Here is a 72,089-nt window from a genome sequence, read left to right on the forward strand (position 1 = left end):
CTAGAGTGGCCATATGGTCTGAGATGACAGAGGCCATGGTGGTGTGCCAGAATCATCTTCATTAGCACCATTTCCACTGCCAAAGGCTCCAGAGGCTGCTGAGTCCTGCTAACTCTTCCTTCTGCTAGGTTCTGAGCTGGGCCAATTTTGGTGAATGAGTACTTGAAGCTGAGATGAAGCATATCTTGGAGGAAACAGCTCAGGCTTTGGAACCACCCAGACCAGACCTGGGTTGAAATCCCAGCCCTATCACTTAACAGCTGTGTGACCCTGGAGAAATCACTTGGCCTTTCTCAACTATAAAATGAAGATAATAATAGCGTCAACTTTGCAGTTTGGGAGTGAGAGGTAGAGAGGTATGTAAAGTGCTAGAACCATGTACTGGGCACAGTAGGCATTCAATAAATGGGAACAAGTTTAAGAATGAATGAATGAATGAATGAATGGGTCATTGGCAGAGGTAAGTACACATGCATGGATCCTATGCTGAAAGGCAATATAATATTTAAGAGCGAGGGCTCTAAAGCCAAATGGTAAAATGTTATTTACCTGCTATACAACTATGGAGACACAATGGGAAGGAGGATGATGACACCCATAGATGGGGGTGCTGTGAGGATTAAATGAGTTAATGTACATAAACCTCTTATAGCAGCACTTGGCACAAAGTAAGTGTTCCATTTCATTCTATTCCTACCCTGTGCCTAGCACCACTCTAGGTCCTGTGAAGGATATATGAGAAGTATAAAACATGACATCTGGCCTGCTCCTGAAGGAGCTGGTTAAAGAGGCCAGGTGTGCATCCCTGAAGCAACCATGCTTGGGCTGGTATATGGGCAAGAGTGACACTAATGTAACCAAGGACTCAGGGGAAGTGCAGATAGCAGATGCTACAGGGAGCAGGGCAGAGGAAGCTGGACAGACTGAGCGAGGCTTTGGGGTGCTTACCTATGTTTGAAAGATGGGGCCGGTGTGCCATCTAAGTTTCTCATGCTGTTTCTTACCCTGGAGACGCCCAACAGCTAAGCCAATGATGATGAAACAGACAAGGGCTGCCCAGGAGCTCAGACGTCTGAAACCTTTTACTCTGCTTTATCTTTTGAAGAAGAGAAGACTTTGGACAATTCACTTGCCACTCTGAAACTCAGTCTCCTTCAACATAAAATGGGAACAATAGCATCTATCCTTCCTCACAGGGTATAGCTGGGGTAAGATAAACCAAGAAGGGAGGATCAGGTAGGTTGCTATAATCTTTCATATGAATTAGCCAATGTGTGAACCACCAGTCCTTGAAACCATGGGGAGGAGAATTCAGGCATGACTCCCTAAAGGAATTTTAGGGTACTTTCACCCCTGCTTCGGGGAGGGGACATTCATATCATCACATAGGCCTAGGGATCACTTATATAATTTCCCCAGAGCCTTGACATTAACCATAGGGCAAATAGCTAGAATTTGTACCCTTCCTCAACCACAGCTACCTGTCCCTAGACGTCATGGCTGGCGAGGACAGAAGCAGCAAGCCCGAAGTTCCTTAGAGAAAGATATTGTAATCCAGGCCAGGTATCTTTGCTGGGTGGTGACCTTTTTTTCTTTGACTCCATGAGATGCTTGTCTTGAGGGTCCCATCTGCTTATTTCCTCCCCATGCCCATTTACTTTTGCCCACCACCTCCACCCCCTTTCCTCTCTGCTCTTTTCTAACCCAGAAATCAAACTGAATAGCCTTCCATTCAGCTTCTGCATCGTAATACATAGTTGTGGTATGCTTCTGAGGGGGAAAACACAGTTCATTTAAAATATTTAAATATTTAGCCACGGAGAAATAATTGTTCATGCAGTTTCTATTAGAGTTTCCCTCAAGGCTGAGGGTAGCCATCTGGGAAGAGGTTAGCCACAGCTTGCCCTTTCTTCCCCTATTTTCTCTCCCTCCCTCCCTCCCCCTCCCTCCCTCCCTCCCTTCCTTCCTTCCTTCCTTCCTTCCTTCCTTCCTTCCTTCCTTCCTCTTTTCTTCCTCTCTCTCCTCTCTCTTTCTTTCCTTCCTTCCCTCCCTGCCTACATCTATTAATCCTCAACACATTCAAGATTAGGATATTACGATTGTTTATCAGTAGAACATGGAAAAGCCTTTCTGAGCTGATCAACAGAAGAAACCTATCAAAGAAACAGCCCTGCAGGTTGTACCCATGCCTGGAGGAGCATCCAGTCTGGGGTAGGGGTGACACAGCCTTGACCTCAGGCAGCCTCAGTGTGAGGAGAGACATGGCCCTTGTCCCAACAGTGGCCCAATTTGAGTGAGGAGACTGCCTCTGCCCAGAGAACTTCTCTAATGGGACTTTTCATTCTGACCTGGGAGACAGTGTTCTCAACTTCAGAGAATTTTTACTGGAGTAATGGGTTTATGAGTTCCATTTTTCAATAGGGAATTGAATTCATTTATTCATTATTCATGCATTTATTCATTCATTCAGCCATATTTGTCAAACACACGTACTTTTACACCAAGCACCAATAAGTATAGTGCTTAGGGGATTCACCTCAAAGAAAAAGACAAAATCCTTGTCCCTGAAGAACACTAGTCTCATTTAGGAGGCAGATACATAAATGTTTTGAAAATCAGCTGTGATTAGTGGTAGAACCAAGATGAGCCCACAGTTCTGGGAAAAGTGATGGGTTGCCTTTCTGTTTCCAGGGAGCAGGAGTATTAGAGGGAAACACCCTCAGGGACACCAGGCAGAGAGGAGACTGAATTGCTTTGAGCTGCCTAGGCACACAGGTGTAGCATCCTTCAGAAGCCAGGGCTGCAGCCCTCACTCTACCAGGGCTGGTACCTGTACTTTGACTGGGGCAGTGGGCGTTTGGTGCTGTGCCACAGGATAGCACAGAGCTGGCCTTCCTGGATTCTGGCTGGATAAGGCACTGCCCTGGCACAACTGATGCTGCCAGTGCTCCACCTCTTAGCATGGCCTTTTCTCGTCTTTTCCACACCTAATGATGGCCCTTTCCTGCAAGCAGGGGCGGACACTGCCTGAAGGCTTTCTGTAGCCACTAGAAGAATCATGCATGTACTGTTTTGCAGGGCAGAAGTGCCAAGAAATTACTCTGGGTGTAGCCCTGACTGATAATGAATGGCAGTTGGTCATAAATACCCGACTTTGAGGCATGTCCTACAGTCTCCAGAAGTTGCCCAGTGGGGTCAGGTTTCAGATGCCACAGCAGTAACTGTTCCCTGTATTAGTTTCTTTCCCTTTCTTATGTCATCCTTTATTTACGGGTGCTTTTGGGGTCACTTCCTAATTAAGCTACTTGTCTCATCATTGTCTTAGAGTCTGTTTCTGAAGAATTCAGACCAAGGCACTCCCTGCTCTGGTCCAAGTAGAGAGAAGATTCTCCTGTCACTGGACCCATTCTGTGCCAGAGGCTGTCCCTGACCCAGAATGGTCCAGGACCTCTAGGCCCTTGACTCATTCAGGAAAGAATTCAAGAATGAGTCCATCTACAAAAAGGGGTTGAGAACTTTACCTACTTGGAAGGAATGAGATCACAACTGTGAATGAGCTTTGTGATTCTAATGGTCTCTGCATTGCAAGAGGTAAAATATTAGACAGTTGCCTTTTGTCCTTATGGCTGCTATTCAAAATGCCCAACTAGGAACAATCTAGTGGCTAAAAAGCAGCATCAATTTTCTCATTGAAATTCTTTTATTGAACAAGGCGAATAATCTTAGTCAAAGGAATATGCATTATATTTTTGATGGGATTCACTGATGTTACTTTCATTTTTATTAAAAACATGCAATTTCCAAATATTTATTCTGAAATGGCTCTGTGCAAAAAGAGAGGCTTCTCCTCACCCATCTTCTCATTTGGTAGTCAGAAAATGGACCAAGGTCAGTTATGGCTTTAACAGGGACACAAAGCTGATTTGAAAAACTCATTCATTCTGCAACTCTATCATGAGCATGAGCTCTGGCCAGATACCATGCTGGGTATAGTGTGACTTGGTGCATACAAGTGGACCAGGTCCTGCTGTCATGAAACTGTCAGACCTTGGGGTGAGGTCATGAACAGAGTAGTTGCATAAGGGTTTAGTAGTAAGTGCTATGACATTAAAGGGTATGTTTCTCCAAGAACTAACAGGAGACCTAAGCTGGGGGGTGGGTGTCAGGGGAATGACAGAAGGAAGGTACCCAGAGAAAGGTTGCTTGAGCTGAGGTCTGAGATATTATCTGGGAGAAAAAAAGCAGGAGAGTCTTCAGGGGAGACAGAATAGGCAGCAGTCCTGTGGTCCCAGGATGGTAGATTTGAGGAAGTAGAAGAAGGTTGTTGTGGCCACAGTGTAGAGTGAGATGTGGAGTGAGGAGAAATGAGGTTGCAAAGGTAGGCAAGGAGATACCATTGGGGTCCTTGGAGGTTTTATGCATTCGAGCCAAGAGTGAAATCCAAGTCTTATTTATTTATTTCATAATAGCCAAAATTATATTATAAAATTTTTTTAAATTTATTTTTTATTGATTATGCTGTTACAGTTGTTCTAAGAAAAAGAAGTTAAAAAAAACATGAACAGTGAAAGGACAACAAACTCACAGTTATTAACAACCACACCTAAAACGAAAGCAAACTAAAAGGACAGCTAGATCAGGAGTGGAAACATAGAAATGAAGATATCAAGGAGGTTTAGCAACAGGGGAGTGGGAGGAGGAGAAAGGGGGAGAAGGTACAGAAAATAAGTAGCATAGACAGTAGATAGAAAATAGATGGGGGGCAAGAATAGTATGGGAAATATAGAATCTAAAGGACTTGAGACACATGGTCATAAACTAAAGGGGGGGTAATGGTGGGGATGGGGGGGGTAGGGTGGAGGGGAATGAAGTGGGGAATAGAACAACTGTAACCCACAGAAAAGATGCACTCCTTTTTCACATATCTACCCATCAATCCATCCCTTACCCTTCTTGTGATCGTCTCATTTTTTCTGCTCTTCCAAGTAGTAGATATCAGTGTATTTCAGCCATGAACACTTCAGCATGTATGTCATGTCACTGACAAATGCATACAGCTGTGTAACCCAAATTCTTATCAAGATGAAAAACATCCCATCACTCCAGAAAGTTCCTTTGTTCCCCTTCTCAGTTAATCCCTGCTTCAAACTCACAGGCAAGCAATGTTTTGATATTTTGCACCATACACTAGTTTCGCCTATTCTAGGACCTCATATAAATGAAATAATTTGGTATATACCTTTTGAGCAATACTTCTTTCATTCAGCATGTTTTTAAGGTTAATCCATGTTGTTGCATCAATAGTTAACTCCTACTCCATGTTGTATCAATAGTTAACTCCTACTGTTGAATAGCACTTATAGGATGTATATATACAGTGGTATGCTGATAGTCTTTGTTAATTAGTTCTTGTAAATGGTGAGCAAGCAACAATCGATGAAACATTTTCTTTGCGGGGTGGTATTGTAACTTATACAAATTCCAGCAAGTGATGAGTATCAAGCAAGAGCCGAGTGCTGAAACATTTTTTTCAACAAAATGTGATGAGTGCCAGGTTTGATGGGTTCTGAAGCCAACAAGTACTGAGGTATGACTATATATCACAATTTCGTTATCGATTGTGTTGTTAAAAAAACATTTGGGTTGTTTCCAGTTTTGAGTAATTATGAATAACACTACTATGAATATTTTTGTATGTATTTTTGAGGATATGTGTTTTCACTTCTCCTAGGAGTAGAATTGTTGGGTCAGAGGGTTTAATGTATGATGTCTGTCTGGAAAAAGTCCAGCCATTGTTAATATAATGAGAACAGTTTGTGTGACATGGATGTAACCTGGCATCCAAGGAGAGTGAACTGGAATGCACATGTGTGAATAATGATAACTTCACCGTACTAGTCAGTGGGGGTGGTAGATGATGCTGAGTGGGCATGTGTACTGTGTGGCTGTCACATTCAAAATGACTGAGCAAACAGAGCAGCGAAACTGCATCAACTTTTGCGTTAAGCTTGACCATTCCTCCATGGAAATTATATTGATGATTCAGAAGGCTGCAGTGATGGGCAACTGGTGATTGGCAACTTCATCACATCTCATGTAGAGTTTTTTGGTGAGACATCAAATCACCCAAGTGACTCAGGCCCACTACAGCCCAGATTTGGCATCCTGTGATTTCTGGCTTTTCTCCAAACTAAAATCACCTTTGAAAGGGAAGAGATTTTAGACTATTGATAATATTCAGAAAAATACTATGGGGCAGCTGATGATGATTGGGAGAATTGTGTGAGGTCCCAAGGTGCCTACTTTGAATGAGACTGAGTCATTATTGTCCTACATACAATGTTTCTTGTCTCTTGTATCTTCTTCAATAAATATCCCCATTTTTCATATTACATGTCTGGACACTTTCTGGACAGACCTCATGTATTTCATTCTATTACAAAATTTCAGACCTTTTCCAAGGTGGCTTTACCATTTTGCCTTCTCACCACCAATATAAAAGAATTCCAGTTGCTCCATATCCCCATCAGCATTTTGTGTTGTTAGCTTTTTAAATTTTTTTATTTTTTTATTTTTATTTATTTATTTATTTATTTATTTATTTATTTTTTAAATTTAGCAATGTCTATTTCCCATCCAGCCCCCTGCCCCCCCACCCCCCCCCCCCCTTAGCCGTCCCGCCTCCTATCATTATGGGTTTAGCTCATATTTCTCTCATGGTTAATGATGCTGAGCACTTTTCCCATGTGCTTATAGGCCATTTTCATTGCCTTTTGTAAACTGTTAAAATTTCTTGCCTATTTTTTTAAAAGTGGGGTTTTTATCTTCTAATTATTGAATTAAAAAGTTCTTTACATATAGCCTGCACTTAAGTCCTTTGTTAGATATGACAATAATTACTTACTTAACAAACAGTTATTGAGCCACCACTCTCAGCCAGGCAATGTGTTGAGCAAGACAGCATGAGCTCTGCCTTGTGAAAAGTCATAGATTATGTCTCCTGGCTACCAAGTCCAGTGCTCTTCCTACTAAGCTTGCCTTTTCCTTCACAGGACAGCATTGGATTCCTTATGTCCCCAGGATCCTTGAACTAACAAGAAGGATAGTTCAAGGACTTTCCAAGAACTAACTGCAAATCAGACGACCTATTTTGAAAACTCAGCTCAGAGAGAAAAAAAAAGATGGTGGCAGAGTAGGAGATACAGTGCACCTCCTCCCAGAGCCAAATTAAAAATAAAACTAAAGAGAGGACTAGACACTTGAGATAAATTGAAGACTACTTGAAAATAAGGCTCTTCACCAAGGATAGGGGAAAATAAAAACACCACAACAGTAGGAAAAGTGAAGTCCTTAAAGGGGCAGCCCATTCACAAGGGCAGTGGGCCAAGGCAGTAGTGGGGCTGCAGGAGCTTCCCCTTGAAACAAGAGAAATGGGGAAAACAAACCAGGCTCCTAAACACAAAGCACCAGTGTTAGAATCAGCAGACAGTGTAGCACCCAGTGGTGAAAGGCTTCAGGGTTTGTCTCTTCTGGGAAGACACAAGACCTGCTGGAGACAAAGACACTATTTTTTTCTTTCTTAATCCTTAAAGGAGCCAAAGCATGGGCTATGTGTTCATAACCACTCACCTTGAGCCCCAGAAAAGGGAAGGGGAACTAACTGCAGTCTTGCAAGGATAGCGTAGCATGGGAGACACAGGGGGATGACATGAGGGAGAGGCTGTGGGGCGTTCTGTGCCTGTATACACCTGGATTCTGTGGCAGTCATCTTACCTGAGATGCTACCCCTCCCAGGGAAAAGCAATTACCCTGTGTGATATCATTTGCCCAACCCTCCCTCTGCAATCCCACTCCCTCCACCTGGCATCTTTTTCTTTTCTTTTTCCTTTTATGTGGTTTGGCTTTTTGCTTTGTTTTATGTGGGTTCTTTCCTTTTATTCTTTCTTTTCTTCTGTCCTGCATCTTAATCCCTGTTGAGAAGATAGCAGCACATGCAAACTCAGGGAGTTTAGCAGACTGGCTGTGGGGCACTGCCATATACCATACCACATATACTCTCCCAGGAAACACTGGTGCTTCCTCCTCATAGGAGAGCAATAGAAACATCCTCCCAGTTTCTGGCAGACCAAAACCTGGACTCTGAAGGCTCTACTCAGTAGCCTATTAGAAGCCCCACCCTGCTGAATACAGAGAAATAATCCTGAACACACTCAGACCAGTGGCTTGGGGGTAGGGAACACACCCATCATCTTCCCTAAAGTCTGAAAGGAAACCAAGATCCAGGAGTCCCATCCCCTGATCCTACCAGAAGTCCTATCAGAAACAGTAGGGTCTATGACTAGTCTAAGCAGGTTGGCAGTCAGGGGCAGACAGAGATGGATCCAACTTGGGTTGTTTGCTGACATCCTGGACCCACTGCTGTCAGAACCCAGCTATGCAGAGCAGCTTGGCCCATCCTGGGTGCAGCCAATCCTGAAAGAATCAGCCACAAATTATGGATTGCTGGTTGTTTTGAACAGGCTACTGAAAGCTAGACATGGGCAGCACAGGACAGAGACTATAGCAGAGCCGTATCCAAAGGGAGAGCCCAACAGGCAAGCACTAAACTCTGCTGAGATGAATTCACTTTGTTCTTTTTCATTATTTTTTCTTTTTTTCAATTTTTGTTCATCTGTTTTTCTGTCTTATCACTTATTTTACTCTTACCATTGATTATCCCAAACTTTCCTTCTTTTTTCATTTCTAACTTTTGTTATTCTTCTGTTTCTTTGTCCCTTTTTACTCTGTAATTCATTATTCATGTTAGTTCTCCCCTCTTTTCTCCTCTCATAATCACTGTTCCATCCATTGGTCTTCTCATTATTTTCTCCTTTCTCTAATATTCCATTTCTCTTTCCACTTTTTCTGTTCTCTGATCTTTTGTCATTAAAATTACCATTGTGGTTGGGGATGTTTGCTTGTTTTGGTTTCATTTTTTTTGTCTTCTGTCAGTACCTGTACAACAGCATACAAGACATGGTGGGGAGTCAACCAACCAGAGGGTATAACTTACCAATAAACAAGTTGACAACAGTCAAGACCCAAATTCAACAGGAGAGACCACATAACCCACACAAAGGGCATTCCTAGAGCATCCAGATCAGGAGATCAAGGAGTTGGCATCACTGGATACCACAGGACTCCTACCACACAAGGCTGTCCCACAAGACAGGGAGTCAAAGCAGATCTAGTTAAAATATAGAAACAAATAAAAAGAGACAGCCAAAATGGGGAGACAAAAAAAAACTTCCAAATGAAAAAGAAGGAGAAATCCCAGATAAAGAGCTAAATGATATTGAGTTCAAAGTAATCATTACAAAGATGCTCAATGAACTTAGTGAGAATTACAAGGAACTTAGTGAAAACTATATCAGCATGAAAAAGGACATAGAAACTATGAATAAGAACTAGACAGAAATGAAGAATGCAATATTTGAAATGAGGAATACACTAGAAGGAATTTAAAGCAGTCTAGTGATTTGGAAGACAAGGTTAAAAAAAAAAACACCCACCCAGAGCCAGAAAAGGAAAAAGACTTAAAAAGAATAAGGAGAGTTTAGGGAGTTTTGGAACAACATAAAATATAACAATGTTTGCATCATAGGGATACTAGAAGGAGAAGAAAGGAAGTAAGCAGTAGAAAATCTGTTTGAAGAAATAATGACAGAAAACTTCCCTAAGTTTGTGAAGGAAAAGGTCATACAAGTTCAGGAAGGAAAGAGAGTTTCATCCAATAAAGGTGAATCCAAAGATGCCTACATCAAGACACACCATAATTTAAAAAATTGTGAAGTTTAAAGACAAAGAGGGAATCTTAAAGGCAGTAAGAGAGAAACAGTTACCTACAAAGGAACTCTGATAAGCTGTCAGCTAATGTCTCAACAGAAACAATATAGGCCAGAAATGGATTGGCATGAAATATTCTAAATAATGAAAAGCAAGGATCTGCAACCAAGACTACTCTATCTAGCAAGACTCTCATTTAAAATGGAAGGTGAAATGAAGAGCTTCCCAGGCCAAAAAATAAAAGGTTGAAGGAGAACATTTTCAGCAAGCCATCATTGCAAGAGATGCTAAAGAAATTGTGAGGAGAAGAGAAGGAAGAAGAAGAAGGAGAGAGAGAGAGAGGAGCACAGGTATAAAGGGAAAAATGGCAGTGAATAAGTACCTATCAATAATAACCTTAAATGTAAGTGGATTAAATGCTTTCATCAAAAGAAAAAGGGTATCCAAATGGATAAGAAAACATGACACACATACATTCTGTCTATGAGAGACCTATCTCAGAACAAATGATTTACATAGGCTGAAAGTAAAGAAATGGAAAAATATTCCATGCAAATGGAGATGAAAAGAAAAGCTGGGCTAACAATACTCCTGTCTGACAAAGTAGACTTCAAAACAAAGACCATATTAAGAGACAAAGAAGGACACTACATAATACACAAGGGTTCAGTCCAACAAGAGGATATAACTCTTGTAAACCTATATGCACCCAACATGGAGCACATAAATATATAAAGAAAATATTGGAGACCTTTAAGAAATAAATTTATAGCAATGTAGTCACAGTATGAAGATTTTAACACCCCACTGTCAACAATGGACAGATCTTCCAGAGAAAAAAGTCAGTAAGGATATAGCAGCATTACATAACACACTAGATCAAATGGATTTAATTGATATCTACAGAATGTTTCACAGTAAAGAACCAATGAGTTAACAACGAGATCAAGGAAGAAATCAGAAAGTACCTGGAAATAAAGGAAAATGAACACACAACAATCTAAAACCTATGGGACACAGTGAAAGCTGTCCTGAGAGCGAAGTTCATAGCATTACATGCCCCAGGCATTGAAGGACAAATACCATATGATCTCACCTTTGACAGGAAGCTAAAGAATAAAACAAACAAGCAAACAGAATAAAAACAAAGACAAAAGAGGAAAAAAAGGAAAAGGGAAAGGGGGGGAAGAGAAAAAAATGTACTTAAAAAAAAATAAAATTTAATATTAAAAAAAAAGAAGATAGAAAAATCTCAAATAAACAAGTTAAAACTTCACCTAAACTAACCAGAAAAACAACAACAACAAAGCCCAGAGCACATAGAATAAAGGAAATATTCAAGATCAGAGTAGAAATAAATGACGTAGAGACTAAAATAACAATTCAAAAAATCAATGAATCCAGGAGGTGGTTCTTTGAAAAGATAAATAAAATTGACAAAACTTCCAAAACTGAATCAGGGAGAAGCAAAAAACCTGAATATACTGAAAACAACTAGTGAAATTGAAGCACTAATAACAAAACTCCCAGCACACAAAAGCCCTGGACCCTATGGTTTCACAGGCAAACTTGACCAATCATTCAAAGAAGAACTAACACAGCCATGAGGAGAGAGAAGGAGGAGGTAGCAATGAGGAAGGAGCCAAGGGCCAAGAAAGATTCTGCCATACTGCCTGTAGTGAAGGAGGAGCTATGTCTACTCCTCTGAGGATGTGGCCATGCAGCCTTAGTGATAAATAAGCAGGCATGCAGTCTGTAGTGAAGTAGCTGCCATGTGCAGGAGAAAAGGGTGTAAAGAAATTGCTGATAGAGCTGTGCAGGGATCTGGCAATACTGATGAAGCTGTGTGGAAACCTGCCTAACAAAGCATGTTTTAGTGGGAGTTCCCTGGAATGCTGAATTGTGACTGTAGACTGTAGACTTCTGCTTCTCTGAGGGACAAAGAGGTAACTCTCTTGGGATGTGTTCCTTCCCAGACTTCACCATGATCCATTGTAACATGGCACATGTTTTCCTGGACTGTAACCTGGAGTCTGAGAACAATGTACCCAGATCCTGAAGGAGAGAGCTGCTGTGAAAGGATGGCGACTTTGAAACCTACGAGCATACTTTCCAGAGGAGATGGAGAACTGTTTGTGCAACCAGCTTAAGAACAGAGAAGGATGTGGGGAACTTCTGGTTTCGGAGGTTTTGTCTTATAGCCTGGTGGAGAGCAAGGAAAATGCCAGATCTTGTGGGAAAGCAGAGCTCCAAGCAGAAGTGCTCCCAGTCCCCCAAGATTGAAATCCTATAAAAAACACCCTGTTTCCCTCAATACTAATTGTCATGCATCAAGGCACCACATGCATGAGCCCCTTGTTTGCTTGGTTACAATACTACCCAAAGCAGTCTATCAGTTTAATGCAAGTACTATTCAGATACTGATGGCCTATTTCACAGATCTAGAACAAATATTCCTAAAATTTATATGGAACAAAAAATGAACCAGAATAGACTCAGCAATCTTGAGGAAAAAAAAAACAAAATAGGAGGGATCACAATGCCTAATATAAAACTATACTACAAGGGTGCTGTAATCAAACCAGTCTGGTACTGGCATAAGAACAGACACATAGATGAATGGAGAGCCCAGAAATAAAACCACGTATTTATGGTCAATTGATATTTGACAAAGGGGGCATGAGCATACAATGGAGTAAAGATAGTCTCTTCAATAAGTGGTGTTGGGAGAACTGAACTGATACATGCAAAAAAATGAAACTGGAGTTTCATTTCACACCATAACCAGAATAAACAAAATGGATAAAAAACACTTAAATATAAGTTATGACACAGACAGTAGATTAAGTTATGTCCTAGAGGAAAACACAAACAGTAAAATTTTGGATATCTCATATGGCAGTAGTTTTGCTGATATATCTTCCTGGACAAGGGAAATAATGGGAAAAAATAAACAAATAGGACTACGTCAAATTGAAAAGCTTCTTCACAGCTAAAGAAACCATCATCAATATAAAAAGGAAACAAACTGTATGGGGGGACATATTTGCCAATGGTACATTGGGCAAGGGTTTAATCTCAAAATCTGTAAAGAATGCATATAACTCAACACCAGGAATACAAATAATCCAATTAAAAATGGGCAAGGAGCTGAATAGACACTTTTCCAAGAAGGGCATAGAGAGGGCCCAGAGACTAATGAAAAAATGCTCAACATCACTAACCATCAAAGAGACACAAATTAAAACCAGAATGAGATATCACTTCACCCTGCAGAAGTAGCTATCATTAATAAATCAACAAGTGTTTTGGATGGGATGCACAGAAAAGGGAACCCTAGAGCACTGTTGGTAGAAATGTGGACTGGGGCAGCAACTGTGGAAAAACCAGCATGAAATTTCCTCAAAAAACTAAAAATGGAACTGCCTTATGACCCAGGGATTCCACTGCTGGGAATGTACTCAAATAACTCAAGACACCGATTCAAAAGAACCTACATACCCCCATGTTCATAGCAGCACTGTTTACAATAGCCAAGATTTGGAAACAGCCTAAGTGATAATAGATGAGTGGATAAAAAACTGTGGTATATTTACACAACTGAATATGATGCAGCAGAAAGAAAGAAGGAATTCCTGCCTTTTCTGACAGCATGGATGGAACTGGAAACTGTTATGCTAAGTGAATTAAGCCAGTTGATGAAAGACAAATACCATATGATTTCACTTATAAGGAGAATCTAATGAACAAAATAAACTAGTGAGCAAAATAGAATCAGAGACATAGAATCATGAAACAGACTGACAGCTGTGTGGGGGAAGGGGGGAGGGGGACTGATGGAAAGAAGGTGAAGGAATTAGTCAAAGAACATATATGAAGGATCCATGGACATGTACAATGGTGAGGGGACTGATTGTGGATGTGAGGGGTGGTCTGGGTAAAGGGGAGCTAAGGGGGAAAAAGCAGGACATTTATAATGGCATAAAAATAAAATATTATAAAAGTAGAAAAAAGAAACTCAGTTCAGCTATGTATTTGCTGTGTGATTAGGGTCAAGTCACTTAACTTCTCTTGAGTCTCAGTTGACTCAGCAATAAAAACGGAATTAAAAATAAAAACAAAACCACCCTGGCTGGTGTGACTCAGTGGATTGAATCCCAGCCTGCAAACCAAAGGGTCCCCAGGGCACATACCTCGGATTGTGGGCCAGTCCCCCAGTAGGGAGTGTATGACTGCAACCACACATTGATGTTTCTCTCCCTCTCTTTCTCTCCCATTCCCCTCTGTCTAACCATAAATAAATAAAATCTTTAAAAAAACCCCACTCATGGATTCACTGTGAAGATTAAAGGAGGCAAAAATCCTGGGTATACAGTAGGCCATTAGTCAATATTACTTTTTCTTTCCCTTCTTTAAGGACAAGAGACTGTCTTAACCCTAAGGTGATGCCAGCAAGACTTTTCTGTCCTTGCAGGACCCTAATGGAGAAAAATGATGTAGTTTAAAGATGAAATGGTATGACAGTGATAACTATGTTGTGAGTACTTATTTTCTCCAGGGCTGTGCTCGATGGCCCCTGCTTTCCAGAGCTGATGAGGTTTTCTGGGTTTGCTGATGGAGTGTGTTTTCAATAGGCTTCCTGATTTTTCTATACCAGCAAAGGGCTGAGGGAGAAGCATTCTGGCCTCGAAGTGAAAAGACCGATTCCAGCTCGACTTGGTCTCTAACCAACTATGTGCTCCCAGGCAGGACCACTCTCCCCTTTGGTATAAAATCTGGGGGTGGGACAAAGGAATTTCTGAGGTCCTTTCTAGCCCAAATATTCTGTGTTTCCATGTTTCTTGATGGATGCTGGGCCACAGCTGGAAGAAAGATTTTCAAAAATCTTTCCCCAGGGAAAGATTTTCTCCTGGGGTCAGGGAGCATTTATCAAGCATTTTTCTATGTTCATGTTTGGAGGAGTGTTGTGGGAAGGGAGGAGGTAGAGGCACAAGGCAACTATTAGATAAGGCATCACAACTCAAAGATTCTCAGCCAGATTTAGGTTAGCAAAAGAAAAAATGTTGACCAAAAAGATAACAATGACCTTAAAACAAACAAAACAATTGCAAACCCAGTTATCCAGGTGCCTCTTCTCTCAGTTTTTCTTGAGTCAATTTTTTAACCATTAAGAATTGATGATTCTCTTGATTTACCCAACTGATAAAATTGAGACAGTCTCACTTTCCTCTTTGTTTCTGTCTGATTAGAAAACGTATCTTGAAATAAGCCAGGCAGTGAAAGACAAATACCATATGATCTCACCTTTAACAGGAACCTAAACAACGAAACAAACAAGCAAGCAAAATATAACCAAAGACACTGCAATAGAGAACAAGCAGACAGGGACCTGAGAGGAAAGGAGGGTGGGATTTCAGGGGAAAAGGGGAAGGATTCACAGGAACTAGTATAAAGGACACATGGACAACAACTAAGAGGGGTGGAAATGGGAGAGAGGTGGGGAGCACTGGGGGGGGTGGTCTGGGATGGGAGTAAAAGACAGAAAACTTTACTTGAACAATAATTAAACTTAAAAAAAAGAAAAAAAAAGAAAGTGTATCTTGGTTGACTGACATCTCTTCCTCTAAGCGTTTTGGAAGTTTTTTTTTGAAATTCTATATGGGTAACATGCAAGTTGTATTTTTTCCTTATTTATTAATTCAGCAGCTATAAAGTTTCATGGGAGGGATTTATGCAAAGTGGTTGAACAGGAAGCAACAGGAGAAGGGCTGGGCATGTGGGGAGAGGCTTCCTCAAGCCCAGGCCTGGGGGTTCAGCCTGGGGAGTCTCTTTGGTGTCCAGCTGTGTGGGGTCAGTCCCAGAAGGCAGTGTTGCATATGGCTTTGAATTGCCTTGGTTACCTTGTAGCCAGGAGAGCTTGGGCACCTTGCTTAACCTTTCTGGTTCTCAGTTTCCTTACCTGTGAAATAGAGATGGTGATACTGCCAACTCTACCAGACTGAGGACTAAGTAGGGCAGTGCTCTGCTTGTTATAGGTTCCTCGTCTATGGTCACTGCTTTGATGACCATCCATGCCCAGTGCTTAGGAAACTGTCTTGGAAGCCACAGATACAGGGAATCTCCTTTGCTTGTAGTCACTTGGAGGCAAAGGGCCCCTTGAGTAGGCAGACACATGAAAGCTCACCTCAGGGTGCTTCTCTCAGGTGCTTTCCCTCTGGATTCTTCTCTGCATCTTCCTGGAGGCTTTACGCTCAAGGGACAATTTCTCCAACATCCTTTTCTTCCCGAAGCTCCTCTCCTCCCTTTATATGTAAATTGGATGTGCTAGTTCAGGAGGCCACATAGTATGTTGAAACTGCCTTTTGTATATCTCAAGGGAGGCAGAAGAAACACCACCATGCAAAGAGATGCAGATTTCCACCCAGAACAAATATTCCTCTTCCCAGTCCCCACAACTTCCCATTACTAGGTGCCAGGTCTTGGCTTGGGGGGTTCCTAATTTCCTATTCCACAGGCTCTTCCCCAGACTGTTCCCCAGGGGCTCATTTTATAGGATCCTTGTCATCTTCCATCAACACCTCTCAAAGGCTGGCACTTTTTACCTCTTTATGCTATTTTATACCTGCAGCAAATGCTTCCAAACAATAAGGTGGTGGGGGGAGGGCCATTTGGGTGCCCATTCTCATCATACCACCCTTTTCTGGCTTGGGGCAGACTCACTGTAGGTCTCACAAGTTTTCAAAATAAGAACATCAAATTCTTCCAGATTCAGCTGACTGTGTCTTAGAGATTTAGGGAAGTGTACTGGGGGCCATCAGGAATTTGGGCCCATGGCTGCTGTGCAGCTGATTGCACAGGAGATAGGCCAGGCTAATGACAGGCTTAGGCTTCCAGGAAAAAGAACTGGGTAACAGAAACATTTCCCACACTCTTCCAGTTTATCTGCTGATGAAAATGGTGATTAGGATCGGATATGGGCAGAGCTTGTAAAGTACTTTTGGGATGTCAGAGTATTACTGGACAGGGGACCTGCCCCTGAGTGGGTCTGTCTGTGGTTAGCTGTAGTGTGTGGGTTCTTGACTTTGTGTAGGAAAAACTTCACAATGTGAGTCCAGGTGACTATTCATTAAAGCTGGGGACAGTGAAACAAGGAAGGGCTTAGCGCAGAAGAACCTAGGCTGGGCTGCCTTCGCTCACTGGGAAGTCAGAGAAAAGGGGGCCTTGGAGACAAGATTGGGGGATTAGTCTGGGACAAGCTGCTGCTGCCCATTGGGGGATTAGTCTGGGACAAGTTACTGCTGCAACCCTCCTGCTTGCAAGTCTTGGGGGTCCCTTAGAGTTTAGTAGATGAACATCTGTGGGGGAAAAAGAGAGGGAAAGAAATGGCATAGGCTGTTTTTCCTTTCTTGCAGGTGGGAATTTTAGGGAAGGTCTCAGAGGAGGGTTTCACAGAATATTCATCAGTTTTCCAGGTGTGCCCTTTAAGGGTCTTAGTCTCTACTGATTGGTCAGTGACAGGGCAGGGGAGGTCTTTAGTCACTGCAGCTGGTTTTGGTGTTGCCCACCTGGTACTTCTGCTTTTTTGGTCCTGGAGCTGAACTACAGCTGAAGCCCAGGCATTATCCCTAGGGAGGTGGCCTCTTGTATTTGGCTGTAAATTCCTTGCCATTTTGCTCAGCTATCTTTTTCAGTTTGCCTATTGTACTTGCCAAGGATTTTTTCTAGCTTCTTAACTACCCTGTCTCAAGGACACATTGGCCTCTCAGTTACCAGTTGGTGAAATCATAGTGAGTAATAAGAGCTACCACTGAATTTATGTGCTAAGCAGTTTTTAGATACACAAACATATATTAACATCTCAATTGAAGCTATAAACCCATAAGTTGGATAAATCCCCTGTTTTATAGATGAGGAAATGTCAGCCCAGCAATGTTAAGTGGCCCAACGTCACACAGTTGAGAATTAGAGAGTTTGAACCCAGGCAGTCTGATTCCAGAATATGTGTTTCAATCATGGTCCACATTGTGTAATTATTTACTGAGCCTCTGTTGGGTACCTGGCATGATGCCAGGTGCCTTAGAAGAGGGAGTTGGGGTGACACACTAGTTGTGGGGCTTGTCTGCAGTGGCCCCACTGCTAGTCAGCTCCTGCCTTCAGGACTGCAATGGCCAATGGACATAACCAAACAAGTTCACACATTGGTATTGTATCAGAGGGGAGGAAGATGAATGTCAGAAGAAAGGGAAAAGCAAAACACTAGGGTGGGTGCAGAGGAAGAAGTGACCTCTCTGGTCAGAGGTCTGGTTGGAGGTGGGGAGAACTTTGCAAAGATGTTTCAGGAGCAGGTGTTACAGAAGAGAAAATGGCTGTCTCTCTGCTCTGGCCTGTGCACATGTTCTCATTGTTAAAATTCTCCCCCTGCTTCCCCACCCAATTTTCCCTCACCAGCACCAGATTATCTCCTCTGGTCTTTACTGAAAGGTTTCCTCTTTGAGGAAGCCTGGATAGAACTTCTGAGTCAAGGTAACTACCCCTTCCACAAGCCCTGGGCCCCCACATATGCTCTTCCATACCAGACATTATATGGGGATTGTCCATGGTTTCTCACCCAAGTGCCCATGAGCTCCACAGGGCAGGAGGACACCCAGCTGGCACTCCTCCATACTCAACCCCCAGTAAAAGGTCAGGTACTTGGCACCAGCTGGGAGACTGAAATACTCAAACTCATCCAGTCCCTAACCAGCCAGATGAGCTCCAAACTCAAGGAGCTACAAGAGAGACAGAGAGCATGCGACTGGGAGACTGGAGCCTCCAGGGAAAAGACAGGCCCTCTCTGCTCAAAGTGAAGCCCATTTGTAACAGCACTGTCTAGTTGGAAAAGCAGACCCACCAGGCCCACCTAGCCTTGCAAACTCAAATTTGCCTTTTAACAACATTCCTAAGTAATTGTGGGTGTGCCCATGAAAACAGGAGAAGCACTGGTGTGAGGAACTATAAACAGATGGTTTAGGCTGCTCTCAAACTCTTTTATGGGCTTGGCTGGCTCCACGGGTCTAGCATGCAGGGTCAAGTTCCAGAAAGTTTATGGGCTAAAACCCAGGGTTAGCGTCCAAAGGTGAAAAAATTGGAGCTTACAAGCAGGGTTGACTATGACTCCATGACAAGGGTTCTTGCATCCTTTCTCCCCACCCGTGTGTGGAAGTCTGCGACCTTCCTAGTAAGGGATAGCTACTCATACAAGGCTTAATCCACAGGGTGTGAAGTCACTTTCCCAGGAGAATTGGAGCTCACCTTTACTACTGTTTGCTTTGTCTGGTGCTGCCCTGAGCACACATGTATGTGTCACATGCAACCTCAGAGTCTGACCATTCACAGTGTTCTTCGGTGATGCTCAGAACACCTTACAGAGTGCAGTTCTCTACTGCAGTACCTCTCCACTTATACTAGACTTAATTATTTAAATTTAGTCCACTAGTGGTTCTATATTTAATTTTTAAAAATCAAATGAACTATTAGTCATTAATAAATGATAAACTTTAACAACTATTAAGGAACATTCAAAATAGATAAATTATTTAATTCCATAAAACAATGCCAATATTTACCCATTGATGGAGAAATTGTCCCTATAAGAAACTCTACTCTTTTGACCTGGTTCTCTTTACTGTGGGCAAATATGAACTAATTAATTTACTTTGTGGCATAAATAAAAGAAGGAGGGGAAATAGAGTTTACTCACACATGGTGAACATATTTTGGCCAACTCTTTGCTGTTCTCCCCAGGCACCCTTCCATTCCCCACAGCTTGGTGCCATGGAGACTAGTCTAGGGTGGGCTCCATTAACTGGTCCAGAAAAAGTGGTCCATCCTTTTCTCTGCAGGTGTTTCCTCACAGCTGCTGCTAGTGGAGCCTCCTGTACAACCAGGAGAAGTGGGGGACCCACACACTGAATAGACCACCACCCATGAAAATAGTTACTTTATTGCATGAGGAGCATAAAATGCAACAAATACAAATATTTCATTCTGCAGTTTGAACGCTAAACTTTTGTGCATACTCCATGTGCATAACAAATGATGCAGACAGACATCTACTAAGAATGAGATTCTGGAATTGCTTTTCCAGCTTGTGTACTTCTGAGAGGTTCTAGAACAGTTTTTGGAGCCTCCCCTCATATAAAAAGTTAGTGTTTGTGCGTCTATATTGTGTGCATTCATGTATGACATGTACATGTGTTACATGTGCACATGTGTATGCATGTGGTGAAGATACAGTGACCCCCTCCTCACTGAGCTAGTCAGCCATTTAACCATTTAGTCAAAGGCCTACTTAGAGCTCTTGTAGGTGCTGAGGATTTGACAATACACTGAAACAGACAAAATCTCTGTCTCCATGGAGCATGTATTCTCCCAGGAAAGAAAGATCATATCCACACAAACAAAGAAACAAAGAAATATTGTAACTAAAAGAAACCAAAGCAGGGGGAGGGGGTGGTTAGTGATCGGGGCTCTGCCTGCCACAGAGTGACCAGAAACTACATACAGACCTGAGCAAGGGGAAGAGCAAGGCGTATGGACAGCTGAGGAACTGTAGTCCGGGTGGGAAGTCCAGCACAGGCTATGGTGAGGACACAGGGACTTATGTGGAGCGTTATGGGAGCACCAAAGAGGCCAGGTGGAGAAGTGTGAGGGAGAGGGAATGGTGAATACTGGAAAACAGACTCTTCAAAGCAGAGGGCATGGAACTAAAGCTATAAGGCAGCAGTCCCCAACACTTTCGGTTCCAGGGACTGGTTTCTTGAAAGAATTTTTTCAGGGATAGTGGGTGGGCGGGATGGTTTCCGGATGATTCAAGCTCATTGCATTCAAGCTCAACTTCTGCTGTGCAGCCTGGTTTCTAACAGGCCACAGCCCATTACCTGTCTGCGGCCCAGGGGTTGGGGATCCTGCTCTAAGGAATGGGAGGACTCAATAGCTTATTCAGCCTAATCCCCCCATTTTCTGGTTAAGATTGAGATAGAACTGGAGTTTCTTTCTTTCTTTTAACTTAAAAAGCAAACAAAACAAACAAGAAAGCCACTTCTTGTTTGTTTATTGACTGATCTTGGTTCTTCATCACTGGCTTAGTCCAATTCAGGACTGCAGTCCCTTCTGGCATTTCCTTAACCTTCTTCCCTCATTTCTGTTCTTTCAGAAAACAACCCACATGAAAATAACAGCCACATGATCTGCAGACTAAGGTGGAATAGTGGTATGGTCTACCATCCACCTTTGCACACTCTGCTTCTACAACTGCTTAGGAGACTTAACTAAGATTCAGGTCTTGTCAGGGAGGGAGGTGGAGGGGAGGAGGTACAGAAAAGGTGACATTATTTATGGTGGAGGGACTGAGGCCCAGGAGCAGTTGAGTGTTTTCCTAGAGACAGTGATGAGCAGACCCTGGCTCCTGGCAGAAAGGCTCACATGCCAAGGGAGCCCTGACTCCTTTTAGCTCAGCCCTTTTCCCAGGGATCTATGAGCACCAGGAGGTTCAAAGCCTTCTGTTCTTGGAGACCTGCTGTCTCTGTTAGTATTAGGTTTGGTTGCAAGACAGAAAACCAAAATACTGTGTAGGCTGCTGGCCTAAACAGATCAAGGTTTGTTTTTCTCTCACGTGAAAGAAGTCTGGGGGTCAGCAATCCAGACCTGTCAAGAGGGCTCCTTGCTGCCATCAGTGTCCCCTCACAATCTTTCATTCCTCAAGTTCATCTCATAAGTTGAGATGGCCACTGGGATTCCAGCCGCCATGTAGAGTCCAGGCAGGAGTAATTAGGATAGGAGAAGGCAAAAGAGGACCTATTATTCAAGGAACCACTGTTTTTATTTGATTTTTACTTTGTCCAGCTCTATTGACGTATAGTAGACAAAATTGTAATATGTTTAACATAAACAAAGTGATGATTTGATACATATATATGGTTGTGAAAGGATTCCCACAAAGTAATGCATCCACTATCTCACAAAGTTACTTTTTAATTTATTTTTAGTGAGAATGCTTAAGATCTACTCCCTTAGACAACTTCATGTATATAACACAGTATCATTATCTATAGTCGTCATGTTGTACATTAGACCCTTAGAGCTCTGTACCCTTCGACCAACATCTCTCCATTCCCCCTAACCTGTGCCTCTGACAACCAACATTCTACTCTGTCTGTCTGAGTTTTATTGTTTAAAAAGTATACTCCACCATGCTTATTTGTCTTTCTCTGGGCTATTTGACTTACCATAATGCCTTCCATGTTCATGTGTTATTGCAAATGGCAGACATTCCTTTTTGTTTAAAGGCTGGATAATATTCCATTGTATATATGAGGTCTGTCCAGAAAAAGTCCAGCAATTGTTACTATAACAAGAATAGTTTGCATGACATCAATGTAACCTGGCAGCCAAGGAGAGTGGACCAGAATGCACATGTGAGAACAATGACAACTTCACTTTATTAGTCAGTGGGGGCTGTAGACACTGTTGAGTGAACATGGGTGGTGTGTGGTCATTATATCAAAGTGACCAAATGAGTAGAGCAATGAATCTGCATCAAATTTTGCATTAAGCTTGAACATTCATCCATGGAAACTATTCTCAGAAGGTGCAATGAGAGCAGCACAAATAAAAGTGTGTCACAAACTCTTCAACAATGGTTGAGAATCTGTTGAGTGGTCAATATCCTGGAAGGCTTGAAACAAGCAGAGCACCTGAGGATGCTGAACGTGTATGAGCTGCAGTCAACAAAGATTGGCAACTGACAGTGGAGAACTAGAAGCTGATATGAGGATTCCAAAAACTACTATGTCCAAAATTTTGACATCAGATCTTGTTATGAAATGTGTCATGACAGAATTGGTTCTGTGGCTTCTGCTACCAGAGAGAAGGAACATCATGCTGCAGTTGCTAATGATGCTGGAAGAGCTGTGTGAGGTCCCAAGGTGTCTACTTTGAAGGACAAGGGGTGTCATTCTCCTATGTACAGTGTTTCTGTATCTTGTATCTTTTTCAATAAATGTCTATTTTTCATATCGCATGGCTGGATACTTTCTGGACAGACCTCGTATACACCACATTTTCTTTTTTTTCTTTTCTATTTCTTTTCTCTTTTTTATACAACATTTTCTTTATCCATTCGTTCATTGATGAATGCATAGATTGTTTCTATGTCTTGGTTATTGTGAACAGCAAAGCCACAGTGAATGTGGAAGTAATGACATCTCTTCAAAATAGTGATTTTGTTTCTTTTGGGTATATACTCAGAAGTGGAATTGCTGGATCATATGTAGTTACATTTTTATTTTTTTTGAGGAACTTCCATGCTGTTTTCCATAGTGGCTGCACCAATTTACAATCCCACCAAAAGTGCAGAAGGGTTTTCCTTTTCCACTTGGAGGAACCTGTCTTTACAAATCTTTTTCCAAAAGCCCCATCCAGTAGCTTTCTTTTATGTTTCATTGCCCACTCTCATCAGCAAAGAAGGCTGTTTGCTCTTTTGCTTCTTTGTTTGTGTAAGTGGCATATTTCCATTCTAAATAAATTGGGATTCTGATAGAGGGGGAACTGAGTATTTGGTATTAAATCTCTGTTACTTATGCAAAAGTACAAACCAGGCACCTGTCCCAGGTCCACTGACTCAAGTGGTAAATGGCAGACAATGGGACATCCTCTCAGGTCTTGGTTGGGTAGACAGAAGAAAGAGACCCTTGTGCTTAGGTCTCTTACTTTCCATACAGACTGATTGTCAGAGGGCTTGTAGGGGCACTAGAGATGAAGGATGTGGATGTAGGTCATTCCTGGGGTTATTTTAGTGTGGTCTCCTCTCACCCTGAGATTTCTGGAAGGAGCTATGCTCACCACTCACTCTGAGATTTCTGTAACATCTCCATATGAGTGCTGGTCCCCAGACAAGCTTTCCTATTTTCTGCTTTTATAAAATGTGGAAGATAATCCGGTTCATAAGGCCATAGAGAAGAATAACAGGAAATCAATATAAAGCTCTTAGCAAAATACTTGGCTCATGGTAGGTACTCAAACACAGTAGCGTTTTATTATTACATGTGTGTAGCAACCACAGAATTCTGCATTTTATGCTATATGAACACATGTGTGCATGATTGTTCATGGGGGAGACGGCAGGAAAGACAAAATGAGAGGCTCTGGCAGGCTGTGTGTACTTGTGGCTTTGGTTCTCTGTGTCCTGGGCTGTGTTCTGTGACCCAGCCCAGTAGAGCAAGGCTGGGTCACAGAGAAGAGCAGGGCTATGAGACAAGCTGGCCTCTCATAGGACTGAGTTTCTGTGGGAGGCACTTTAACACTAAAGACTCCACAAGCCAATTTTGAGGGCAACAGGCAGAAAGAAGCTGAGTTGCTAAGCAACCAGCCATTAACAGGAAATTAGTCACTCATCTCCAAATGTCCTGTCCCATTTCCATTCCACCTCTCCCGTTTTTGTCAAAGATAAACACACACACACACACACACACACACACACACACACACACACAGCTTTATAACTGAGTGCCTTCAGAACCTTCTGCAGAGAGAATTCACATTATTGGGCTCACCCAACAATGGTCAGAGATGCCCCAGCCCCCTCCTGCTCTCTACACATCTTTCTGCTTCTCCAGAGGCTTCCTTTCCCTACCCATCTGTTCCAGTCATAGATCAGTCTTATTCATACATGAGGCCCTAATGTCTGTGTTTGTGTATGTCCCTTCTGTCTCCCGGTCAGACTTGGAGCAGGAACAATTCTCCTCCATGAAGCTGGGAATTCCCTGTAAGTGATAGTAGTCAGTCTCTCAAGTCTAACCCTGACCTGATGCTCAGGGTCTGAGAATCAGGCCCTGGATTTTGGCCCATTTTTCTTTTCTTTTTAATTTTTTGTATTGCTATTTTTTTCTCTTTTGTATTGTTGTTCAAGTACAGCTGTCTTCATTTCCCTCCTACCACTCTCCCGACCCCACCCATCCTTTATACATGTTAAAGGATGGCCCATTTTTCTTACTTCAGAACTGAGTTGGGATGCATTTGCTGTCAAAGGGGAGGGCTATCACAGCATCCACTCGGGGAAGGGTGCAAGCCATTGATGACCCACTCTTGAGAAGGAAAAGACAGTAGAACAGGCTTGCTCATCACCCAGAGTCAGTAAGGCCAGACCAGTGTGCATGGTTTAGGCCTAAATCAGGGCTTCTTCTGTGTCAACCCCATCCCAACAAAGAGGATGAAACAGGGGCCTTCATAGGTCATCTGGTATCTCCTGCTCTGGAACATGCCCCTTCCCTGCCATGGTTGTAGTAGGTGATTCTTGGAGGCCTCACGGATACAAAACACAGAGAAAAAGCCCAGTACACATGTTCACCATCCCCAGCCTGAACCATATTTCTACAAAGTTGACCTCAAGTCTTTTCTTCCACATGTCTACTGACAAGGACAACTGTTATTCAACTAGTGATGGCCATTGGGCTAGACACTATGCTAGACTTTATTGTAATCCCTACCCCAATCGCTACCCAGAGAAAGAAGCAGACATGTAAATAATTAACTCTAATTGTTATAAGCCCAACAGAGTCATATGAACAGTCATGGAAACCCAAGAAGGAACAATTCAATTTATAGAGGTTGGGGTGGGGATAGGGAGAGGAAACAAGGGGGAAGTGACATTTTGACTGGGCTTTGAAGTATGAGCAGAAAGTTTGCAGAGAGAAATATTTGGGAGAGTATGGGGAGGAGGTAACTCCAAGCAGAGGTGAAAGCCTGGACACAGCAGCCGAATATTTATAAATAATTACTGTTCCGAATTTGAGAGTCTTTGCACATTAACATTTAAAAAAACATTCAGGGTTTTTTTTTGTATCAGACTTCCAGGCAAGATGAAGGTGTAGGTAGACACAGTTTACCTCCTTGCACAATCAAAAGAAGGACAACAACAAATTTAAAAACAGAAAGTAACCAGAACTGCCAGAAAATCTAACTGTATGGGAGTCTGACAACCAAGGAATTAAAGAAAAAATATTCACCCAGACTGGTAGAAGGGGTGGAGATAGGCAGCCAGGGCAAAGAAGACTCACAGCAAACTGGGAGGAACAACTGGGGAGTGAGACAGACTGTGAAACCCAGGGTTCTAGCGTTGGGAAATAAAGCTTTAAAACCTCTGACTATAAAAACCTGTGTGTGGGAGGGTTACCCCCAGCCTCACAAGAGAGTTTGTTGGAGAGACACACAGGGTCCTAGAATGTACACAAACTCACCCACCCAGGAATCAGCACCAGAAGGGCCCAGTATCTTTGTGGGTAACAGGGGAAGTGACTGAAAGCCAACCAAGAGCCAAGCAAGTGGCATTGTTCCCTTTTGGACCCTTCCTTCACATACAACACCACAATGCAGCAGTGTATGTTGCCCAGCTCTGGTGAATACCTAAGTCTCCACCTCTTACTATGTAACAAATGTGCCAAGAGAAAAAAATATGGCCTAAATGAAAGAACAGATGAAAGCTCCTAAAATAGAACTAAACAATGAAGAGATAGTCAACTTCTGAGATGCAGAGTTCAAAACATTTTTAGTCAGGATGCTCACATAAATGGTTATGTATGGTTACAAAACAGAGGAAATAGTGAAGACTATGCAAAGGGAAATAGAAGAAAGTGTACAGGAACCCAGCGGTGATGGGGAAAAAAAACAGGACTCAAATCAACAATTTGGGCCAGAAGGAAGGAATAAACACTCAACCAGAACAATGAAGAAACAAGAATTAAAAAAATAAATAAATAAGGAGAGGCTTAGGAGCCTCCAGGACAACTTTAAACATTCCAACATCTGAATTATAGGGGTCCTAGAAGGAGCAAAAAGAGCAAGAAGTTGAAAACTTATTTGAAAAAATAATGAAGAACTTCACCAATCTGTCAAAGGAAATAGACTTCCAGGAAGTCCAGGAAGCTCAGAGAGTCCCAAAGAAGTTGAATCCAAGGAAGCACACACCAAAGCACATCATAATTATATTAGCCAAGATTAAAGATAATTAGGGAATCTTAAAAGTAGCAAGAGAAAAGGGGACAGTTACCTATAAAGGAGTGCCCATAAGACTATCAATTGATTTCTCAAAATAAATCTTGTAGGCAAAAAGGGGATAGAAAGAAGTATTTGAAGTCATGAAAGGCAAGGACCTACATTCAAGATGACTCTATCCAGCAAAGCTCTCATTTAGAATGGAAGGGAAGATAAAGTGCTTCCCAGGTAAGGTCAAATTAAAGGAGTTCATCATCACCAAGCTCTTATTATGTGAAAGGTAAAAGGGACTTATTTAAGAAAAAGAAGATGATCAAAACTATGAACAGTAAAATGACAACAAACTCACAGCTATCAACAATGGAACCTAAAAAAAAAAAAACAAACCAAGCAAACAACTAGAATAGGAACAGAATTCCAGAAATAGAGATTACAGGAAGGGTTATCAGTGGGGAGGGTGAGTGGGAGAGTGGGGGAATATGCACAGGGAATAAGAAGCATAAATGGTAGGTACAAAATAGACAGGGGAATGTTAAGAATAGTATAGGAAATAGAGAAGCCAAAGAATTTATATGTACGACTCATGCACATGAACTAAGGCGGGTGAACGCTGGTAGGAGGGGTGGTGCAGGGTGAACAGGTATAAAGGGGAGAAAAAATAGGACAAATGCAATAGCTTATTCAATAAAATATATTAAAAATAAAAACTTAAAATAAGATGCCATAGGAAGATTACAATGATTGATAGAATAATTTTTTTTAGAAATAAATTGAACACATTCACCCCAAAATATAAAATATAAAAAACACTGAGATGGGTATGAGTATATTCAAGTTCCAGCTTCACCCCTTACCGGCTGTGCAGACTCAGACAAGTTGTGTCAGTTTTCTGGGCTTCAGTTTTCTCATCTTTAAAACAAGGGACTTGAGTGATCTCTGAGGTTCTTCTGAAGTCTGACAACCCATGGTTCTGTGTATGCGGTGTTTATCTGATGAAGGGGAGAGAAAGAGGTTCAGGTGTGTCTGTGACGGGGCTAGTGATGAGTTGGATCCACTGGCTAGAAGACCTTTCTCCTCATCTCCTTCTGCCCCCACCCCACCCATCTGGTAGTGCCTCCAATGTCTTCCCAGGGGCACCTGGCCACACAGACCATTCTGAGAGTCGCAGTGACCTTTGCAGAAAATTGCCCATTTCAGAAGATTAACTGAATTTAAAATCAATGTGGGCGGCTTTTTAGCAGGGAGCAGCAGGTGTCCTGGAGTGGAAAGAGGCTGGGAAGTGTCCTGGAGACCAATAGGTAGATCTGAGGCCACCCCTGCCCAAGGAACTCTCTGAGACCAGACAGGTATGTTTGGTTTCTCCAAAGCACTGGCCTGTGAGGAGCGTTATTTACTCTCAGGAGAGGAAGGTGATGAGTGGGCTGAAGAAACCGCTTATCCTGAATCTCCCAGGTCTCCAGCCTCTCCCATTTAGCCTCTCCCAACTTCTGTATCAGCAAAGCAGGGCACTGGCTGGATGTCTTTCTTGTCCTAGCAATGCATCCCTTCTCTTGACCTCAGGCATGTCCCAGAAAGATGAAAAAAGTCACATCATTAACACAGGAAGAAGGTTGCCTAATGGACTCTTGAGAGGTCACTATAAAAGAAATAATAAAGAGGTACCCAAAGGAGAGACGTGTGAACCCCCTGGGACAGGCTGATGCCATGCTGTTTCTCAGGTTGAGCCCCACCCTGGGGGGCAGGAATGCTCAGAGTGCTGTGCTGAGACCACTGGGCAGCCCTTCCTACTGCCAGGCAGCAGGGCTTGTGGAACCCACTGACTGTCTCAGCCTCCCATGATCATGACTTTCAATGCCCTTCAAAGTCTTAGGAAAGAGGGTGGTCTTGCAATGACAGGAGCAGGGAGAGGAGAGCTTGACTCACTGACTCTGTCCCCCCAGGGTGGTCATTGCTTCCTGGCCTGAGGCTTTGAATCTTCAAACCTTTTCTTTAATGTGAAAGTAACGTAATTTATTTGTCAAATCAAAAGCTCCTTAGCTGTTCAGAGGCTCCTCAGCCCAACACGCTTGCCTCAGGCACAGCAGAGTCCTGATGACCTGTCATGAGTGTGCTTGTGCATATTTAATTTAATTTGTATTTATGGAGCACTGGGCTGTCTGCCTATGTGGGGCCTGTGTGCTTGAATGTTTTCTTTTGCAGACATTTCTGTCTGCAGGCAGGCAGGCATGCATGTTGTGTGTGTTTGGCACATGTCCATATGTCCATCGGTTTGAGCATGTGTTTACATTCTCACGTGTGGGCCTGGCTAGGTGGTTCTGCATCGCGTGAGCTTGTGTGAAGATGGCAAAGGGGATGCAGATATGGGGTGGGCAGAGGAAAGCCCACAGAAAGCCCATACAAGGTGTCCAGACCACACCAGAATCTCAGAGAAGCTGTTGAGGACTAGAGCCCCAGGGCATGGAGGGCCAGGAAGCCCTAGGTCTATTGAGGTCTTGGGAGACTGACTTCAAGAGACTGGTGCCTCTCTGCTCTTGGCCTGGGCAAAGGATATTCCATCACAGTCCCTTATTCTGATCATGAACCCTGTTAGTATGTTCCAGACTCCTTTCCCATGAGCAGAGGCTGACAGTTGGCTGGGGAGGGAGGAAGAAGGCGTGATCAAGGGGGGATTGATGGGCACAGGGAAGCTGAGGGAAATGGGGTCCTGTCCATTTGTTATCTTTCCCAAATGGGGAGCAGATAGCAGTGGTTGGAGACCCTGGGTTTCAGCCGTAAGGCTGGTCCTTGTACACCCAACTTGGAAGTCTAATCTGAAGACAGATTGTGGCTGGAGAGTCTGGGGATGCAGAGCACAGGGATGAGGTGGGCCGAAGGGCCGGACATGACGGGATAGTTCTTATCACCCAGAAGGTGCATACTCAGTGTTCATAGGGCCCTTAGAAAAGAGTCAGGTTCCCCTCCTTGTAGCTGACTGGGAAGCAGGACTTGCTTAAGGGTTCAGGGAGGGGACTGATGAACTGGAAGGAGGCAGAAGGGGATTATTCTCTGCAAGAGTGAAGCGGGGGTGAAGGGAGCCAAAGAGGATCTTGACAGCCCTCTCTGACCCCTCCCCTCCTGAGTTACCTCTTCCCCTAGTGATTTCTCTTGGCTTTTTTTCTCCAACCAGATTCTCCTAGCCCAGCTAACTATCCACTCTTCGGGCTTCTGAGGAACCACTGCATGCCCGGCTCTTCTCTGTGATGGAACCAAAAGGTTTTGCTGCCTCTGTTCCATGGGATGACAGGGCAGAGAGGCACTGCTGGCCTGTTCTCTCCAGCTCTCCTTTTCAGGGAGGCAGCAATCTTTCGAAATTATTCAAGAAGAGCATGCGTGTAATTAACATTCTGGTCTCTTCGTGTAGGTACTGCACGACTCTGGGAAGGGGGATCACCTTGCTCCATATTCCCCACCCCCCCTTTCATTCTCTCTCCCGCAGTTAGCATGGATTCACACATAGGCATCTTTCTCTTCTCCTCCCTGTTATCTCACTCCTCTCCCCCATCTCAGGCCACAGGCTCTGCATTTCCTTCCTGTTCTCTTTTCCAGCTGCCTCTCAGGCTTTCATTGCTAAGTGTTTTTTTCATTTCCTGTTTCTCATCCCGTTATCTGCCTGCCTCTTTCTCGCCAACTGTCTGATCTTGCTTGCAGTCCCTCTCCCTGCCTCCCTCTAGGTCTCTCCCTGTTAGCCTGCCTCTCCGCACCCCACTCACCCCTTTTTTCTAACTGCAAACGTCCAAATAAATGAAAAAGGACAAACTCCATGTGCCTGGCAGTGGAAAGTAACTTTGCAACCCCAGGAGTGAGGCAGACACAGTGTGGGACAAAAGATTTCCAATTACTGCCTCTCAGGGCTGCACTTACAGCTCCATAAAAAAAGGAATTCTGGGCAGGAGAGGGAGAGGGGCCTCACTGAAGCTGTGGGACTGAGGGAAAGGCAGGCAGTGGTGTGAAAGGGCCCCGAGCACCTATCTCTGCAGACCCAAGACACACCATGGACCCTTTTCACCTTTCTGCTCATCTGACTCCAGATCCCAAACCTCCCATCTGGTCCCCGGGGAATACTGATGCTCTTGTCTACCAGGAACCCACCCCCTACTTCTACCTAGACCATCAGAATCCCACCGCATCCCAGCACCACAGTTCTCCAGCCACTGCTCCGTCATGGACAGGTGTCAGGGAGGTCACATCACAGGCTCCAAATCCTCTTCCTGTTTCCTTCAGAACCTGTCACCCTCAGATCCAATCTAAGCTGTACTGAACCCATTTCTCTTCCTTTCCTCTTTTTCTTCTCTAATGGGGAGAGGATGGGGAAAGGATGGAGGAAGGGGCTTCCCAGAAGTAAATTTTCACATTTCATGTTTATAGGGACCATCTCTGTGAAATATAGAAAAACCATGTGTAGACTTTAGAGTGAGAGGTTCAGAGTTCAAAGCCAGCTTCCTCTTGTGACCTTGAGCAACTTAGTTGATCTCTTAGAACCTCAGTGTCTTCATGTGTGAAATCTAGGCTTATTAATACCTATCTTACATGATAATAGTAATATCTATTTTACACCATAGAAATAATAATAATGATGACGATAGTACTATCTTACAGGTAACACCTAACTCAAGGATCCAGTTATTAAGAACAAGTGTGGTTGGCGATCTGCCAGGCCACAGCCACAGTGGCTTTTTGCGGAAACAGGTCAGCTATCTTGAACCTCAGTTTCACAGTTTCACCCTGAGCATCCAGAAGGTCCAGGTGGCTTCCAGCAGGTCCTGATGATCTGCTTGTGTCCATTTCTGAATGAAATCCAGGATTTTTGCAACATGCAAGGCAGATCCCTACCATATCCACTCAGCCCTTGACTTTTCTTCACACTGGCCCAAAGGCCAAGGGTCAACACCTGTAACTCGGTCTGAGGGCCCTTTTGGGAGTCTGCTGGGGCAAAAAAGAAATAGGGGATTGATGCCCCTGAGAGCAGCCTTCTGTGACTGTTATGACTGATGGGTAAACACCCAAGGTCCTTCACCTTCCAGGAGGAAAATTTGAGACGTGGTGCCATGCTGTTACCCGAGGTCCCCTGCAGGACTGAGCTCTAGGTTCCTGTGTTAACAGGCTTCATGATGCATTCTGTGTTGGTTTCTCACTTCCTCTGTCCTTACCAGCATTTTCTTCACCTTCCAATATTGACATGCATCCACATCCCTGCCTCAGGCTATTTCTGCAGGAACCAAACAAAGATGGCATGATATTGCACTGAGACTGTGGGTCTGAAGAGTCAGGAGCCCTAGGCTCTCATTTCAACATTGCTGTAACTTAGCTGAGGGGGTTTTGCCTCTTAATTTTTATCTCAGTGTCCTCATCTATGAAGCAGGCTATTAAAATTCCTTTCCTACCCATCCTAGAGGCGGATGTGAAGATCAAACAAAATGATACAAGTGAAAAAAAGGTAAACCGTAAAGCAATGTAAATAGTTACCATTGTCATTAGTATTTCACCCTTTCCATTCAATTCAGGCATCAGATCAGGAGCAGCGGCGTCGGGGGTGGGCAAGGGCAGTCTCTGGGCCATCTGTCCTGGCCCAGGGTCAGCTGAGTCGGTCTGATGGGCCTTTTCATCCCGTGTGTGCCTTTGGCACTGTGATCCCACACATTCCTCACCTGCTCTCCTGTCTTTGAAGTTTTAAAGGAGCTCTTATTACCAGCTTTGGAATTCCTCACAAAGGGCTTCTTACATTCTTTCCCTGGACGTTTGACATCAAGTTTGCATTTGACCTTTTCCCATGATTAATGATTAATAATAAAATGTAAATCTATGAACAGATTACATACATTTAATGGCTGTCATTCCCTTTGTGACCTCTTTTTCTCTGCTAAGTTAGCCACGCAGATTTTTTTTCTCCTTTCCAGAATCTAGTCTTTTTGATCCTCAGCACACATTTTTCCTGGCTTTCAATGAGGATTTTCTTTACTTTTTTCAACAGTCTATGGGTTTCTTATGCTTTTAAAATGTTTTTTTAAATTTCCTTTTAACCATTCCTTTCGATTTTTCTCCTTTAGCACATGCTCTCATCTCCTGCCTTTCTCTCAACAAGAAATGATCAGGGCCATGATGGGTATTTTTGGCTTTCCCACTGGGGGTTGAACTTCAAGGTTCTGGGGTCTAAAGGAGGCAGAGCTTCACCCACAAATGCTTTTTGCTCAGTCCCTGCCCTTCCCTCAGAAAGAACCTCACCCTCTTCCCAGCACTGAGTGAGCAAGCCCCGTGCATGCGATGGGTGCCCCTCATCCCTACCACCACTGGGAACTTGCTTCCTGATGGCACTTTATCACCAAGCTGGCTGCCTGCACTCTCGGCACCTCACCCTTAATTAATTTCACCCTCTGCTGCAAGGAGCCATCTCCCTCCCAACGACAGCCTTCGTGCTCTGTCAGATGAAGAAGCAAAACCCTTTCATCATTCTTGATGGCTCCTCTCTTTCTGCATCATTCCTTTTCTTTCCTGCCAACCTGGCTTTGCTGAAGATCTGCTTGTGCTCGTAGTTCAAAGCTGTCCCATGAAGCCTGGACTCCGCAGTGAAATCAGGCTCCAGGAGGCTAGGTGTAGGCTCATAGGTGGGGCGGGGAGCAGAGGCAGGGAGCTTGGTCTTAGGAGGCCCCAAAAATCAGGGTTCAAAATGGTCAGAGGGTGTAGGTGAGGGGCACAGGCAATGGACGTGTCTGGGTTGGGGGAATGGTGGTGGCTAGAGATTGTAGCTGGGCTTTCAGTGTGGTTGTGGTCACCATGGTGTCAGGTTCTGTTGCTGTGTCCCAGACAGTGAGAGGCCCTGCAAATAGAGGCACATACGTCCGTGGGTTCTGTGAACCATGATGTAGACAGCGATGCCAACACCGAGCAGAGAGAGCACAGAGTGACTATCTCTGCGTATGTGGTACCTGCCGTGCAGACACCACAGTTCTAACCTTGATGGACCCTACACACATGGACGCAGGCAGTGAGGGGCCCTGTTGGCAGTGCCCTGACAGTGACAGACTCAGGACGTCTACAGTGGCAGTGGGATCAGCAAGAGGAGGAACCAGGAGGAATGGGCTCTGTTGACACCACCCCAGCAACAGAGAACTGACAAGTACTGCAAACAGCACAGAGACAGTTCCAGCCTCTCCCAACAACACTGCACTCTGCAAATAAAACCAAACTCCATGAGTCACAAACAGTGCCATGCTCCCCAAATGGTGATAGGGGCAGTGACAAGCTTTGCAAATAGCTCCAAGCTCTGCGAATAATGACACACAGTGCCAAGCGCTGCAAATGGCCAGAGTAGCTGCAACTAGGGTATTGCAAACTGGGGGTCAGCACTGGTTATTTCAGACATGGGCCCAGAGAGCACCCACCCTCTCGTCACCTTATCCAAAATCCCCTCTCTCACTCTCACTGTTTCCACTGGTTTAACTCTCCTTTAATTTGAAAATCCTTCACTTGGCCCCGCCCTCACTTCCTGTTTGTTGATTTCCTTCCTTTCAGAGGGAAGCTTGTCAGAGGAAGAACCTCGGCCACAAACCCTTTGGAACCTCTTACTCTCTGTGCTGATCTCCTCACTGAAAGTAATGTGCCCTCATGCTGCTCCCTCCTGCGACTCTGTGGCTGTGCTGCCTGCCACTCCTCATACTGTTCTTCCCATGCCTGGCTGTGGAATCTGCCTCTCTCTGCTTGGAAGAGGGGCCAAGAGAAGGACAGTGAGGCACAGAGCACGTTAAGCCCCTTAGGCACACTCTCTGCTCCATACTTGCCCACAGCAGGAAGGGGTGGTCTATGAGGACACAGAATCCCACGGAGGAAGGGGAGTTCCCTTGTAGGGGTCATGCAGCTCCTACATTGTAGCCCAGCATTGGAGTTTGTGTCTGTCTGGCTCAAACGCTGATGAGTCACTCTTATGGGTAACACAGCAAAGCGATCAAGTATGCAGACCCCTGGCAAGATCTGCTTGACGCCTATCTGTGGCCTGTGGGAAATTATTTAACCTCTCTTTTCCTCGGTTTCCTCACCTGGAAAATTAGAATAATAATCATACTTACCTCTTAGTGTTCTGGTGAGAGAGAATTACATGAGTTAATACATGTAACATGCCCAGAAGGGTTTTTTTCTGGAAGCTACAGCCCCACAGCCCTGCTCTGGTCTCAACTCCTCTTCTGCCCCCTGGCTCCCTCCACTCATCTCCACACTCTCTCTTAGTTTTTCCTCAAACGTGCCTCCACACCTCCTTCTCTTAGGGGCCCTGAAGGACCTCATTTTCCCCTCAGTCTGGGATAGGCTTTCCCAGTGTCCACCTGGTTCACACCCTCACCCTCTCAGGCCTCTGCTCAAACATCACCTCCACAGAGACACTGTCTGGGCACCTGGTTAAAATAAAACACTCCTTGACTCCCTAACCCCCTTACCCTACTTTATTGCTCTTTTGACATTTGTCATCGCTGACCCTTCACCATTATGTAAGTTTGCAGATGACATGGGGCTAGGAGAGTGGGTTGCAAATTTAAACAAGAAGGTGCAGAGAAAGCCTCCTGAGTCAGGGAAGTGAGAAGGCAGTGTAGTGACTCCTGTTGAAGAGGATGTCACTGGCTCTTCATCCTGACCTTTCCCCTTAGGACCCCTCAGCCAGGGCTTGTCCTGTGGAAGGGGGAAGTTCAGGTGTCTTTTTCCCACAGCGACCTTTGGGATCCTCACTACAAGCAGAAAGGCAGATGAGCTTTGCCCTGGTCCTGCCACTGACTATTTTTGCTCGTCCCTCCTCAGGAATCCTGGAGGGGAAGAGAAGTGGAGGCTGAAAAATGCAAAACCAAAACTGCCCAGGGGAAAGCCACATTCCCTCCATTCTCACTGCTGTGAGCACCAGTAGAGAGTGGTCACACTGTCTCCTGGTCTGGCCTGTTTCCTTTCAGCTGAGTTTCCCGCCTATGACACAGTTTCCCCTTCTTTTCTTCCCCAAGAAATATGGGCTGAGAGGAAGAAGAGAGAAGCTAACAAGAGCAGGAACAAGAGGAGGGGATATGAAACTTCAGTTCTGCCCCCTTTAGGGCAGCAGTGAGTACAGACAGTCTGGCTCTGAGGCTGGAAACTACCAGCTTCCTTTTATGAGACGCTTCCTCCAGTGTGGGGGTTACTGCTGGGTCAGCCAACAGGCCCTTCTGCCACTCTTGGAATCCCAGAGATCCAGATGTGCCATGTGGCCAGGTGCAGAAAGAAAAGTCCCAACACCTTGGGTTGCAATCTCTTGACAGCAGGGCAAGGATGCCACCAACCTTCTGGGACGCAGTGAGCAGATCCTGTGGGCACTTTCATTGTTGAAAGACTGGGTTCTCCTCAAGGCCTCCAGTTGAGATCCTGGCTGTGTAGTGGGTCACCTGATCATCAAACATGATATTATCCCTTTAGGTATCTTGACCGCTGGGGGTGAAAATACTGTACATTTGTAACAGTGGAAAATTGTAATGGTGGGAAGTTGAAACCCACCCCACCAGTCTTTTGACGCTGTTTCTGTAAGTGCTGACTCTGCCTAATATGTGGCTTAGAGATGAACAGCATGTTTATATAAGAATCCTAAAAACTAGGTTCAAAAGATGTAGAATCCACCCCTCAAGATCCCAAGTCTAAGAGGTTTGCTGACCGTCATGTATGGAGCCAGGATGATATGAAGCCTGGATGACTAAACCAGGATGATGCACACCACACCATCACTTGCCTTATCAGAATGGACTGTGCTCATCTGCACGTAGAGAACTTTGCAACCCCCTCCCTTGACCTCTTTGCTCTGTTCCCCTCCTTCTCCTTGTAAAAAGCCCTCTGCCTCTAATGAGAGGTGGAGGCGGGCTTTGAGATGTGAGTCCCCCATCTTCCAGGTTGCTGGCATCTGAAAGTAAGCTACTTTCTTTCATATCAGCACCTGCCTCTTGAGTAGTGGCTTTCATAGGCAGCTGGACCTGCATTTTGGTTAGTTTTGGCACCCCAGATGGGACTATGTGGACCCCAGTAAAGCCTGAAGGGCCTGGGCTGGGAATCCTAGCTGACTGTGGCAGGCTGACCTCATGGCAGGGATTGCAGGAATTTCCCAGCAGCTGTAGAGAGTTCTATATCTTGGAGACTCTTCCTACACTCTCTCTTAGGCATCAGCCACTTTTAAACACTTGGCTGGTGAAAGAAAATGGGTTGTGGGTGGGCTCGCAAGCCCTGATTGGGTAAGTCCCTGGTGTGTGCAACCAGGAGCCCCTGCCCACAACCTGGGTTCTTCGAAGCATTTGAGATTCTGTAGGAATTAATGGGCACTACTCGGCAGGCAGTAGGTATAGCGCAGTGACAAGAAAAAATCCCAATTCCCCAGTGTGGGATTTGGTTGGAACACTCTTGGTTTTGGTTTGGGTATTGTTTGTTTTTTTGTTGCATCATTTGTTTGAACTTTGTCTTTAATTTAGATTTTGTTTTTGTTTCTGTTGGGGAAAAAAACGTCTTGGTCTCAATCTCAAATTGTTTTGTCAAAGGTCTGGTACATGGAATAGAATCTCTGATATGCAAATATTCTACTCAGAAAGGATTGTAATTGATGGTTTAAAAAGGGGAAAGATTGCACTTCCCTTTTAGACAGTAAAACTCAAAAAGGGAAAAGAAAAAAATAAAAACGGGTATTTTATAATTAAGTGGCTTAAGCCTGCTATGTCCCCTGCCTTTTCTTCAGCCTCTGTAAACTTGTCAAGGTCACTAGATAATGAGTCAGCTCACTTTTGAGCACACTAAAGGAATTCAGTCATCACCAAGAACAAAAATGTAAACGTATTAGCCACTGGGAAGAAGAATCTGTTTTTGAAAGTTATAAAATGTATTCATAAATTTGCTAATTCAAAGAATGTTACATATTTAAGTCATCACTAAAAATTGAAAATTCTAATTAAGTTTGGAAAATATATGGTTTGATAGTAAGAGGTGTAAATTATATCAATGTATTCGGAAGGAAACAGAGTTGAAAGTGTGTTGGTTATGTCCGGATAAATTTAAAGGGACTCGGCAAGTTGCAGAAAGTCTGTGTAAGTCAAAGAGGGTTTGTGCACATTCAAAAAGGACTGTTTAGAAGGCAGGAACAAGAAAGAAAGAATTGAGGAAGTAAAAAAGATTCTTTCTTCTGAGAAAGAATAAAGAAAAAAGATATACATATTTCAGGAAGAAAGAATATTTGAAATGGGAAATTCAAGAAGAGAAGTGGAAATGGGACAAAAAAAAAGATAGGAAAAGAAATGCACATAGATTTTAATGACAAATGAAAAAGCCAAAGGCTCCCTCTGATTTTCCCAAACCAATTGCTATTTCCCAACAGAAACCCCAGGTCCAGTCACACAGTAGGGAACAAATTAATTGATTTCTGATGTACTTTCTTTTGTAATTTTGTTTGTCATCTTAAACTGTTGTTCAAAAAATAAATTCCTTTGCCAATTGCAATGTAATCAGAACTATAAGCCTGTCATTTAAAATATTTTTTTGCCATTTAGAGACAATTATTGTTTTACTCTGATTCACTTGCAACAGTGTTACATCTTTGACTTATTCTAAAACATAAGTTTCTAACAACAAATTTTAAGATCATACCTTTGAAATAGATGGGGATTTGTGGGGATCTCAGGAATGACTAAATTCATAAAGATGCTGGTAGATAATGGGGATAAACAGGAGTTGACTGTGGGACTGAATGAACTGAGGATAATTATGGTTCTTGTGACTTTGTTAAAAACATTGCTGATTTAAAAAACTTGTTGGTTTTCATAAAGCAATTTGTAACAAATTGTAACAACATTGAAGCATTTTAATTTTTCTCCCTATCTGATCTCTCCAGAATTTGGAAGTTCTTAATGAGTGTTATTATTTTCATGGCAATATGTTTATTTGCATGGGTCCAACAGAAATATGTTTTCTTCCAGTTTCCAGTCATGGGTTTATTAACCCAGACTTTGACTGGACTGTCATGTCTGAGAGAGGCATGGAGTCTCTGGATGTCAAAAAGTTTTAAGGAGCGAAGACTGACTTTAAACCCAATGCAAGCCCCTTGGAGAAATAGCCTGGTACCTTGCCTATTCATGTGGTTCATGGCAGTCTTTCCAGGTAAGGAAGGTTGTTTTCCTGGAAGATGGCAAAGAAAGAACCTCAAGACATTTTGGAAACCTCAAGAACTTGACAGGCTTACCCAAATGTATAGGCATTGCAGGCAGAGCATGATGGCAACTGTTTGTCTTGGCTACTTTGTCCTGAGAGGCTAATTCCTTGTGACATTTTAGCAAAGTAGACTTAAGAAATTCTATATGATCAATTGCTATTCTTCTTGTGTTCATGTAAATACTCAGGCTAAATTGAAGCTGGATTTAATACAACAAATGAATTAGTCTTGATTTGGCTCTTTGATAAAAATGAGGGTGATTTGGGGAAAATTGTATTTCAATGGACTCTGTTATGTACAGTTGTGGAAATCAGACTGTAATCCAGTGAATTGCCCATAAAATTTTATTTTTCATTTATGAAATAGACTGGATCCTGAATTTTTTAGTTTTCTTAAATGTTTTGCCTAAACCTTCTAACTTCCATAGAAATGAAGGAAAATTGACAGTGGGGATTTGTAACAGTGGAAAATTGTAACAGTAGGAAACTGTAACCCACCCCACCAGTCTTTCAACAGTGTTTCTGTAAGTGCTGACTCTGACTAATATGTGGCTTATAGATGAACAGCATGTTTGTATAAGAAAAGAAAGGGCCAAAACTAAAAATGAGAAAATATATGAAAAAGTATCTCACTGGTAAATGCAAACATATAGTAATGATTATAGACCAAACATTTATAAGTGTAGTATGAAAACAATTAAAATTTCAATAAGCACATACCTCTCAATAATTACTTCAAATGGAAGCTGACTAAGTGCCCCACTGAAAATACCTAGGATGACTGAGTGGATTGAAAAAACAAGCAAACAAGATCCCTACATGTACTGTCTACATGAGACTCTGGATTGAAATATACATGGAGACTGAAAGTAAAGGAATGGAAAAGATATTTCATGGAAATGGAGATGAAAAAAAGAGAAAGAGAGAGAAGGTGAGATAGCAATACTTACATCAGAAAAAAAACTTTGAAACAAAGGCTAAATAACAAGAGACAAAGGAGAACAGCCCCCAGAAGTGGAACGATTCAAAAAGATATATGCACCTCTATGTTTACTGAGGCATTATTTACAATAGCCTAGTAATTGAAATGACCTAAGTATTCATCTAGATGAACTGGTGAAGAAGTGGATGTGTGTGTACACATGCACATTCACACCGAAATATTATATAGCCATGGAAAAGAAATGGATCTTGCCATTTGCAACAACATGGATAGACTGAGAGGGTATTATGGTAAAAGAAATTAAGTCAGGGAAAAACAAATACTCTATCATTTCACTTAGGTGTAGAATCTAAAATCCTAAAGAAATAAACAAACAAAACAAACCAACCCATAGGTAAGGAAAACTGAGCATTGCCAGAGGGTTGGGCCATGGGGGTTTGGGCCAAAAGACTAAGGGAATTAAGAGGTATAAACTTACACGGGAATATAAGTACAACATAGAGAATATTAATAATATCAATAATATCACAATAGCTTTGTGCAGTGACAGATGGATAGTGGGCTTTTTGTGGTGATGACTTTGTGAGGTGAATTACTTTGAAGTGTGAAATCTCATTATGTTCTACACCTGAAACTAATATAATGTTGTATGTCAGCTGTACTTTAATTCAGAAGAACTTTACATTTTAGAATAAAAATTAGTCATGACAAGAAAAAAAATTCTAAAAACTAGTTTCAAAAGATACAGACCCCGACCATCAAGCGTCCCAGCTCTGGAAGATTTGCTGACTTCATCCATGGAACCAGAATGACATTAAGCGGGGGTGACATGAATCCAGGATGACTAAAGCAGGATGATGCACACCGGGCCATCACTGTCCTTATCAGAATGGACTGTGCTCATCTGCATGTGGAGAGCTTTGCAACCCCCTCCCTTGATCTCTTTGTTTGGTTCCCTCTCCCTCATAAAAAATCTCTCCTCTTCCAATGAGAGGCGGAGGCGGGGCCTATGACTTGAGTCCCTTATCTTCCCAGGACATGGGCTTTGAGATGAGAGTCCTCCATCTTCCAGGTTGCTGGCATCTGAAAGTAAACCACTTCCCATTACTTTAGTACCTGCCTCTCCAGTATTGGCTTTCGGAGTGGCAGGCAAGACCTGCATTTCAGTGACACATTCAGGAGAATCGCAGCTTAGAGTAACACCAAACCTGTTATCTTTTAGTCTTTGTGGTCCCCCAAATTGAGGTTGGAGGGCATCTGTGCCATCTTATCAGCAGTTCCAGCCTCTTGCTTTCTCTGGCCCTGCTCCCCAGCCTGCACACACAGGGCCTGGGAAGCATGAAGAGCTGCTACGTCTGCCTGCTCAGATGTCCAGGGCTTGCTCGAGGGAATCAAAGCCTTCCTGTTAAAACTAATAAGGATGGATCTCAGACTATGAAAGAGTATTTTAAGCAAATGAATAAGCCAAGACCAAAATGTGGGAATAAGCAAGAAGAAGCAAAAAAAGAACATCAAAGCTTCTCAAGGGGATGAGAAGAATGAGGGGCTAGACTGACCTGCAGCACAGGGAGGAGCCCACCTCGTCAGCTGGAGAGGGTCTTAATGGCATCACTGTGAGGACACAATTTATTCACTTACTCACCTGTTTATTCATTTGTATAACAAATATTGGATTCACCAAAAAAGTTTCTGTGGTTTTTTTTCAGCAAAATAAAAGACACATTTTTAATTTTCACCAATAACTTTATTGATTTGGGTATTTTGAGTATATTCAACTACCTCCGGCATGGAATAATGTTGATTGTTCTCAATTAATGTCTCAATTTGACTACTATCAACCTCAGCTGGTCTACCTGACCGTGGAGCATCATCCAGCGAGAAATCTCCAGCATGAAACTTTGCAAACCACCTTTGACACATTTGATCAGTCACAGTACCTTCTCTATACACTGTACAAATCCCTTTTTTTGTGTTTCAGTTATGTTTTTAACTGCCTTGAAATAATAATGCTGAAAATGTTGCTTATTTTCTTCCATCTTCAATATTAAAATGGCTACACAAAAATCTACCAATTTTGATAAGTTTTTTAAATGCATGCTGATATGACAGCTGTCACAATACAATCTAACAAAATTATTTTGAATGAAGTTAAGACACCTAAGAGCTACTAGGGCCACCTCATGTAAAAAATGAAAAAAAAAAAAAAACCGGAATGAACTTTCTGGCCAGCCAGTTACTGAGCACCTGCTCTATGCCAGGCGCTGACAGCTCAGGGTTGTGGGGCTGAACCAGACAGACATGGAGCTCACAGTCCAGTGAGGCTGATTTCGCTCTGAGTCTGTGATTTCTAGATGCTTTGATGTCCCTTTCTTGCTTCTTCTTGCTTGTTCCCATATCTTGGTCTTGGCTTATTCATTTGCCTAAAATACTCTTTCATAGTCTGAGATCCATCCTTGTTAGTTTTAACAGGAAGGCTTTGATTCCCTCCAGTAAGCTCTGGACATCTGAGCAGGCAGAGGTAGCAGCTCTTCATGCCTCCTGGGCTCTGTGTGTGCAGGCTGGGGAGCAGGGCCAGAGACAGCAAGAGGCTGGATATCTGCCCCAAACAGCACACTGTCAAGGCTGCTGCTTAGGGAATGGACACCAGGACAGCAGGTGGGACAGTGTGTAAGTCGCCAGTGCTGGTAACAAAGCCTGCATTCTGTTCTCTTGACAGGGCCTTTGGTCAACTTCATTAAGTCCTGAGTCGGAATCTTTTAGGTACTGTTGTACACATGTGCCTGGAATGATAGACAGGATGAGATCATCGGACTTTTATGGCTAAGACACTGATATTCAAAGTGGAGAGGCCCTCAACCATCCCCCAAACACACACACATGCACACACACATTAAAAAACTCATTCACAAAGATACACACAAGTAGGCACACATTCAAGCAAAGGCCATGACATGTACACATTCACACACATATAACCACATGTGCACACAGAGACACACATTCACACATAAAAACACAACCACGCAGAGCTACACACATCCACATGAAAACACATCACACAGACATACTCACACACATAGACACACATTCAGTCAGGTGTGCACACCCACACATGGAAACATATCCACACACAGACACACACATTCACACACAGATGCCTGTCCTCCCTCTCTCTGTTGTACCCTCTTTCTCTCCTGCAAACGACTCTCTCAGTCTGGCTCCTTCCTGTCGCGGACTGCAGACAGTGACCGGAGGCTGGGAACAAGGTGGCAGGAGATGGGCTCTCTGCAGTCTGACAGCCCTAAATCCTGCTCCTGGGCTTTCTGTTGTCAACCAGTTTTGTGTCCTTAGCTAATATTTCTGACCTTTGGGGACCTGTTCTGATAAATGACGGTGACATATCCATTTACTTCACAGTTTTGTTCAATATTTAAATGACACAAATGAGCTCATGCCTGTGAAGTGGACACCTGTCTTTCTTTTGGGCCAGCACCTCACTTTTGCCCTGTGGGTGTTGGGGTCTGAGTGGGTGGCAGAGCCCATCTACCACTACTGAACACTTGGCTCTGCAGCTCAGATGCACCTGCCTCAGACCCCTGGGAGCCCTGAAGATCCTCTCTGGCTGCTGCTGCTTCAGTGCCAGTGTCCGGTGGGCACCAGTGGTGTCTGCTCCAAGTCTGAGGCCCACCCTGCAGCAGTGCCCTCTTTAGCAGCATCACTTCAGGTGTGATTCTTGAGCATGTAACCCCAAACCTGGTTTTGAGGCCATTTAGAGATTGTGTGAGTAACCAAAATGTTTTCAGTAAGTTCTTTTCTGTTTAAATCAGCCAGAGTTGGTTTCTGTTGCTTACATCTCAGAGCCCAGTCCCACAGAGTGTGTGAAGTGTTTGGCTCAATGCCTGGAATAAAAGCAGGTGCTCAATAAATGTTAGCAATTGGAGATGTCATGATGTGATTGGAGGGGCAGGCAGCCCTCAGGGGAGAGCAGTCAAGTCTCCCACCCTGTCTCTTGATTAAAGGCACTAGGAGCCAGAGGGAAGCTGGGTGGCTTTTCTTCTTCCCCTTGATTCCCTGCCACTTGCTTGCTTCTAGCCCAGGAAGGGTCAGGAGTATTTTCTTCAGCCCAGATGCCAGGGGTGGAGAGTGAAAGGGGCAGCAGGACTGGCATGGAGGGGTATTCCCGACAAGACAAGTGTCTATAAGTGGGAGCCACACAGTTTCCTGCAGGATTTGTTTGTTCCCAGCAAACAAGCCTGTGCCTGTTGCCTGACTTTATCATCTGGATCCCTGCTCAAACAAATCCCAGATCACGGGGCTTCAGAAAGGAAGCAGGGACAGACGGTCTGTGAAGACAGAGGGCTCACAGGAGAACTGTGAGGTCAGACTGCTCTTTCCCATGCTACCTGGCCTCCGGGTGAATGGGCTGTTTCATGAAAGCCTCCCACCCCCATCATGAGAGATTTGTCAATGTCACCTTTAGCAGGAGAGTCACATATGCTCGTGTGGTTTGGGGACTGGACAGAGGCCTCAGATGAGGGTCTAAGCGCAACGTCCCTAGATCCAGGATGAGGAAGAGCACCTTTTCTTTCCTCAACAGACACTGCCTCTGCCAAACCATGCCTGCAGAGCTACATCTTCCGAGAGAGCAGCCCTCTTATGATCACATAATAGCCCTGAGATTGGGCTAGGGAGGCTTTGAGACTGTATGGTCTGTGCCCTTGCATCATCTCCAACTGCGGGCAACATTGTGAATGAGTGATGTCCACCTGGCCTGTCCTCCACAACCCTGCTCAGCTCCTGGAGACCCCTGCCTACGGCTTCTTTTATGGAGTCTGTTCATCTCATATTTGGTCTTTTGTTTTTCCTTCTGTCTTGTTTTTGCCAGCATTATTATTATTTGAAACTTTACTACTGTTTTACTGACTTAATGTAGGTGGGGCGGGATACTCACATCTTTCTATTGCTCAGATGTGTTTCTTAATAATCTCTGGGGGTGGGAAATGATAAACTTAGTTTTTCTATCTCTCAATCTGGGCATGCATTTTAGTTCCTACCTTACCTCTCATAGACCTTTCTATAGCTGCTCTTCACTAGTGGTAACTACATTTGTTCAGCCATAGGGACCTCCATGTCCCTTTGGTCCTGTTTCTGCTTGACAAAATGATAAGGAAGGGTTTGTGCTCCTGTGTGGAGCACCCTTCCCTTCCCCAGGATCCTGGCCAATGCACTCTGCAGTACCAGAGTGGGGTAGTGATCACGGTGCAGTACCGGGGAGGGGTAGGCAGGGCCTGCAGGGAGCAGGAACACTTCAGCACCTTCTCCCAAGTGGGATCTGGGTAGATATCCAGCCCTGAGAAGTTTCAGAGCCTTGTTGGTGAAACCTGGCCATGCTCCCATCGACAGACTCTTTACCTAAAGGGTCAGAGCTGTGATGATGGGAAGAAATATGTTGTTTCTTCATCCAACACAGTAACTGCTCCCTCTGCCCACTGGAGGCAAGCTGTTTGTGGATTACATCTTCAGAGGGAGGTTGCTTCATATGGTGGCCACCTCTTCTAGAGGCCTCTTCAGTCTCCTGTGCTCCTGAGGTAGCCTCCTCTTTCAAGCATCTAGGCCACTTCCCCACTGTCTCCTAGAAGGAAGAAGCTACCCACCCACAACCTCAGCCTCCCCTCTGTCAGGCTAGCTCCAACCCCCCTCAGAGCATCTCCTCTGCCTAGGTTGTGACAATTCAGAGCTGGAGGTGGGGGAAAGGTAGGGGTGGTCTCTGCTTCAGTGAGAGGGCGATGTAGCTTTTAAAATCTTTACATCTTTACATCTTTTTGTGTATGTGTGCAACATACTAATCATTTGAGTTTCTGTTCTTTAGAGTTTTCCACTGTCTGGCTTTTGTTGCTCGTATCCCATGATCTACTTAAACACATTTCTCTGTCCTCTGCCATTGCTGAAAACCAGAAGCTCTATCTGCAGCTTCAAGCAGTTTTTTTTCTGTCTCATTCCAGGTCAGTCTCACCAGTGAGAGCTGTGGCTAATTTCCTCATTAGCTGCCCCCAAATACAACACATTTCAACAAGGAGCACTTACTTGTTTTCTCCTAAGAGATCACTATCCAGCTTCATACGAGCCAACACTATTTCTCCTGCACATGTGACTTGGACTCTGCTCCTTATGACCCATGAACCCTATGTCATGGTTCTGAGGACCACTTGACGCATTTATTAGCCTGACTGACATCACACAGGTCACCTGTGGCTGTGAGTGGCTCTCCTATTTCCTGACAGGTGGCTGCCACAATTTCAGGTCCTGATGATTGCCAAATCTCCCTGCTGACACACAGGGGTCAGGAATTTCAGTCGAGCCTCACTTTTCTAGAAACTTGTCTTTTTCCCCCATCCCTGAAATAGACACCTTCTCTTAAAGGCGTGTCCTTCTCCCTTCCCCACTCTTGATCACCAACCCTCTAACTGCCTGAGAGGGTGCAAGGAGGAAATGAGAGGGACAGGAGACATTTGTCAGACAGTTGTCAGACATCTGTCAAGCAGAGGGGAGAGCAGAGACAAGGGGACAGGCACCACAGTGCTTCAAGCCTTTGTACAGAACCCAGGGAGGATGGAGACTGCATAGATGGGGGTGGGGTGGGGTGGAGGCGACCCCCTTAACCAAGGTGTTTATTCATCCCTAGCATGGGAACAGCCATAGCCCCAATAAATGTGTAAATATTACCTGTTCTTGGACTGAAGCAGAACCCAACATGGATTAGGTAATGCTCTACTTGGAGGTAGGGGAAGAGCACCATGACACTTTTTAAAACCATTTATTTATTTGAGGTTTGAAAAGGGACTGCACATTTTGAGTCAGTGGTATGTCTTATAAGTATTTATTAATCCATGGGTTCTCCCATCTTTCTTTTGTCCCCTTGCTACTTATTAATAATGAAATTGGGTTTTTTGTTGTGCAGTTTTCCACTGTATGGTATTTACTGATTGTGCCCCTTTAATATGTTCCTCTGTCTTTTGCCCTGAAAATTGGAAGCTCAATCCACATGCTTGAATAACTTCAGGTCTCTCTCTCTCTCTTCCTTTGACAGGACTATCCCATGGGTGGTGTATTCATCTGCCACAAGGCAAAAAAAGTACAATATTCTTTTTAAATCATGATGCTAGTTGCCCATTGTGCAGTGCCTGGATCCATTCATTCGCAGGGGTTGCAACACAGTGCTATTTTAATTTATCATTCTTTATTTATTAGCTGGATTCTTTATTTCTTAGCTGGACTGCATCTATAGAGAGAAAGTTTCCCAGATCTACTCTCTCACCTCAGTGGAACAATGTGTGTATGAAACCTCCATGGCTTCTCCTCAGTCAGAACACTCAGCTTTCCAGCCCAGGTTTGGGGTTAGGAGAGAACTCATTGCAGGAAAACAGCTCAAGGTCAGCATGTCCACCTCTCAGAAAGCACCATGTCGATCTATATGATTGAGCCTGAAGAGGATGGTCTTGGCTTAGATCTTGCCCTTAGGATTCCTCCAGTCTGAGGCACAAACAATGATTTTAAAAACAGTAGTGTACTTCCCTGTTGCCATGGTAACTCACCATCATGAGGTTCTGTCAGTATTCCTAGAATGGGAATGTTGTCTTTACACACAGCCCCATTCCACTCTGCTGAATACCAGGAACACACACCCACATAAGTAGCAGAATTTGGAGGTTACAGAAAGGCATGGGTGATGACATCATGCCATCAAAAAGCGAGCTACTTTAAATGAGATTTTAAACATCCATCTTTTTTAGCATGCCTCTGCCATGCCCATTGAAAACCCAACCTCCCAACAGTTTCTAGAACGACTCGTCCTTGCCTCTCCCAGATCCTCTCTCTCTTGTCTCCTGTTCCTGTCCTTTGCCACCTTCTTCCCAGAAGAAGCCCAAGCTACAGGTGGGAATCATCTCCCCCTCAGCACCTCTCCTCTGAAACCCAATCAGAAGAGTCTCTTCAACAAAAAGCCATTTGCCTGCAGTGGCATTATGTTCTTCCAGCTTCTGAGATGCAGCAGCTCTGGTCAGCTGGGGTTCCCTTTTTCTTTTTCTGTTTTCTTATAAAGATAAATATATTTTCCTCAAATTGTGGTCATTTCCATGAAAGAGTATCAATTTTAAGGAATGAGTAAAATCCTGAGAAACTCCAAGGAAGAAGAACATCCCCCCCCCCACAGCAGCCCTACTTTGTTGAGACTCTTAAATAATTTGTACACATTTGAAAGAACAGCAATCTTTTAAAAGAATGTATGTAAAAATAATTTTTAAAGATGACTTCCTGAATTATTTTTTAAAATATAATTCTAGGATAATTTAAATCTTCATGTACCCCTGAATTAGCAAGGGCTTTTTTCCCTAATGTACTAGGAAGAAAATTGAACAAATTTCTGATATTATAAATAGCAAGTTAAGGCAAATTGACTATTTTTTTCAGAATTCAAGGCTTTTATATTGTTATTCAAGTACAGTTGTCTCTATTTCCCCTTCCCACCTCCCCCTAGCCCCACCCATTCTCACCTCCCATCCTCGATCCTACCCCCCTTTGGCTTTGTCCATCTGTCCTTTATACATGTTTCTTATTGACCCTAACCCTTTCCCCTCTCCCCTCCCTTTCGGTTACTTTCTTTATTTCAATGCCTCTGGTTATATTTTGCTTGCTTGCTTGTTTTGTTGATTAAGTCCCACTTATAGGTGAGATCATATGGTAATTGCCTTTCACTGCCTGGCTTACTTTACTTAGCATAATGCTCTCCAGATGCACCCATGCTGTCGCAAACAGTGGGAGCTCCTTCTTTCTTTCTGCTGCGTATTATTCCATTGTGTAAATGTACCACAGTTTATTGATCCACTCATTTACTGATGGGCACTTAGGTTGCTTCCAACACTTGGCTTTTGTAAAATGTGCTGCTATGAGCATTGGGGTGCATAGGTTGTTTTGAATTGGTGTTTCAGGATTCTTACGGTATAATACCAGCAGTGGAATTGCTGAGTAAAAAGGCAGTTTCATTTTTAGTTTCTCAAGGAAATTCCATACTGTTTTCCATAGTGGCTGCACAAGACTGCATTCCCATCAACTGTGTATGAGGGTTCCCTTTTCTCCACAGCCTCACCAGCTTTTGTTGTTTGTTGATTTGTTTATGCTGGCCATTCTGATGGTGTAAGGTGGCATCTCATTGTGGTTTTAATTTGCATTTCTCTGATGGCTAGTGATGCTGAGCATCCTTTCATATGTCTCTGGGACCACTGCATGTCCTCCTTGGGGAAGTATCTGTTCAGGTCCTTTGCCCATTTTTTAATTGGGTTATTTGTCTTCCTGGAGTGCAGATGCGTAAGTTCTTTATATATTTTAGAGATCAAACCCTGTCCAAGGTATCAGTTACAAATATATTTTACTATATGTTTGATTCCCTTTTCATTCTGTTGACTTTTTTTTAGTCTTATCAAAGCTATTTATTTTGATGATGTACCATTTGTTTATTCTTATCTTTATGTCTCTTGCTCTAGGGAACATATTGGTGAAAATGTTGCTGTGTGGAATATCTGAGATTTTCCTGCCTATGTTCTTCTCTAAGACTTTTCTGGTGTCATGACTTATATTTAAGTCTTTTATCCACCTTGAGTTTATTTTTGTTTATGGTGTAGATTGGTGGTTAAGTTTCTTTTTTTTTGGCTTGTTTTTTGCATGTAGCTGTCCAGATATCCAAACACCATCTGTTGAAAAGGCTATTTTATGTTTCCACCCCATTTGTCAAATATTAATTGACCATAGAGACTTGGGTTTATTTCTGGGCTCTCTATTCTGTTTCATTGGTCTATGTGTCTGTTCTTATGCCAGTACCAGGCTGTTTTGATTACCATGGCCTTGTAATATGATTTGATGTCAGATATTGTGATTCCTCATACTTTGTTCTTCTTTCTCAAAGTTGCTGAAGCTATTCAGGGTCATGAAATGATTGGTCTGTATATGTGAAATAAGTCATTGGTATTTTAATAGGGATTGCATTGAATCTATAAATTGCTTTGGGTAGTATGGACATTTTAGTGATGCTAATTATTCCAATCCATGAACACAGTATGTTTCCATTTGTTTGTGTCTTCCTTGATTTCTTTCTTCAGTGCTGTGTAGTTTTCTGAGTACAGATCTTAATACCTCCTTGGTTAGATTTATTCCTAGGTACTTTATTTTTCTTGTTGCTATATCAAATGTGGTTTTTTCCTGATTGCTGTTTCTGATATTTCATTGTTGGTGTACAAAAAGGCATTTGATTTCTGAATATTGACTTTGTATCCCGTTATATTGCCAAATTCACTTATTAGGTCGAGTAATGTTTTGGTGGAGTCTATATATTTTCTATGTGTACTATTATGTTATCTGCAAACAATGACAATTTTTGGTTCCTCCTTTCCAATTTGGATGCCTTTTCTTTCTTTTTCTTGTCTGATTTCTGTGGGTAGGACTTGCAATACTATGTTGAATAGAAGTGGTAAAAGTGGACATCTTTGTCTTGTTCCTGATCTTAGTGGGAAAGCTTTTAGTTTTTGACTATTATGATGTTGGCTGTAGGTTTCTAGTGCATGGCCTTTATTATGGTGAGAAATGCTCCCTCTATTCTCACTTTGCTGAGTGTTTTTATCATAAATGGGTAATGTACCTTATCAAATGCTTTTCCACATCTATTGATATGATCATGTGATTGTCTTTCCTTTTGTTAATATGATGTATTACATTTATTGATTTGTAACTATTGTACCATCCTTGCACCCCCGGAATGAATCCCACTTGATATTTTTAATGTATTGCTGGATGCATCTTGCCAATATTTTGTTGAGGATTTTAGTGTCTATGTTCATCAGTGATATTGGCCTGTAGTTTTCTTTGTTGTGTCTTTATCTGGTTTTGGGATTAGGATGATGCTGGCTTCATAAGAGTTTGAGAGTCTTCCCACTTCTTGAATTTTTTTGGAATTAGTCTGAGAAGGACAAGGGTTAGCTATTTCTTAAATGTTTTGTAACCCACCCCCTGTGAAACTGTCCAGTCCAGGGCTACTGTGTGATGGGAGTCTTTTGATTACTGCTTAAATTTCATCAGCTGTTATTGGTCTGTTCAGGCTTTCTGCTTCTTCTTCATTCAGTTTTGGAAGATATGTTTCTAGAAATTTGTCTATTTCACCTAGGTTTTCAAATTTCTTGGCATTAGTTGATCATAGTAATTTCTCACAGTCCTTTGTATTTCTGTGGTATCAGTTGTAATCTCTCCTCTTTCATTTCTGATTTTTTAAATTTGGGTCCTCTCTTTTTTTTTTCTTGATGAGTCTGCTTAAAGGCTTGTCCATTTTTGTTTATCTTTTCAAAGAACCAGCTCCTGGATTTATTGATCCTTAGAATTGTTCTTTTAGTCTCTATGTCATTAAATTCTACTGTGATATTGGTTATTTCCTTTCTTCTACTTGCTCTGGGCTTTGTTTGTTGTTCTTTTTTCAGTTCTTTTAGATGTAGGGTTGGGTTGTTTATTTGAAATGTTTTATCTTTTTTAGGTGGGCTGGTATTACTTTGAACTTCCCTCTCAGGACTGCCTTCACTGTATTCCATAGGTTTTGGACTGTTGTTTGTTTATTTTCATTTGTTTCCAGATACTTTTTTATTTCTTCCTTGATTTCATTATTAACCCATTCATTGTTTAATGACATGCTATTCAAGTTCCATGAATTTTAGTTTTTTGATTTTTTTCTTGAGGTTGGTTTCTAGTTTCAGGCCCTTATGATCCAAGAAAATGCTTGATATGATTTCAATTTTTTTGAGTTTGTTGAGGGTTGTTTTGTTTTCCATCATGTGGTCTATCTTTGAAAATGTTTCATGTGCATTTGAAAAGAATGCGTATTTTGTTTCTTTGGGATAAAAGATTCTATATATATCAATTAAGTACATTTGATCTAAGGCAGGGGTGTCAAACTCATTTTCACTGGGGGCCACATCAGCCTCAAGGTTTCCTTTGAAGGGCTGAATGTAATTTTAGGAGTGTATAAATGTAACTACTCCTTAACTAGGGGCAAGGAGCTCAGTGCTACTGTCAGGCAGAAATAAGGTGCTGGGCTGGATAAAATAAGGTGGAGGGTCGGATTCAGCCTTCAGCCTTTTGTTTACCACCTGTGATCTAGGGCATTGATCAATATTGCAATAACCTTGTTGGTATTTTGTATGGAAGATGTATCCATTTTTGACAGTAGAGTGTTAAAATACCCTAGTATAAGTGTATTGCTGTCCATATCTTGAAGTCCTCCAAGATTTTTCTTATATATTTGGGTGCTCCTATATTGGGTGCATATATGTTTTTAATATTTATGTTTTCTTGATGGATTCTTCCTTTGAGTATTCTGTAGTGTCTTTCTGTGTAGGGGACCAGTTTGTCTTGGCCTGGCAAATGTGACTCAGCTCTGTATGGAAAACCTACAGATGCAAAGTGGTGGGCAGGAACCAGATCTTCAAACCAAGTTTTCCCGTGGGAATCAGGCCTAGAAAATGCATACAAATTGTTATGGCTTGCTCTTGCTAAAACTCCATCACCCTGGTCTAAAACAACAAATGTGTATTGTCTATTTTCAAGGTAACTTCCAAAGCCTGAATGAGTTCTCCCAAGGACAGAGCTAATCAGCTCATCGTCATTCCCCTTTGCACGTTATTTTTATTTCCTTGATTGTACCTAGGATGTAGACAATAATATTCTATGTGATAGATAATAAATCTTACATCATAATAAATCTATGATGTAAGACCCCAGGAAAACAATAAAAGCCTGTCTAGGCAAGGATCGGGATGCTCCCCTCTTGAGGGAGTGGCCGAGGCACCATAGGCACTCTCCCCTTGAGAGAGTAGTCGTGCCTGTTCCCTTTTCCCACACAGGGTTGTTGTCACCTGTGCATTGATTCTCGTCATATACCACAACAGGTAGACTCTGCTGGACAGGGTCTGCAACATCTGGTGCCCAGGAACAGGGACACTACATTTCTGTATCTCTTTTTATGGCCTTTGTTTTGAAGTATATTTTGTCTGATATAAGTATTGCTACCCTGGCTTTTTACTCTGTCCATTTGCTTGGAATATTTTTTCCAACCCTTCACTTACAGTATGTGTAGGTCTTTTGTTCTGAGGTGGGTTTCTTGTAGGCAGCCTATGTGTGTGTAATGTTTTCTTGTCAATTCAGCTACCTTATGTCTTTTGATTGGAGCATTTACTACATTTACATTTAAGGTTATTGTTGATAAATACTTATTCATTGCCACTTTACCCCCTTTGTACCTGTTTCTCTCTCTCTCTCTCTCTCTCACTCTTTATCTTTTTCTTCTTAAAGCAGCCCCTTTACTGTATTTTGTCATCCTGGTTTGGTGGAGGTGTATTCTTTCAGCCTTTTTTTTTTAATGTCTGGGAAACTCTTTATTTTGCCTTCCATTTTAATTGAGAGCCTTGCTGTGTAGAGTAGTCTTAGTTGCAAGCCTTTGCTTTTCATTACTGGGACAATTTCTTGCCATTCCTTCCTGGCTTGTAGTGTTTCTGTTAAGAATTCAGCTGCTAGCATTATCAGGGCTCCCTTGTATGTTACTTCCTATTTCTCCCTTGTTGCCTTTAAGATTCTTTCGTTTTCTTTGAATTTTGCCATTTAATTATGATGTGTCTTGGAATAGGCCTGTTTGGGTTCCTCTTGCTTCCTGGATTTGTGTGACTTTTTCTCTCAAGAAATTAGGGAAGTTCTCCATCGTTACTTTTTCAAATAGCTTTTCTATTCCTTGATCCTGTTCTTCTCCTTCTGGTATTCCTATTATATAGATATTATTATGTTTTATGTTGTCCTTTAGTTACCTTAACCCTTCTTTGTTCTTTTTGAGTCTTTTTTCCTTTTCTTGTTATTTCTGGGAATTATTTTCCTACCTTGTCTTCCTGCTTGCTGATTCAATCTTCTGCTTCATCTAGCCTGTTTTTGATTCCTTCTAGTGTTCTTCAATTTAGAAATTGCATTTTCATTTCCCTTTTGCTCTCATTGGTAGTTTCTATGTCCTTTTTTAATGCTAATATAGTTTGCAGTAAGTTCCTCATAGTTTCCCTGAAGTTTTTGGTAATTATCACTGAGATAATTAAACTTCCTTATAACCATTGTTTTGAACTCAATATCTGATAGTTGGCTTGCCTCTATTTCATTTAGCACTCTTTCTGAGATTCCTTCTTCTTCTTCTTTTTTTTTTTTTGATTGGGGATTGTTTCTTTGTCTTCCCATTATTTGTGAGACTTCTTGTTTGCTTCTGTATCTTAAAGTGATTTGTTTAGACTCCCTGAGTTTGCGGTGTGAACTTCTGTAGTAGGAGACCTGTGAGATTCAGTGGGGCAATCTCCTTGGTCTCCTGAACTTGATGCTCTTGGGATGCCCTTTATGCCATTTATGTTGGCTCTCTGGATGTAACTGGGTTTTGATTGTCATTGATTCATTCTTTTGTGAGTCTTTCCCTCTAGCTGGTTGACTGAGGATCTCTCTGCCCACCACATCTTGTATGCTGTTGTGCAGGTGCTACCAGAACAAAACCACAAAGCCCAGGAAACCAACCCACATTGAAAAATACCCCCCAAACCCACTATGAACAATAAATTAACCAGTACTAATAAGGGTGTAAAGAGATTAAGACTACTATAAGAAAGGAGAGAAATAAGCTATAGTATAAAATCCGGTGACTTAATATGCACAAACTTGATAGACGAGAAATGAATGTTAAAAAGCTATGAGGGAAGAAAATATTGTGAATCATGGAGAAGACCACAGTGGATTTCTCCTTGGTCACCTCTAGTATTTACTTCTGCTTTTTCTTTCTGGTGATCCTCCTCTGGTGATGTCAGATATTGATTCCCCTCTGACCTTAGGCAGCCTGCTCTGAGGCTGTCAGGGATCTACTGTCTCTAGCTGTCTCCCTCAGTTGTAAATATTGTCCTCTCTGCACTCAGCAGACAGGCTTAAGACCCACAGGGCAAGGCTGAATCTCTCCTGGGGTCAGGGCTATTGTTTCCTCTCAGGCTGCTGCTGCTCTGAGGTTAGTGGTTTGCCTGAGCAGGATAGATACTGCCAAATGGGTGATGACTCAGCACCAGGATTCCAACGTCTACTCTCTCAGTTCTCTCACTAAAACTTCTGTCGCCAGTCTCTCCTCAAGCATCTTTGATCCATTCTGCCCCACCTTGGCCAGGGATATACTGATTGTGGCTGACTCCTTTGCTTGTTAATCTAGTCACTCTGCACTCAACAGTCAGGCTTAGGCACCACAGGGCAAGGACAGAATCTTTACTGGGGTTGTAGTATTGTTTTCCCCATAGGCTTTTGCCACTCACTGGAAAGTGGTCTGCCTGAGCAGGATGGCTGCTGCTGTTTTGGGGATGATTCAGCACCAGGATCCTGGCATCTACTCTCTCAGCTCTTTCCCCAAAACTTCCATCCCCAGTCTCTCCTCAGGTGTCTTTAGCCCACTCTGTCCTTGCTTTTGCCAGAGCCCAGGATAAGTGTCTGCAAATGAAAATTTGTGTGTTGGCCCTTTAAGCAGCTCTTGCATCTCCAGCCAGCCATCTCTGGCAGAGAGCAACTCTACCTCTTTTAGCCACTGGTTGTTATGTGTGTACTTTTTGTCCTCTGGTGATCTAGTCTGGGGATTCCTGCTTAGGGTTTTGACCCCATTCTTCTCAGGGGGATCCAGCAGTTGCTTAACTATCCCTCTGAAACTGCCACCTGTGGACACCCAGCCAGCCTTCTCAAGTCTCTACCACACTCCTTATCAGTCAGGTTGTGCTGAAGCTGATTCTTCTGTCTGTCTGAGGTTATAACTCTTTTCTCTTGCTATTGTTCATTTGTTTTCTGGGTGTTTTCTCCACAATTTAGTTGTAATTCCAAATTGGTCCTGGGAGGAGGTTAGTGTAGCTTCCATTCACTCTGCCATTTTGCACCTCTTGGGGTTTTAAGTAACTCTATATTTCTTTGTTTTAACAATAATGAAGAAAATGAAGCCCAGATGCCTTACAGACTTGCCCAAGGTTTCAAAGATAATAAGGCCTGGCGTTGAGACTCAAATGCATATCTTTAAGCTGCAAAATCCAAACATGTGTCCCCTCCATGCTTATCCACCATCACAGTGGTAGGCACCTGTCTACAGTATGACAGCAGATACACAACACCCCTCCCCCCACCTAAGAACCCTCAAAGAGTGACAGATTCATCTAACAGAAACCAGAGGCTCTTATTCCAACAGTTAGGCAGGACATTTTACAAGGGCCTTTAAAAGCAGGCTCCTTGGAGCAGAGTGTGGTATAGTTGAATAGTCAAGAGTGAAAACTCCAAAGTCACATGACTTCAGTTTCAATACCAGTTCCACCAGTTAGGGGCTGTGTGGTCAGGGGCATAGATATTGATCAACCTGTCCATGCCTCAGTGTCCTCACTGAGCAGCAGATAGAATAGGCATAATAGTGCCTACCCCATAGGGTTGCTCTAGGGCAGGGGTGTCAAGCTCATGTTCACTGAGGGCCACATCAGCCTTGCAGTTGCCTTCAAAGGGCTGGATGTAATCTTAGGACTGTATAAATGTAACTACTCCTTAACTATGGGCAAGGAGCTTGGTGCTGCTGCTGGGTAGAAACAGGTGCTGTGCTGAATAAAACAAGGTAAAGGGCTGGATTCAGCCTGCAGGCCTGTTTGCTGCCTGTGCTCTAAGGTAATGGCTTCAAAAGTTTCAGCATTAGCATTACCTGGGAGTTGGTTAGGAGTAAAAATTCTCAGGCCCCTCTCAGACCCAGTGAGCAGGGCTCAGCCCCAGTCTGTGTTGTCACCCTTTAGGCAAGCTGGTGTACATTAAAGTTTGAAAACCATTAGCTTACCACAAGCTGAGGACCTGAAATAACACCTGGGACATAATAAGTGCTCAGTAAATGTTAGTGGCTTATTATTATTATTTGCCAGGGCATTCATTATTTCTAGGACCTGGCATGGAACTTAGTCCAGCTCCAGAGGGGAAAAAGCTGACCAGCATCTTCATGCTCAGTTAAGCATCCTGGGTCTCTGTGGACTTGTCTGTCTTATGTTGTCCTCTGCAGAATTTCTAGCCCCAAGAGCAGTGCTCAGGATATTGCCTGGGCTTGACAATTATTTACTGTATGAATGTGGCACCTCTCTTCTCACTCTGTCTCATCTGTTAGTCTGGCCTTGAGAAAACAAGGGGATATTGGGGGCTGAGGAGTAGACTTTAGGCACAACTGGAAAACCTCTTCTCTAGGGAGTATTCTCTGTCTACACATGGCTCACTTTTCAGACCCCTTGTTTTTGTTAGTCAGTTAGAGTATGTGCAGGCGGTGTTACCAAGCTCTTACGTTTATAACACAATGTACCAATAAGAAAAAAGACAGTCAATTCAAGAGATATGTGGATGAAAATCTTACCATCTTCTCAAAAAAAGGAAAGCCAATTAACACAAAATGTGCTCCGTGTCATTGGTCTGTAGGGAAATACATATTAAAACCACAGTGTGATGCTACTCTACACCCACCAGAAGCACCACATTAAAAAAGATGAAAAATCCTGGATGCTGAGGAAGGTGTGGTAACACTTAACTCTCATCATATTGGTTAAACTGAGAATAAATTGATAAAGCCACTTTGCACAACTCTTTAGAAATATTTGCTAATACTTGCTAATATAAATATTTACTAATACCAAAAATACATCCATATGCTTTTCTGAAAGACATGTAGCAAAATGTTCACAGAAGCACTATTTTTAATAGACCCAAACCAGGAACTACTCAAACAAAACTTGTCTGTCAAGAGTGCAATGCACAACACAAGTGTGGTATATTCACAATAAAATACAACACAACAGTGCGAATCAATGACCTACAATTACAATCAACAATGTGGAGGAATCTGATGAACAAATTCTTAAGCGAAAGAAACCAGGTGCAAGACTATGTATATACCATCTAATTCCATTTGCCTGAAGTTCAGTAACAGACAAGGCTAATGTACCCTTGGGAGAGTGGTCACTAGAAGAAGCATGGGGGCTTCTGAGTGCTAGTTGCACTGATGTGTTCAGTTGGTGAAAAATTACTGGGATGTGCAGTTCTGATGTGTGCACTTCTCTGTATGACTTTCTTTTTTTATTAGTCATGGCTTTATTGTTTTTTATTTTTAAATATATTTTATTGATTATGCTGTTACAGTTGTCCCATCCACCCCCCTTTAGTCCTCTCCACACTGCTCATCCCACCTGCATTCCCTCCCTGCCCCACCTTAGTTCATATCCATGGGTCTTTATGACTATTTCAACAAACAGTTTAATGTAAATGATCAAAGACTATCAGATGGTTCATGTCTTTTACTGTTCCTGAGGGGCCAGCTCTGTAGAGAAGAAAGACAGTCCAGAATTCAAGTCCCAGACTGTCAGCATTCTAAGTCTCAGTGTCCTTATCAATAGACAAGAAGGAAACCCAGACCCAAGAGGAGAAGGAAATCACACAAAGTTGATATGCAGTGGCTGGCATAGCCAATGACCTCTCTTGGCCACATACAAGGAGGTAATTGAGGCCCTGGTCATCTGCTTATAGAAGCAATGGGGTGATGTGTACAGAGGACTACTGTGCACAGAGGCACAGTAGAGCCATGTGGACTGCTGTTGCTGGCATTCTCCGAGTCAGACATATGTCTGTGGATTTCTCCATTACCTCTCAACTTCATGCTCATCCTTTCCAATGACATGCTTTCATTCTTTCTTGAAAGTGATTACAATTCCTAAATGAGCACCCAAAAATAAACTTCTTCATCACCAGGGGGGAAAATGTAGTGCCTAAGTGGAACTTGCACCCAAATGCAGTCAAAACACAGCAGCATACGCTGGACTAATCTCCTGTCCTTGTAGATGGATGGATATGTTTGGCACAGTGGTTGCATTATGGGATGGGGTGACGGGAAGCTGCCCTGTTTAGGGCAGCATTTCTAAAGGTGTTCTTCAGAATGCTAGTATCATGAGATGTTAATCAGTACTGCAAGGTGACAATTTCATGTTAATATATTTTGGGAACTACTAAGTTAAATGTATATTCTTTGCTGTAGGACTTCTCAGAGACTTTAATATGCTAATGGGCATAATGAATCACCAAGATGGGGATCAAGTAGGTAGCATTTCTCTAACTTATTTTATTACTCAATTCTTTTTGATTTGTAAAGCACTTTGTGAAGAGTGTTCCCTGGAACCCACAATGAAAAATATTGACATGGACCCTACCTTGGTCTAAGAGTCAGGAAACCTGGCTTACAGATCCAGCTTGGTTATCAGTCAGCAGAGTTCCTTGGACAAGTTCTTCTTTTCCCTGAGCCTCAGTTAATTAGAAAGAAGGGATTTGAAGAAAAGCAAGAATGTAGATTTGCTAGAGAGTGGGGAATAGTATTTGAACCATTATCTTACTACTTTTCCTTTTTGCATTTAATACTACGGTGCTGTGCAATGTGGTTTAATTACTTATACATGGGACAGTTGCTGTTGATGACTTAATAGCTGCTACCCTTCTTTCTCGCTGAAAGAATCTGAATTTTCCCATGTGACACTGAGCCTGGTGAGAGGCCAAACTCCATTGTTTTGTGTCTAGGGTTAGCCCTGTTAATCATTTCTGGCCAATGAAATAGAAGGGAAAGTTTTCTGGGAGCTTCTAGGAAAGACTTTGTTCTCTGATGACATAGAGCCACTCAAGGATGAATGCTCTCTTTACATCCCCTCCTTTCCTGATTAAATGCAGTTATGTGAGAATGTGATGGTTGGACCTGCAGCAGCCATCTTTTGGCCATAAAACAACAAGGATGAGAACCAGTGAACAGGATGCAAAGAACTGGTGGGGAAATACCCTGGGTCTTTCTTAACATCACGGAACTTCTGAACTAATATACAAACAACCCACCTCTGACTTCTTGTCAAACAGTAAGTGCCTTTATGGTTTTAGTCACCATCACTTTGATTTGCTCCTGTACTCACACACAAACTTACTGATAATATTTGTGTCTGTTTTATCTTTCATTATTCTATTTTTCTCACTTTAAGGGGTCCTCAGTTATAAGATGCATTTGTGATTGATTTATAAGTGAGGATAGTAAGCTCTGAGGTAAAACAGACAAAATCCTAAAATCTCAGTGACTTATCCAATATTACTTAAGTCTTCACTTCATCATAGTCCAATATGGATTAGATTGCCCCATCCCAACTATTAGCTGTGTTATCTGGAACACATGGTTTCTTAGGTGGAGCTATGCTAGGTTATAGTAACAACCTCTTAATTTTCAATAACTTAATGCATAAAGGTTTATTTTTGGTGTATACCAAGTCTGGTTTTGATTCATTGTCTTTCCAGAGAAGTGATTTCCAGGTTGCTGAAGCTAGAAAGAGAGAACTGAGGGTCATGCACCAATTCTAAAATATTTTGGCCTGAAAATGACATCACTTCTCTTTATTGTCCAGAACAAGTCATGCATCCCAGTATAACTTCAAGGGAATCTGGGAGCTATAGAGGCGCATATACCTATGAGTACTAACTGTCCCTGAAACAATGTATGAGCAGCTTTTAAAAAATACCTTTTCGTGGTTTAATTCCCAGTCAGGGCACATGTGTGGGTTGCACGCTGGTTCCCTGCAGGCCAGTTCCCAGCAGGGGACGCACAAAAGGCAACCGTACATTGATGTTTCTCTCCCTCTCTCCTTCCCCCCTTCCCCTCTAAAGATAAATAAATAAAATCTTAAAAAATATAAAAATAAATAAAAAAATACCTTTGGCTCTAACTGGGAGCCTGAAATGTGTTCAGGGGAATCTGGGGGATGGGGAGAGGTGAACAGTGAAATTTCCCTCACCCTGCTGAACCTACCTTCTAGAGCCCAGACAAGGCCAGGCCCTGCATTCAAGGCAGTACATGGAAAGAGCCAGCTCAGGACCCAGAAGTCTGGGTTCTAGTCTCTGTATTTCTCTCAACCTCAGGTAAGCTCTTTTTCCACTGGCTTGCTTAAGCTGTAAAATCAGGGTTTTGACCCTGTTCTGGTCCCTATGGCTGTGCAGCAAGTCACTTCAAAACCTTAAACAATAGTCATTTATTATCTCTCGTGGTTTCCATGAGTTGGGAATGCAGAAGTGGCTTGGCTTGGTTGTTCTGTCTCAGGATCACTTACCCACACTGATCTGAAGGCTAGATTGGGGCTGAAGATGCACCCCTATGATGGCATATTCCCATGGCTGGTGGGTTGGGCCTTCACATAAGCCTGTGTGAGCATCTCCACAGTATGTGGATGGCTCCCCCACACCCCTCAAAACCATGTGATCTCAATTTCCAAGGTAAAAAGAAGCTACATGCTTTTAAGACTTGGCTTCAGAAGTCATATGTTGACACTCCATTGTATTCTCTCTGTCACACAGGCCTACCCTGACTCAGAGAGGGCAGGGACCACACAAGGGGATGAACAGCAGGAGGTGAAATCTCTGAAGACTACCTGTAACCCCTGACATTCTTTGTTTATGATGCAGCAACACCCTCCCTCCAAGGAAAGTGCAGGTAAGGCCAGACCTAAGGTTTCCCAAAATGCTCCTGGCCCTCTGGGATGAGATGACTTCTGGAATAAGAACCCTAGGAGTATACTCATTTTCTATTTAATTCTTGTAAGAACTCTAAGAAACAGGTGCTATTTTTATCATCCCCATTTCACAGCTTGGGACACTGAGATCTAGAGAGGTTGACTTGCCTAAGGTCATGGTCAGCATATGTTGAGTCAGATTTCACACCCAGAGCCTATATTATCAATACCTCCCAGAGCCAGGCTCAGCTCCTGAGGGGTGGGAAGTGGCCTTACCCACAGCTGGGCTGTGCCAGCTCAGCCTTGAATTCAAATGCTCTCTTTGCAGCATAGAGTTGGGGCAGCTAAGGTCCCTTCTACAGAGAAGCACTTGGCAGTGCCCAGGCAGTTGCCCTCCCTCCCATGATGCTCACTTCTTTCTGCATGACTCATATCTCACCTAGAGGGACTTGTACCCCAGGAACTTACTCAGAGACTGGAAGTCCTTTTAATATTTCTAGCACACCTTGAGCTAATGGTGTTAGTGCCTGAACAAACCAGTGTGTCCCTGCTTAAGGGAGTGATAATGGAGTCTGATAAGTCAGAACAAGAAGTGATTTCTTTGTGAGCCAGCATATTAGGGCTTAGCTGTAAAATGGCCCTTTTCTTTAACTGTCAGCAGCAAGTGAAAAACCTTGTGACCACAGATTTATTAAATATTGTGGACTTAGATAAGATGATTCAAAGTTCATGCTTCTGTTCCTGATCTGCCTATTGCCAAGAAGCCTGGACAAAGGCTAAACTTATCTCAGCAATTTGCCTGCATTTGAATGAGACAAATGAACAATTTCTTGGGCTCTGGGGTCTGAGGACAGTAGGGGGACTGATGAGCCTGGAGCAGAGTCTGAGAAGGTACTGCCATTCCTGGCCAGGGTAGGACCGGAAGAAATAGTGGATACTCCGGACTGGCACATGTCCCCAAAAAGCCTGGTATAATCAGTCACATGTGTCTCTGTGTGTGGTTGCCCAGAGTGGGGTGTGGGCACCATACATGTGGTCATACATGTTGGGGGTGTTGCATGTAATGATGGGAAGCCGGGAGTGTCATGGTTGAGAACACAGGCCCTGGAGATATGCAGGGTTATTGTTTCAACCATGTACAGCTGGGGACCATGAGTGGGTTTCCTCACCTGTGAAATCAATGTGATAGCAACAACACCTATCTTAAAGGGCCCTAGTGAGTATTATGTGAGGTAACACCAGTCGAGTCCTTCAAACAAGGTCTGCCATTGTAAGTACCTACAATGATGGCTGTTTGTCATGTGCTTTGTGTTTATGTCTGTGTGCACTCACGTTTGGAGCTTCTGTGTTTATCTGTACCCGTATTTGTGTGTGTGTGTCTGTGGGAGCATAAGGCACTCACATGGAGGTATGTGTGTAACCTCCATGTAATTAAGGGCAATAACTTGCCTGGCAGTGGGACTTGCCAATTCCCAGGCAGAATGTGGCACCCACACCTTCCATTTGAAGATCCCATCTGGACCTAAGGGGCTATAAAAAGTTCTCCCATCACTTTGGGGACAACCTTTGCCAGGGGCTGGGTAGAAAAGGACAGGTGGGTAACTGAATGATCCAAATGTTGGAGGCAGAGAATCAAAGTCCTACCTGTTAGTACAATTAAACTCATAGGATTTCATGAAGATTGCTAATGAGCCAGGGATAACTCCAGCTGATTTCACTCACTCTAATTCTTGTACATTAGCAAATTGGGAGAGTTTTGCCCACACCAGGCCTCTTGACCATCAGTGTCTCCTGGGGACTGGAGGCTTAAGGGACAGGGAGCCATGTAAGCATAATGCTGCTGGGACTGCCTGTAGTGTGCAGCCAGCCCCTGGCTGCCATGTTTGACTTGTGGCAATTAGTCCTCATGCCAGGATTCAGGCTACACTTTGTAGATCAGAAAACTGAGTCTTAGATCAGTAAGATGGCTGAGCCCTGTTCTCAGCCTTTCTCTTTTGGGGTTAATGCCAAGTGTGCTGGTCGTATCTTTGTGGAAGGAAATGAAGACAACACTTTCTTCCAGCTCCAGCAACTCATTCAGCAGAGATAGGATCAGGAGTATTCTCATGTCCACTTCTGTACTTCTGCACCTGGCTTAACAGCCACTCACAGTGATTCAGCCACAGCTTTGCCTATTAGCCCAGCTGTCTGCATCCTCTTCATCTGGGAATGACGCACTGACTCTCAGCTACCTGTGAAAACCTGTTTTCCCAGCAGTCACTGGAGCACCACATGTTCTTGCTGGGCTCCCTTGTGACTATATCCTATTTTTGAGAGGAGGAAGAGAGCTGGGGAAGCCATGAAGAGTGACATCAACTGGGCCACTGGGAACTCTGGCCATGATCCTAGCAGCTTTGAATAGTGGAAGGGACCTGACCTGGGGTAGGAGCTAGGGGTGAAAATCTGTATGTTCACCTAAAAATTGAAGAACAACTAGAGCCATGGTCCAGATACTTTGGAGAGCACAAGATTCACCTAGAGAACTTGTTATGGATGGATTCCAGACTCTAGAGAGTGATGTTCTGACTCAAGGTGTGGGGTAGGGTTGGGCTCTCATTGTTAACAGACATCTCAAATGATTCTGATGCATGTATTCTATAGGTCATTCTTGAGGTCCCTCCCAACTCTCCCATTCATGGGCCTTGCAGCCCTTGGTTCATTAGGACCTAGGGGCCATCTCTCTTGGGACACTTTACTGGGCTACTAGAGACAGATAATGTCACACACCCTATTCACAGACTGTGGCACAGATAGGAAGCACTATGAGCTATGTGCAGTTCTTGGAAGACTAAACAGGTATAAACCCACCTCTTCCTACAGAGAGCATGTCAGGCTGAGTAGCTGATCCTCCATTCACCCAGGAGTTTGGGGAAAAATGTTGGTATAATCTTAACTCTTCTTTTCTCACATCTCACATCCAGTCCATTAGCAAATCTTCCCAGCTCTATTTTCAAAATCTGTTTCAATATGACCCATCAAACTACTACCCACAGCTACCATCCTAGTTTGATCTAGCATTATCTTTTGTTTGGAAAACAGCCTTCTAACAGGTCTCTAGTTTCTACTCCTGTCCTTTCTGATTTGTTACCCACACAGCAGCCAGAGGGGTCCTTTTAAAGTGCATCATTCATCTGTGCAAATTCTTCCCAAGTCTTCACACCACACCCCAAATAAAACCCTGCATCTTTATTATGACTACATGAGCTGGCCCTCACTACCTCCCTGATCATCTCCTACCTCTCTCCTCTCCCTTCCCTCTGTTCCAGTCACATGGTGTCATCACTGTTCCTTGACCACACCGAGCAACCTCAGGGCCTTTGCACTTGTTGCTTCCTCTGCCTGGAATGCTCTATCCCCACATATTTGCATAGTTTGTTCCATTGCTCCATTCACGTCCATCTTGAATGGCAATCAGACCTCTTTTCTTCTCTGATGAGTCTTTGTAAAATGACATACCCTACATGTGTTATTCCTTACCCAGCTTAAGTTATTGTGTGTTTGTATGCCTGCACAAATATGCTGGTTTGTTTGCTTAATGCTTTTTTATCTGTCCCCACACCCACACTGGGAGAACGTATGTTTCACGAAAGCTGGGAGGTTATTTTCTTCTCTGTTCCTAAAGCCTAGAACAGCACATGGCAGAGAGTGGGCTCTCAAAATTCATGTGTTTAATGAATAAAATGAGTGAAGTGACAGTAATTCAGGCACATCCCTTAATCTTGTCTGATTTTCTTTAAGTAAGCAAATTAGTCATGAGCTTTGTATTGGGTTGGCCAAAAAGTTCTTGTTTTATCTGTAAGATGGCTCCAGCAGCTCTTAGTTGTCTTTAACTTCATTCAGAATAATTTTAGTAGATTGTATTGTGACAGTTGTCATATCAGTGTGCATTTAAAAATTTATCAAAATTGGCGAATTTTTGTGTGGCCATTTTAATATTGAAGATGGAAGAAAGTAAGCAACATTTTCAGCATATTACGCTTTATTATTTCAAGAAAGGTAAAAATGCAGCTGAAACACAAAAACAGATTTGTGCAGTGTGTGAAAAAGGTGCTGTGACTGATCAAATGTGTCAAAAGTGGTTTGTGAAGTTTCATGCTGGAGATTTCTTGCTGGACTGTGCTCCATGGTCAGGTAGACCACTTGAAGTTGATAGCAATCAAATTGACACATGGATTGAGAACGATCAACATTATACCACACATATGACAGTCAACATATTCAAAATATCCAGATCAATAAAGTTATTGGTGAAAATGAAAAATGTCTTTTATTTTACAGAAAAAAACCATGCAAACTTTTTGGCCAACACAATATTTCCAATGTATTCTTACTGGGTTATGAGCGATGCACTTTTCTGTGCCTCGGTGATTGGGATCAGCTGGTTGCTGTTGGGCACCCATGTAGCATCCACAGGGATCTCTCAGGCCATTCAAATCCTCTGATTTGAAGGGAGTTCCTAAAATGGCAGCATTCCTTGTTCCCAGTGGATTTGCCCCACGTGGCTGGAGTGACTCCCCAGTCCTGACCATGGTATGGCAGTGTGGGATTCTCCACTTAGATACCTTAGGTGGTGGTGGTGAAGACACATTGCCTTTTGAAGGTACCTTGGAATTTTAGGAACCTATCATACTTCCTGTCTTCGTTTGCTAGGGCTGCCATAGCAAGTGTCACAGAGTGGGTGGAATAAACAACAGAAATTTACTTTCTTGCAGGTCTGGAAGCTAGAAGTGTGAGATCAAGGTGTCAGCAGTGTTGGTTTCTTTCTGAGGCCTCTCTCCTCGGCTTGCAGATGGCTGTCTTCTCCCTGGATCTTTGTATACTCTTCCCTACATACATGTCTGTATCCTTATCTTCTCTTTTTATAAGGACACCAGTCAGATTGGATTAGAGTCCACAGCAGAGACCTCATTTTAACTTAACTGCCTCTTACAAGACCCCATCTCCAAATATAATCACAGTCTAAATTACTGGAGGTTAGTATTTCAACAAATAATTTTTTGCAAGGGAAAGACACAATTCAGTTCATAATATTTACCTACTTCTCTTCTGATCTTTACAGATATTTCCTGAGAAAACAATTTTAAAATAAGTTCCTAAGATGGGTTTTGAATGGTTTAATAGCTTCTCATAATGCACATAATCATCACCCTCAGGAGAGGAGACTGAGAGGGTTAAGGGTTAAGTGTCTTGCCCAAATCCACACAGTAAGCTTAGCCATAGGACCAAGGCTGGACTCCCAGCAAATGCTCATTTCAACACTCAGTCACCTCCTGTCCTGACAAAAGTCAGCAAATGGATACAAGGTATTAATGAATGAATGCAGTGCTGCCATTTTCAACTTGTGCACTAGAACCCTTGTGGAAAAGATGGCTGGTAGGGAGGGGTCTTTTTATGCTCTTGAGTTTCTAATGAGGTTAATTGTTCTGCCTAATGCACTGTGTGCCTCTAGTGGGTTTGCTTGCTGTGGAGGGGAGCAGGGAGAGGAAGGTGAGTCGGTAGAAGAATAAAACTGTCAGCGTCCAACAGGCACAGTTCTGTTCCCAGAGTCTGTCCTCACTGCTTTGTTTTTTTTACTTCTCACCCAAGGATATGTCTAGTGAATTTTAAAGAGAGAGGATGGGAGAGAGAGAGAGACAGAGAGAGACAGAGAGAAAGAAACATTGATATGAGAGATAAACATTGATCAGTTTTCTCTTGTATGTACCCCAACCAGGGATACAACATGCAACCTAGATATGTGCCCTGACCAGGAATTGAACCTGCAACATTTTGGTGCATGGGACAACACTTCAACCAACTGAGTCACCCAGCCAGGGCTTATCCGCACTGTTGGAGAGAAGTCTGAATACCCCCAGAAGGTGGAGGACATTTGGAAATAAGATACCTTTATCCACCCTGTACACTTTCCATCTGGTGAAGGGTAAGGATTATACACATGATGAATACATACCTGCACAGGTGATCCTTTGGGAACCTGGGTGAGCAAATTACAAGAGGGTGAAACCATCATTCCAAAAGCCTGGATACACTTCTAAGGCCTACTACTCCACCAGGGAATAGGTAATCTTCCAGACATGCTCTATACCTAAAGCATTTTCCACGCCACCAGGTTGTTCCACCTTCCATTGGCCTCTTTTTTCCCTTCTTTTAATGAGACTGTAATGCCTGGGGTTATTTTTTATCTATGATACTCAAAGCATAAGGATGAGAGCCAGTTTGCTGATGGTCAAGTGAAGTGGTAGTTAAGGCCTGGGTTTCTGATGACAGGATTGAGCAGATAAATCAATACCAGCAACACCTATACCTGGGTGTTAATTGAAAGTATGTGGTTGGGTTCCCTGATAATTGCAGCTAACTGCATTTCTAAAGATATATTTGGTGAGTCAAAAGCAGACTGTCTCTAAAGATAAGCCTATAAGAGCCACACAGTCTTCGGGGACTCCCACTGGTTGTTAATGGAGTGAATGGAAGTAGCTTTAAAGATGTGATGCTTGGGAGGGTCTCCATCAGCTACAGGACTTCTCTCCTTCTCCCTTCCTCCCTTTAGGGTGAGAAGTAGACCTGGCCCTCAGCAAGTTCAGTGTTTTTGGATTCTTGCCATTTCAACCCCAGTTTGCCCAACCCTTTCCTAGACTCAAGGGTTAAACCTAGGGAAGGACCTTTCTCCTGAATGGAAAAGGGAAGACCACTCCTCTAGACACAGCCCTTGGCATCTCTGCATTATCTTCCACATTTCACCAGCATCCTTCTTTTCAGGTCATCCCTGGAAATAGTAAGCATATACTCAGTTTATCATGTCATGTGCAAGGAAAAACCAAAAACGGAATTATCAAGAACTTCACAAGAGAGATAAGTACTGGAGCTTGACCCATAACAATTTTTCACATTAGCTAGCAACACAGTAAGATCTTCCCAGCAAATTTCTGAAGGAACATTTAAAATCCCACTTTGCAGGTAAAGACCTTACCTGAACCCAATTTGGCAAGCCATGGGAGCTGGGCTTTGTTGTTCGGTGTGGTTCTAAACTTATAATCATGCTCTTTGGTGACTGTAGGGTCCCTGGTGGGGCAGGAAGTGGGGGAAGCTGTGAAGAAGGGGCTTCCAGAAATCCCATCCTGGCTGTAAGCTGAGCAGCTCCACTTTTATCTGGCTTTATAATTTAGAAATGAGGTTCCCAGATGTTGGTTTCACCAAGGGAACTCTCAGCTAAACAATAATGGTAATTAACACTTGCAGGGCTCCTAATGATTTGTTACGAGCAATTCCACTTCCATGTGAATTTGGGAAAACATTCTTATTTCTCCCCATTTTTTGAGGAAAGTGAGGTGCAGAAAAGTGAGCTCTCTTAGCCAAAGTAACACAGCTGTCAAGCAGCAGGGATGGTGTTCAAATGCAGGTCTTTGATTCCCAGTCCCCCAGAGGCAATGGTGCCCCCTGTGGAGACCCCCAAGCTATGGTGGTCATAAAGATCTTGGACTTGGGGAGAAAACCAAACTGAAAAGCCCTACTTTGGGGGAGTCCAGGGACTTCTGAAAGGGATCAGAATGTACCTCAGGGAGGAAAGGAGGTCACATCGAAAAAGGCTGTGTCTATGGCAGCTGATTGCAGCCTCTTGCCGTATGTAAACAGAACACAGTCTGCAGAGATGGATAGTCACCCTGACAGCTTCCTGAACCAGGTGAGCTAGGCCAGTTTTTGAAAGAGGAGAGGAAATAGAGAACAGCATTCTGGAGTGGGAGGAAGACTAGGAATAAAGATTTCTGTCCATGAAGAGTTCTGAGAAGTTTGGCCCTAGAAGGTCACCTGCTCAGGCTGCAAAGTGCTGCTACATGTGGCTCTGTCTGCCTCCCCACAGCTCTTTTCTCTGGAGTGAGATATGTCTGTTCATCTTCCAAACAAGCCCAACCTCAGGCTCAGTGGAGCAAAGACAAGGACAAGTGCCAAGCCACCTGTGTCCGTTACAGCTGCATGGCTGGCTCCAACTGGGTGTGTGGGACATCTTGGCAAGGAGCACAGAGAGCCGGCAGATACAGGGATTGGCTAGACACCGAGCTCCCCAATTACTTGGGAGCTCTCTCTCTCTTTCCCATACTGAGAGCTTTCTGGGGGCAGAGGCTATGTCTCCCTCATCAGGTCAAAGTTTCTCTGAGCAACAGAGGTCTTTTTTTCTCCCAGCCATAGGTGTGAAGAAAGACAATCAGTAACCCCTCTGGTTAGAAGGGTGGCCTAGTCAGTCTGCGCTCTGCACTGCTCCACCATGCCATGGTTCAAGTGACTAGGGGCCAGCAGATTGTTTTTTCTCAAATCTTAGAAAAACTCAATTTCATCTTCCCTTCCTCATTGCTATCCTGAATTTCTTGGTGGGACAGATGAAAACACCATCATAAGTCTCATGCTCTAATTGTCTTATTAGCTCTGGCTACTGCCAGTGAGAATGGAAGCCACAGGCCAGCCCCGATTCAGCCACAGGGATTCTGGGTAATGTAGTCCTCTGGCACCTCCCTGTCCCTCCACCCCACCCATTCCCTTCACTGGAAGGAAATGGCTTCAAATTTTAAAATAGCTTCTGTGAGAGGGACTACTTCCCCTTTTCTCAGAACTGATGGGCATAATAGTATCATTGTAGTAATAGGAGCAATTTGTCTTTATAGCCTGGCACAGTTGAGTGATTTTCTGAAAGAGCAGGTTGTTTTGATACAGGCCTGTATTGCTGTTTCTGATAAGATTCTGTCTCCTCTCTGCTGGATGAAGTTGTAGTTTCTCCACTGGAAGAAATTGAAGCTAGGTGGGGGAGTCGTATTTGATAACCAGGAGGCTGCTGGTGCTTTCTATGAAGACACCACTGTAGCAGTATAGCACAGGGCTCAGTTCCTATACAGTGGTCCAGGCTAGTGCTATTCATGCACAATAAAGTTGTACCAATCCACAATGAAATGAGAAAATAAGGAACATGTAACTCGTTTGTCATGAAGTTGAATGTATTTAAGGATTATCCTTTGGTTTGATTTTTTTCTACTTTGAAAAAATTTTTTATCTGTTGATTTTCTTAGAGCAAAAAAGAGGGGAGAGAAAGAGAGAGAGAGAGAGAGAGAGAGAGAGAGAGAGAGAGAGAGGCATCATTTTGTTATTCTACTTATTTATGCATTCACTGGTTGATTCTTCTATGTGCCCTGACTAGGGATCGAAATTACAACCTTGACATATTGAAACAACACCCTAACCAACTGAGCTATTGGCCAGGGCTTTTTTCTACCTTTTGATGTAAAAATGTATAGGGCCTGGGCAAAGGCTCAGTGGGGAAGAAGGGAGAGAGGTCTTTCCTGTGGTCAGTCTTATGTAGTTGGGATATTCATAAATGCAGTTGGTGTTCATTAAGTCAAGAAATGCTACTGTAGAGGAGAGATAAATTTACCTTTTCTTTCCTTCTCAGTTCTTTTGGATGGTCCAATAATCAAATTGACTGGAGGCAGATTAACAAAAAAAATAAGCAAATTTAATTATATAAGTATATATGAGAGTTCTGTAAAAAACATGGTGCCAGAGGACAAATTGGGCAGTTGAGGTTTGCATGCCATTCTGGGAGATAGAGAGTCTGGGACTTCAAAGGGAAAGCAGGCAGTTTGCAGGTGGATGAGAAAGAACAAATTTGTGGCAAATGAATTCTTGCTGAGCTACCAAGAAACAATGGGGCACAGAGGGGAGTCTAACAAACAGAATTTGCAGGTTCCTCTCTGCTGCCACACTTAGTAAAAAGCCATCTAAATTCCTTTAGGCAGGTAGGGGGAGGTTAAAATCTCTTCTTTGAATGTGTTGGGCTTTAATTGTCTTAAACTCAAAAATAATCTGCATGTCAGGGTGGCACATTCTTAGGAAACTCTACAGCTTCTTAAAAATAACCAGCTTAAAATAATCAGTGTACCAAATGGCATTTCTTTCTGGAGTGGCAAACTCTACTCCCCCTCACTGCTAATTATCTGTAAATCCTTAATAATGTGGGCTGAAGAAAGGGGGAAGTGAGGATAATATAGCCAACTGTCCAATAATGGAAGTGAAGTGGGGAAGGAAAATAACATTTATTGAGGACTAATTCACAAAGGATAATTGACTTGCCCAGTTCACGCTGGTTGTTAATGTGGGATCTGGGACTAGAATCTATAATACATCGAATGCCTGGTCTTTTTCATGTATACTACCTGGATCCTAGTAATGCTGATCATGGTAATAGTGAACTAGCATTGAGGACACACTAAACACTTCCCAAGTGTTATCTCCTCTCCTTCCCACAGCAGCCCTGGGAGGTCAGCTCCCGAGTTTGCCAATTTAAAGATGGATGATTCAAAGCTATTTTCAGTTCAATTCAAGAGACATTCACCAAGTGCCTGCTAAATTCCATCCCAGGTGCC

This window comes from Artibeus jamaicensis, unplaced genomic scaffold, assembly GCF_021234435.1.
Source record: "Artibeus jamaicensis isolate MK-2021 breed Jamaican fruit bat unplaced genomic scaffold, CSHL_Jam_final contig_1803, whole genome shotgun sequence".
Lineage (NCBI taxonomy): Eukaryota > Metazoa > Chordata > Mammalia > Chiroptera > Phyllostomidae > Artibeus > Artibeus jamaicensis.